Below are 72,089 nucleotides of genomic sequence, written 5' to 3'. Positions count from 1 at the left end.
CAAATTTGTCGGCAATCAATTTTAAACTTATTTGAGATTTGTTTTGCAAAATATATTTATATGATAATATATATATATATATATATATATATATATATATATATATAGGGGAGAGGTCCTTCCTTGTCGAGCAATGGTTGATCATTAAGGGTTGAGAGGTTGAGTGTAAGAGACCATTTAGAGTTGTTTTACCTAATGGGCTATATCTCACTTAAGTCCATTGTCCTTGGGCCTTCATAAGATGGCTGGACTGAAGGATCATTTAATGTAAATGTTGGGTCCATTAAGAGCCCATGCTGATGGACTCAAGACTTCACTGTGCTTGTCAGTGAATTCAGACAGACTTTTTAACAAAAGCTGAGCTGAACGAATATGGGATTATGTGAGGTCATTGTTGGGGTCCCACGCTATACAAAGAGGGCCAAATGGGCCAACAACTAATTTGGGTCGTCATCTACTCACTTAATGTGCCTAAAGCCCATGATTAATAAGATTAATCAATTAGTCACATGATAGGTTAAGCAGTCATGTGACTTGGGTTAATATGTGTTTGGATTAGTCATTGGGATAAGAGGATAAGCCTTATCCACGTAAATAGTCCAAATCCAAATAAAGATTTGGATTAGGAGCCTCCTAATTCGATTAGGAGTGGTGATCCTTAACGTTTAAGAATAGAGAGTTGAATCTGCTCCAGATCACTTTGCTTTCAGCTCTTCCTCTCTATTCTTGTCGCCCTAAAAACCCTAATTTGACCTCCACTTCTTGGTCTGATCTTGATCAATTCCATCTCTGATTTTTGCAAGAAAAATACAAAGAAAATTCATGCTCACCACCCTTGCGCGTTCTATGCTCTTGGATTGCAGTTTTTGTTGAAGGATTACATTGCTGAACTGGCTTCAACCTAAGCTATGCCATCTTCAGTGGAAGCTGGTTTTGGTACCCACTTTGGGCGTGAACTACCACTTTGGGAGCTACACTTGTGCATTCCGTATCAAGTATACTTCTTCCATTCTTTTGGTTTCAAATTTAGTATGGTTCAGTATAAGAACGATCATTGAAAAATGCAGCTTTTTCTAAAGCTAGGAATATGATTCTCAGAAGGGTAAAAGAAAATTTTTGAAATTTCACCCAACCATCTAGCATGGTTCAACCATCCATACGATGGATTTTCCCTTCTTTCAGTGGTATCAGAGACATGTTCTATCTTGAACCGAAATAAACCAGATTTGAAACAAAACCCAAATCGGCAAAACTGTTCTACCTAATTTGCGCAATTATTTGCTCACTAAGAAATCGATTCTCAAATTTTGGGCAATTTGATATGAAATTCATCTTATCATATTCTGTTACAATATTAGAATTATTCTATTATTATTTTTTGGATTTTGGGTTGTTTGTGTGATGAAGATCGAATTCATTAATTGGCGCCAAGATCTACACATCTAGTTATTTATTTATTTGATCATAGGTCTGTAAATAATTTTTTTATTTTTAGATAAAATGTATTATGATTTATTCTAATGTAATTAATAGAAAATTATGGTTTTCTATATATATTTTTTTTACATTGGAAGACTTGTTGGATTGCATGGAGAAGAAGAAGGATGATTATTGTAGAAAATCTACAATCTACGATTAACCAATTTTTTGGAGGTTTGCGTTTTGTCGGGATCATATTCGGACCATCACACTTGCAACCCTAGATTGTTTTTTATGCTGTGATTGATTGTCATCGCTCAGTTGTTAACAATTTCAGATTGAAAGCTTGTGAATTGTTGCATGTTTTGGACACTAAACCCTAGGCTCAATTGACCTAGTTTGTTCCAAATTGGTTGAACCAGACCCATGCTTCGATGGGGTCTGATCTCAACCCCCTGGGTAATCTTTTAGGTGGCTCAAACTCGGTTATAGGCCAAGGGTTTTATGGTCCATCACATGGAACAATTTGGCCCTCCCTTGAAAACCTAAATTTTGTTAAGTTAAAGCAACATCAACCCATTTTCAGCATAATTGCTATATGGGCCGAACTGCTTTTTGTAGTTTAGCCCAATTATCTAGATGATATTATTGGATAATTTGTGGGCCTTAATGGGCTGATTGTGTGTTAACTTAAATTAATTTGGGTTTTACAAGATTCTAATTGATTAGATCAATTTGTGGTTGTAAATGCTTGTGATGTGCTGAATGTGATTCGCACATGGGCCATAAGTGCTTGTTCATGTTTAATCGTATGTGGCTCTCTATGGACATCATGGCTGAATGCACATCATTGCCATGATGCCCTCAGATCATTGGATGATCTCCCTTCTCAATGGGCCCCTTGATGAGTTTCCTTCCCAAGAGGAACCCCACGAAACCCTAGCCTATTTTGGGCTCATTTGAATATGACTTTATTAAAGTCAGTGGGAGCCACTTTGGTATGACCTAAACCAGACCTACAAATTGTTTTGTAACCATTGGATTAATATAAATTCAAGTGATAGGGAATATCATATGATGAATTCTCTAAAGGCCTTTCGTCATTAGCATGAAGGTGGGCTAAATTGGTGGGTGGAGATGCATCATAAAATTGGGTTATCCATTTTGTTGGTCCAGTCGGTTGGATTACTTCATGAGATGATAGGGGCGTCATAGACCGATGTGGGAGAGGCCTATCCTAAAATGGAAGACTCTTTCATGGTACCTTGGGGTCCATGATATGGCGGGTCAGCCTTTACCAGACATAAATGTTTAACCAAAAATGACAATGAACATTGTCTAATGGAGGCCAAAGGGAAAGCTCATTGGATGGTTAGATATGATCCTTCACAGAAAGTGGTGGGGCTTTGCAGCTGAAATAGTTAGCTCCATGCACCTATGTGATTTCCTACATTTACAGAAGCATACACCGTGTCCCCGTCACTAAGATAGGAGGGAAATCTCAAAGATGAATAAATGGAGATGAAATACAGGTAAAAGACCTTTCTATGTAAGATAACATGAATCAAGTTAAGGTCATGGACTAATATTTCTTGCCTTTTATCAGAAATTGCACACGAACAATTCGCCAAACTGTTGGATGATAATAAACTTAAGGGACCCAACTATGTTGACTGGTACCATAAGAGGGAATATATGTATTGGGAACAATTCGCCCAGTGTTATATCGTAGCATCTTTAGATAACGCTATCCAGAGACAATTCGATATGATCGAAGTTTATAAAGACATTTTGGATAGTTTAAAGACTGTATAAGGAGCCGAATCGTTGTGCCCGTCAGAAGGTCCTCAAGCTGTTGATGACCACATAGATGACCAAGAGCCATCAGGTTCATGACCACACCATGCGGATGATGGGGTATATTAATGAACTGGAGGCTCTTGGATCCCAGCTCGATGATGACACCATACTAAACTCTCTGCCTCCCTCCTTCAATCAGTTTGTCATGAACTACAACATAAATGAGCTAAATGTTATGTTAGACAGTTTTTGTATGCCCTTAGCTTCAATCTAATTTGATGTACTTTTGTTATTTAGTGGAAATAAATAAAGTGCATGTTTGATTCATGTTGTTTGGTATAATTCTATGTAAAACCCTAAAACTAGACATTTATAGAGACTCGTGTTAGTTTTAAATGTTCATAGCCGTTGGATAAGTCTGGGGAGATTTATCCTGCCAAGGCTGATACTGGTGTGCCACCAAGTGTTGGGATGGCCTGTCTCAACCACCAGGGTAAGACCCGAGGCACATGCAGTATGGGATTACTTGAATCCTTGAATCGGACCAGATTTCCAGTATTGCCATGGACCTTGGAGATAGATGGGCAAAACTGGAAAGTTACACCTGACCCCTAGACTCGATTATGACATTTCACTAGGTGTTGGATCAGACTGCCTTTGATATGCCAATCAGTGAGATCCTTAGCGGGGATCAAAACGTAGGTATGTTGGGGCAATTTGAGAATTCATCTGAGTGGGTGATCATAGTGACAGAATCAGCCACTTTGTCGGACAAAGGGTAATGATCGGGAATGCACTCTCTCTAATGGAAACCAAACTGCCAGCAGTTGATTTCAATCGTTGGAATTTTGTTTTGCAAAATTAATATATTTATATATATATGTACGGTTTCAAATTGTTTGCAAATGGTTTTAATTCCCGGGATCCATGTGAGAGGAGAGTGTGGCATTGTTCCTTGCAGCTGAGGGAGAGGTCCTCTCTTGTCGGGCAGTGCTTGATCATTAAGGGCTGAGAGGTTAAGTGTAAGACCATTGAGGATAATACCTGATGGGCTAATCTTGCACCTGCCCACAGTCCCTGGGTTTTTATAAGATGGCTTGGCCCAGGGACCATTTAATGTAAGTGTTGGGCCCATAGGGTCCATATGATGGACTCAAGGGGTTCATTGAGTTTTTCAGTGAATTCGGCTGGGCCTTGTATTAAAGGCTGGGCCGAACCCATGTGGCTGGTGTGTAGACCAATGCTTGGGTCCCACACCATACAAAGAAGCCCAACTAGGCAGCAGATTGGAAAGTAATTAGACACTGAACACTTAATGGGCCAGAAGCCCATTTCGAGGTGGGCTGATATGATCACCCATCCTTGGGGCGAATCTGAGATTAATGTTAGTAAAAGGATTGGGCCTTTAGCCTTATCCACTCTTGGAGACCAAATTCAAATTAGATTTGAATCTGGTAACCTCCTGATAAGATCAGGAGTAAGTTAACTTTATCGCCATTTGTTTTTGCAAGATTAGATTTTTGCAGAAAAAGAAAGTCAAGAAATCTGTTCTTGACATCAGTTTTGCAAGAAAGACTGAAAATGATTCAGTGTTTAGTACTTACAGAGGATTCTTGTGAAGGATCCAGTGTGTAGGACGCACTCTGATGGTTCTATTCCATCCACAGTTGTGTCATCTTCAGCAGGAACGGATTTTGGAGCATTCTTTGGGCGTGAACACCAATTTTGGGAGATAGTGCTTCTCCGGATCAGGTATATTCCTCCCATTTGTCTTTTGGTACAGATCTGGTTTGATTATGGTTCAAGTAGGATCCTTGAATATTGTATTCTAAATTTAGGGAATATGATTCCCAGTTGGGAGAAGGTTGGAAATTTTTGAAATTCGCCCACCCATTCCGCAACCTTTATGGCGTCTAGTAGATGGATCCTACCATTCTTTCATGTTAGCCTTCAGGAACTTAGCAATATGTTACAGAGGGCCGAAGACTAATTAAGAAGGATAAACCGGTAGCTATGCTTGTGGAAGGTGGCAAATCGGGAAAGGAAAAGAGGAAAGACAAGAAGAGGCCTCAGAAGAAAGCGAGCAAGTAAGAAAAGTACAATAAAGACAAAGCATCAGAGTGCTTGGGTGATATGTGCTGCAAGAAGAAGTGAATCAGAGCACCTGGGTGTCTTTTACCTGGGGAGGGAACTCTTATGCTTAAGTAAATGATAGTTCTTTTGAGAGATTGAGAGAGCTTGAGAGTGTATGACTGCATGTACCTTTTTCAGGTAGAAGTGAGTGCCTATTATAGGCACTAGTGGTCAGAGCTCTCTTGTAATGGGCCTGAGCTCCTCGTGGAGGCATTTTCGCTTTGTTAGGCAAGTTAATGTGCTGGTTGTGAGATCTACGTAGGTTTACTAACTTCCCGAGTAATTCCAAGGCATGCAACATGGTAGACCATTCTAACGGTCGAGGTATCGATGCTCTTGGTAGCGTACTGCTAGAGATGGTTAGCAAGCTCATCCTTACAGGTCACCTTGGATCCCCACAGCTTGGTAGGCTCCTAGGGCAAGTCCTTGTAATCTTTTGGGGTCTACTAGTTCGGCTTTGCCGAGGTGGAGGTCAAGCTGAATGAGGTGCTTCAAGCTAACTTACAAAGCTGGTATGCTAACTCAGCGCCAAAGTGTCATCCAAAGGCCAAATGCCGTTGTATGATTGGGAGGACCAAATTACCCCTCATCAAAATTCGAATGCACTGTGAACCATCAATAGAAAGGTTGGGACATTGGGTAGAAATGAAAGATGACATAACAGCAGAGGATTGGAGACATGGTGTCTTACAAAAGCTAAGTAACCCAATGGAGGCGATGCAGGACAGTAAGATACTACTAAGGTTCCAACTATTGAATGGAGTACTATACCACAGGTTGGCAGGTGGAGTTTGGGCAAGATGCTTAGGGCCCAAAGAGGCCCAAAGAGTTAGGGCAACTGCTGAAACATTTCGAACAACTTTTTCGCCCAGTCCTTTTGGTTTTCTACTACCATCTTACTCAGCATCTTCAACAACGTTTTGTTGGTTGCCTCTACAACCTATTACCCACAAGGAAATGGGCAAGCAGAGGCAACCAACAAAACCTTGTTGAAGATGCTGAGTAAGATGGTAGTAGAAAACCAAAAGGACTGGGTGGAAAAGTTGTTCGAAACTCTTTGGGTTTATTGCACAACAATTAGAAAGAGCATACATGCCCCTATTCTTTGGCATATGGCCAGGAAGGTGTTCTACTAGCGAAGATACAAACATTATCCGCCCGAGTAGCCTATACAATGGGAAAACGCTTCCGAATGGAGGAGATGGACCAATTGCTCAATGACAAACTAGAATGCATAGAAGATGCTAGAGAGAAGTCATTGTAGAAACAAATTAAATAGAAATAAATAATGGCCTCTAACTTCAACAAACTAGTAAAGCCCAGAAAATTCAAAGAGGGCGACAAGGTAATAAAAATTGCACTCCATGTAAGGCAAGGTAAATCAGTTGGAAAAATTGCACCTAACTGGGTGAGACCATATATTATCCAAGAAGCTTACCCAACCAGATACTATATGTACTAAAGAGTGTATCTACAAATGAGCAGGATGAGACAATGAGTGTGTTAGATAGTGTATGCCCTTAGCTCCATAGATGCACAAATACATTTATTGTAAATCAACAAAAGTACATTATTGTTTCATGCTGATATTGGTATGTTTCTATAAAATTACCCCTTAATCTGGATACTTATGAGACTCGTGTTAGTTTAGAATGTTCTCAACCATTCGGTAGACTTGAGGAGTTTATCCTGCCAAGGCTGACACTAATGTCATGCCTAAGAAGTTGGGGTAGCTTGTCTCAACTACTAGGGTTAGACCCAAAGCACATGCAGTGTGTGTTTGGTTGAAACACTGAACCCGAACCATTTTCTAGCTATGCCCTAGACCTTGGAGATTGATGGGCAAAACTGGAAAGTTACACATAACCCTGAGACTTGATTATGGTACTACACTAGGTGTCATATTGGGTTGTCTTTGATATACCAATCAGTAAAATCCATTATGGGTCAAAACCTATGTATGTTGGGTGTGAGTATCGGAAAAATCGGGTTCACTTGCCACTTGGGCTGGGAATGGAATCACCACCCATCAGTTAAGAAATGGAGGTGATGGCACCTCCGAGAATGGCATGAAAATCATTTTACTAAATAGTGACTCCAAAGTCCAAGGCACTGGTCTAACCAGTTTGGGTAAGACTCAGATGGGACAGGGAAGGCATTAGGCACCCCTCTCTTGAGTCCGTAGGTGGGGCCCACATGGTAGCTGAAAAACAAATGAGAATAACTATTCTATGGACTAAAGGAATAAAAAAGGAACAAGGAACAAAACATCATAAAAAATTCAATGCAGGAAGAACTCACAGCTTTCTATATTAAGAATACAAGAGAAAAGCGTATGATGAACATTATAGAACCCAAAGAAAAGAAATTAAAGAACCTTGAAAACATTCTATTCAATTAAAGCAAGCATGGTTAAAACCTTAGAAACTAACGATTAAGAACAAGAAGAAACAAACTAATTTGAAAGAAACCTTTTGTAGCAAACAAAGCAAATCTAGACTGGTATTGAGAGTTACTGGGGCTGAATCAGACAGGTCTCTCTCCTCCTAGTTGTAGATATAGTAAAACCAACAGGCACATGAGAGCACGAATGAAACCAAACAGATGAGCAGAAATGAGCATTGAGCATTACCTGATTGAAATTTAGCTTGAATTCAGAAAGCTGCAAGGGCAGATTTCGGCCTTGAGGTTTCTCTTCAAATGACACAATGAAAATGAGGAAGTGCGTATTTTGGCCGAAATTCGATCGCTGAAATAGGGATGTCGTGGTTTATTTTCTAGCTTCAAACAGACATGGTGTTTGGTGCTTCCTGATCATGGTGTTCAGTGTGTTCTACAGGAGGTGATCAAAGATTACAACGGTCGCATGAATCCTCCTAACTTCTAGGGTTCGCGGGACTCCGGAGAAGGTTTGCGAAGCAAGTGAGGTCATGGTTCACTGTAGATGAATATGCAATAGCCCTCCAAAAAACAGAGGAGAGGGAATAGACTGTGTTGAAGATGATGAAACTCTCTCCGGATTTCACTGAAGGAGGAGAGGGTTGAATGAGGGAAGCTAGCGCGGAGAGAAAAGGGAGAACCCAAGAGTGGAAGAAATATAAGAGAATACAAACTCTGGTCACCGTCATCTTCTTCTCGTCTAAGAGATGGGGATGATGAACAGTAGGCTTCGAGGGATTGGAAGAAGAAGAATGTCGCTGTTTAGTTTTGCCGCCGCTGCACAGATTTAAACGGAAAAGAGTCTAGATCTACCGCTGCTACAACCTACAACGACGATGACGAGAGGTGAATCGAGAGAGGGTGTGGTGAGAGGAATGAGAGAAAGAAGGAGGAGAAGAAAATAAGAGAGAGAATTTCGCTGACATGTCATTGTGGGTCGAAGGGTGAGGGAGACTGAATAGTAGCCAAATATCCCCACCCTCTCTATTTTCCTTCGCTTAGGGTAAATTCAGTTGAAGGCTTGTTTTTATGAGGAGATCGGGGGTATTTTGGTAATTTTAGAGGCTTTAGGGTATTTTTGTAATTTTGAAAAAAGGGTCAAACCAGTTTTAAGGGGTTGAAGCAGGGTTCTGATTGAATGGCAAAGATTTTGGATCAAAATTGGAAGGTTGAGATGGGTCTAACTATAGATGGGGTTTTGTATGTGAGGGCCATTGAGATTGATTGAAACAAAATCTTTTTAGATGGAAGGATTAATGAGGGAAATTTTGTCTAAAATTTTGTTAGATGGGTTTTTGGGCATTATGAGTTGATTGGTGGGGTTAGATTGGACAATTGTGCCCGGATCGGGCATATTTGGAATCCAGTCAATCTGGAGCCTTGAAATGGAAACTTTATGTTGTTGGGGGTAAATGAAGGTGTTTGGGGCTGAAATTTCAGAGGTGTGCATTTGGAGGGGTCTGGGATCCGATGAAGAGGTCTGATCAGTCTTGGAGGGTCAAGGTCGTAGGTATTTGGGTCAATGGAATGTTTTGAAATGAAATCTTGGTTTGATAGAGGGACAAATGAGAGAATCTTGGGTTGGAACTTCATGGGTAGGTGTTTTGGTGTGTTTGGAGTCCAAAGGTGTGGTTTTATCGGCTCGGGTGCGTCAAGATCAATGTAATTTGGGTTCTAAGTGTTTAGGCTAATCAGGAAGGTCGAAATGGTATTTTCATTTGATAAGGGGGAAATAGGAGAATATTGAGTTGAAATTTTACGGGTAGGTGTTTTGGGAGATCCTAGGTCTATGGGTTGTGTCAGATCTAGTGTTTGAGGTGTTAGTAGGGGTCGATTGGGGCCAACGCATTGGTACCAGACAGGTCTAACAGTGGATCTAAGGGGTCTTAGGGTGAAACTTGGGTTTTCTGGGTTTTTGGGTGTTTTAGAGAGGTTGGAAGGGCCTGATTGTGTATTTAGGGTGAATTGGAGGCTCAGGCGGTGGACTGTGGACTGAGCAAAAATCAGGTGCTAGCAACTGCCCCTCTTTGTTGTGAGGTAAGAAACTTCGAAACAATAAAGACCAAAAGAAGCGCATAGAGATTTTTGCGAAGGGCGGTTTGGGTCCTCTTGTGCCACGAGGTTTGCGGTCTACCACATATGCTTCTAGGGGCAACCACTATTCGTGTTGTCCTCTTAGTGTATATCCAAAGTTGGCTGAAGGTTTCTACTTTTACGTTTTCGATGTTGATTCTGTAGGCAATGTGCATCCCTTGTATGCATTGTTCTACAAAACCCTTTTCTATTGTGTGTTCCTCAAAGACTGAATGGGTCTACTTGTTGAATTGCATGGTGTAGGTCAGGAGGACCTCTCCATTGTATTGCCTTTTGTTGTGGAGGTTAGCCTTGGTGAGCCTCGTTCCATGGCAAACCATTTGGACAAGAACTTCTTTGTGAGCTCCACCCAAGAGACATTGCTCCCTGCCATCAGGTTAACAAATGAGGAGTAAGCTGGTTCAGTGAGGGATTTAGAAAATTCTTGACCTTCAGATCTCCATCCATGCTGAATACGCCTTGTGTATCCTCAAACTTATTGACATGTTCTGGCAGGCTCCCTTTCTCCCCATCATATTGGGGCCACTGTTGCGAAGGAGTGTAATTGATTAGGTAAGGCTTGTACAAGATGCGGTTAAAGTAAGGCTTCTATAGGGTGAGGGTTGTTTGGGTCTTGTTTTGGCTTTCCTCTACCAGGCCCTAAACATATTCCTTAATTTCCATATGGCTAACGAGTGTGTCAGTTATCACTGGGTTGCGTGCTATCGTCATTGTTTGTCCGGCAGAACGCTGGGTTCTCTAGGCTATAGTGGGCACGAATGGGTGATCGGTTTGAAGGGATGAGAGATCCATCATAAGGATGGCTGAACCCTGCAGGAAGGTTGGGTGAAATTTCAAAAATTTCTCTCTCTCTTCCATTTGAGAACCACATTCCCTATTTTAGAAAACTGCATTTTCAAGGATCAATCTTGAACCCAAAACTGGACTAGATCTGAAACCAAAAGGGAGGAGAGGGATATACTTGATACGAAGTAACTTCCAATGAAAGTGTTCACGCCCAAGGATAGTAACTCCCAGTGAAGGTGTTCACACCCAAGGAGAAGGCAAAAACAAGGTTCCACCGTAGATTCCACAACCGAAGCTGTCATCACATAGAAAGGGCTTTTAATCTATGCATTTCCATTTTGGGCATCTTTGAGATTCCCTCAAATCTCAATGATGGTGACAGTTTTGTCTCTAAAATGTGGGAAACCACATGGAGTGCATGGAGCCAAGTGCTTCAACTACAAAACCCCTATCAAACTAGGTTCATAGCCACTCATCTTATAAGTTTTCCCTTTCGCCTCTGTCAGACAAGGTTCATAACCATTTTAGGTTAGATCTTTTTATCCAGTAAGTACTCACACATCATGTTCGTGAATGCCAATGTACCGTGAGAGAGTCTTCCATTTTAGGATAGGCCACTCCCAATTTGGTCTATGACACCCCTATCATCTCATGAGACAATCAAACCAACTGCATTAACAGTTGGATAGCCAAATTTTATGGTGCATCTCCACCCACCAATACAACCAACCTTCATACTAATGATGGAAGGCCTTTACAGAATTCATCATATAAAATTCCCTATCACATGCAATTATATTTAATGGAGGGAATAAAAACCCTCTAGATCTGATTTAGGTCAAATCAATGTGGCTCCCATTGACTTTCATAAAGTCAGATTCAAAGTGGGCACAAAGCGGCTAGGGTTCCGTGGTGTTCTTCTTGGGGAGAAACTAAAGTGGGCCCCATTGAGAAAGGTAGATCATCCAATGATCTTAAGAGAACCACGGCAATGATTTGCATTTACCCATGGTGTTTGAAAGAACCATTGTCAAATTAACATGGGCCAAGCACTTATGGCCCATGTATGCAGCACATCACATCACATACATCACATGCATGAAATCCATAATTGATCTAATCAATTAAATATCTTTAAAACCCATAATTAAAATCTAAAAACCTTTTCATCCCATTTAAGGCCCATAATATTATCAAAAAATATTATCTAGGTATATGGGCTAAACTGCGAAGAGTAGTTCGGCCCACATAGCATTTATTCTGACTTGGGCTAAAGCAGTTTTAACAAATCAAAACTGGGTTTTACAGATGTGGGCTGAATTGCGTCTTGCAATTAACCATCAACCCCTCGGCATATGAAGGAAATTTTTGGGCTGAAAACAGTCCCATCAAACCACAAATTCGATCCAACCAGTTTGGACCAATCTGGTTCGAATGGGTCTAGGGTTTGATGTTTAATTCGAGATCCAATTCAAGAAACATGATATGAAAATAAAAAAATTGGTACAAGACAATTAAGAATCAGTAAATAATAGCAAGTGGGCTGTTTGTAAGGCTACAACCCTGCAAAACAAAAGTTCACAGTTTCCAAAATTGCAAATCGCAGATTGTCGAACCCAAATCTGTAAAATTTTCTCCCTCTCATTTCTAACTTCATCTTCAATGAAATAAAAGAGAAAACATAATTTTTCTATTAATATTACATCAGAATCAAATTTCTATACATTCCGTCTAAAAATAAAAAATAAAAAAAATAATTATAGACCAAGAATGAATAGAAAAACGTAGATGCACAGATTTCTTGCACAGTAGAAAGATTTCGATCTCCATATGAACAACCCAAATTTCAAGAAATATAAATAGAACAATTCTAAATATATAACAGAATAATAAAGATGAATTTTCGGATCATTCGCCCAAAACTAGGAACCGATTTCCTTGAAAATATCGCTAACTGTGCAAATCAGGTAGAATGCATTTTATCCATTTATGCAGATCCGGATCTGATATAATTCGGTTTAAGACTTGAACCTAGCTCTGATACCACTAAAGGGATGAGAGATCCATCATATGGATGGTAGAACCTTGCAGGAAGGTTGGGTGAAATTTCAAAAATATCTCTATCTTCCATTTGGGAATCACATTCCCTAATTTAGAAAATTGCATTTTTAAGAATCAATCTTGAACCCAAAATCAAACCAGATCTGAAACCAAAAGGGGGGAGAGGGATATACTTCATACGAATTTGCAGTAACTCCCAATTAAAGTATTCATGAAGGGATGAAAGATCCAGCGTATGGATGACCGAACCCTGCAAGAAGGTGAACGAAATTTCAAAAATTTCTCTCTCTCATCTAGGAATCACATTCCCTATTTTTTAAAACTGCATTTTCAATGTTCAATCTTGAAAGAAACCGGACCAGATCTAAAACCAAAAGGGAGGAGAGGGATATACCTAATATGGGGTAATAGTAACTCCCAACGAAGGTGTTCACGCCCAAGGAGAAAACCAAAATTTGCTCCCACAAAAAATGACACAGTGTGAGGTGAAGTAGAATCAGTAGGATGGCTCTTCAGCAAAACCGAATTCTTCAGCAAGAATGTAGTAAAGGGCTGGTGAACACAACTTCAGATTGCCTCTTCTACCAAGAAACAATATCAAGAACACTTTTTGATCACTCCCACAGGTGGAGATCGAATTGGGTAGGGGTGGAAAGAACAGGAAGAAAAGAGCAGAAGATAAGAGCAGCCGAACTGTGTGTTGTCTTCTCTCTTAAATCAACAGACTGTAAGTTGTGTTTGGAGGTCCGCCCTGCTCTTCTATTTATAGCCTTAAAAAGAGGCTCTCCTAATCCTATTAGGATTTTTCGAATCCAAATCTTATATTTGAATCTGGTATCTTTTTAAGAGATAAGGATAATCCCTTATCTTATCTGTGGATAAAGATCAACATTCCTAATCAAATTAGGAGTTTCCTTATCCAAATCTTTATTTGGATTTGGACTCTTTAAGTGGATAAGGATAATCCCTTATCCTATCTACTGATCCAAATACCAGAACTGCCCCCTATTTAATTAATCTTATTAAGCCAGTTCGAATGGGCTTTAAGCCCATTAAGTCTATGTGCTCACTTAACCTCTTAACCTGCTGCCCAGTTGGATATCCTTGTATGGCATAGGACCCAAACATTGATCTACACATCAACCACATGGGTTCAGCCCTGCCTTTGTTACAAGGCTTGGCCGAATTCACTGTAGGAGACAGTGAACCACTGAGTCCATCACCATGGGCTCTTAATCGGCCCAACATTTACACTAAATGATCCTTGGGTCCAACCACCTTATGAAAACCCAAGGACTGTAGGTAGATGCTAGACTAGCTCATCAGGTATTGCCCTCAATGGTCTTATACTTAACCTCTCAGCCCATAATAATCAAACACTACCCAACAAGAGAAGACCACTCCCGGGAATTAAAACCATTTGCAAAAATTTTGAAACCATAATATATATGTATATCTTTATATAAATATTTTTTGCAAAAACAAATTTTAACAGTTGAAATCAACTGCCGGTAGTTTAGGTTTCCATCAGAGAGAAAGCATCCCTGATCGTTCACTTTGTCTGACAAAGGGGTTGATCCTGTCACTATGATCATCCACTCAGATGAATTCTCAGATTGTCCCAACATACCCAGGTTTTGACTCTATCTAAGGATTTCACTGATTGGCATATCAAAGATAGCCCAATCCGACACCTAGTGCAATATCATAATCGAGTCTAAGGGTTAGGTGTAACATTCCAGTTTTGCTATTTTATCTCCAAGGTTCAGGGCAATACTGGAATTTTGGTCCGGTTCAGGGTTTCAAGAAAACTCAAACTACATGTACCTCAGGTCTCACCCTAGCAACTGAGACAAGCCACCCCAACCAACTTGGTTGTACATCAGTGTCAGCCTTGGCAGGATAAATCTCCCCAGATTTATCCAACGGCTGTGAAGATTCTAAACTAACACGAGTCTCATTAAGTGTCCAATTTCAGGGAATTACGTAGAAACACACCACAATGACATGAATCAATTATGTACTTTTGTTCTTTTATAATAAATGTCAAAATGTACATCAATCTGATAGAGCTAAGGGCATATCTGTCTAATAGTTCATGCCCAAGGAAAAGACCAAAACCCGCTTCCCCGGAAGATGACACAGTGTGTGCTGAATCAGGATCAACATGATGGCTCTTCAGTAAGAACCAAGATTATTCAGCAAGAGTAGAACAGGGACTGGTGAGCACGACTTCAGATTGTTTTTTTTACCAATAAACAATATCAAGAACTTTTCTTGATCAATTTCACAAGAGGAGATCAAACTGAGTAGGGATGGCAAGAATATGAGAAAATCCTACAAATTGTTGTGTGTTAAACAGAGAAATTTGCCCTTTATTTATAGTCTTTTTTGGATCAACCTCCTAATCTAATCAGGAGAGAGTTTCTTGATCCAAATATGATATTTTGATTTAGACTCTTAAATGGATAAGACTTATCTTATCTTTTCAACTAATCCCAATTAGATTATAAATCAGATATTTCCTCCTTTTAATTAATTAACTTAAGCCCGATTCGAATTGGGCTTTAGGCCCATTAAGCATGTGGGCCCATTTACTCCTTAACCTGCTGCCAAGTTGGATCTCTATGTTTGGCATGCAACCCAAACATTGATCTGCACATCAGCCACATGTGTTCATCCCAGCCTCTTTGTTACAAAGCCAGGCCGAATTCACTGCCAGAGACAACTTGAGTCCATCACCATGGGCTCTTAATGGGCCCAACATTTACACTAAATGGTTCTTGGATCTAGCCACCTTATGAAAACCCAAGAATTGTGGGCAGATGCAAGATTAGCCCATCAGGTATGTGTGTGTGTGTGTGTGTGTATCTCTAAATAAATATATTTTGCAAATCAAATCTCAATGTTTGAAATCAATTTCTGGCAGTTTAGGTTTCCATCAGAGAGAGTGCATTCCCTGATTATTCACTTTGTCCAACAAAGGGGCTGATCATGTCACTATGATCACCCACTCAAGTGAATTCTCGGACTGTCCCAACATACCCAGGTTTTGACCCCCTCTAAGGATCTCACTGATTGGTACTTCAAAAACTGCTCAATCTGACACCTAGTGCAGTATCATAATCGAGTCTAGGGGTCAGGTGTAACATTTTAATTTTACCCATCTGTATCTAACGTCTAGGCCAATTTTGGAATTTGGTATGGTTCAAGGTCTCAAGAGAACCCACATTGCACGTACCTCAGGTTTCACCCTGGTAGCTGAGAGAAGCCACACCAACCAACTTGGCGGCACATCAATGTTAGCCTTGGCAGGATAAACCTCCCCAATTTTATCCAACGACTCATTATAAACTAACACGAGTCTCCTAAGTATTCATTTTAAGAGTATTACACAGAAACACACCACAATGACATGAATCAATTATGTATTTCATTCATTTACAATAAATGTCAAAAGATACATCAATCTGATTGGATCTAAGGGCATAACTGTCCAACACGGTTTTGAGTGAGTGCCACTTGGCCATAGCCACAGGACGGGTAGAAGGGGTTTGTGCAGGTGGTTCTATAGAGGTGAAGGGAGGGTGTTTAGGAGTTGCCAACCTTTGCAACAATAGCTACAAGATGCTTCGCATCTCTACCTACATCTGCTCAATACAGTCGAAGCAGGACTCATCTAAGTATTCTATAGTCTTTTCTGTTTGTCCCTATTATTTTAGGTAGATTTTAGTATCTTTAGTTTTGTTACTAATTATATGGATTTATTCAGTATGTCGTACCTTCAATTCTATTGGTTTCTGTTTGGCTTGTTCATTGTCTTTCTAAAGTGAGATCATTACGTTGTCTGTTTGCAAAGACGATAAGGTGATATAGTTTTGGTTGAAACATCATTCAAAATGAGTGCATTTATGGAGGTATATAGATATTAGAGAGTACAATAACCATTCTCATTAAAGCAGTAGATGTACGCACGATATGTATTCGATTTTTATTAGAAATACTTGCGTACAATGATGGACATATTTGGCCTATAATGAGTATTCAATACTTTGTATGCATAGTGATCATTCGGTTTAAGCGATAAGTGCATGACAATTATTTGATTTTTAGCAAAAGATGCATGTATAGTGGTCGATTGAAATTTGGTGATGGCAGTATAGTCTGGAGCATGTATTTGATGATGTACATATTGCAAATATCAAAGTCATACCTTTGGAATGGCTTTCTTGGAAGCTGGCACGCTGTCATCCTCGTACTCCCCCACAATAGTGTAGTAACTTCTTCCATCGTCACCGATGACTTTGACACACCTGGTTCTTTTCTTCCTCTCCTATGCAACATGGGATTCACTCGCGGGGCTAGGAAACTGCACTCCTTGTACTTTGGCCACTCGGGTCTCGCCTTCGTCAACTAGCTCGGTATAGTAGATTGCATCCTATAAATGAGCCTCCATTTTGTCAAAGGGGACACGAGTCACCGGGATCCTTACCACACATTCCCTGTGTTTTGCTTTGATGCATTGATGGTACGTCGATGGGACAGGGCCAACCTGTGTATCAGCGGACGTCCTAACAGGACGTGGTATACTATCCATCTAGAGATCACTTCAAATTCTTGGGTGATAGTGAATGACCCTATCGTAACCAGTAGCTCGATGGATCCTTTTGTGATGGATGCGTTGCAATTGAAGTTCGTTACTTCTATAGGTAATCCCTTGACCATCTCCTTCTAAATATCCATTAGCTTCAAGGTGTGGATAGATTGAAGGAAGGGTTAGGATCCATCATATGAATGGACAAACCATGCTAGACAGCTGGACGAAATTTCAAAAATTTTCTAATCCTTTTGGGAATCAAATTCCCTATGTTTTGAAAAACTGCATTTTTGTGATTAGTCTTGCACTGAACCGAACTAGATTCGAAACCAATCAAAGAGGGAGATGTATACTTAATACGGATACCACAAATGCAAATACCAAGGTGGAGTTTCACACCCAAATCAGTCCTAAAACAACCTCTATTGAAGATGGCATAGTGTACTTTTGAACTAGGGTAGTGAGTACAAAATTTCTCCAAATTTTTCTTGCACAAATCACAGAAAAAACTTATCTATATCAGTCCTATATATCTGAGGTCAAACTGGGAGACAAAAGGGTGCAAAGAGGACCAGAAACTACAAAAATATGAAGCTGTCCAGGACTGGTCCGCCCCCTCCTCTTTTATAATCTCTTGTGAAACCATCTTCTAATATAATTAGGATATAATCCAGATCTAAATCAGATATTGACTCTAATTAGAGATATACCTTATCTTTTTATAAAATTAAGTGCCCCATACCTATATCCAAATCTAGATTTGCCCCATATCACATGACAGCTAAACTTCAGCTATCATGTGACAACTTAATTAATCATATTAATTATGGGCTTTAGGCCCATCAATTATAAGGCTCATCACCCAAGGGTGATGCATGGCCAACTTAGGCCTTATTTGTATGGCATAAGACCCAACAATAACTTCACACAAGTCCATATGAGTTTGGCCCACCCTCTGCGAAAAGGCTTGGTTGAATTCATTGTTAAATGTTGTGAACTCCTGAGCACATCACTATGGACACAATATGGGCCCAACATTTATACTTAAATGATCATTGAATTTAGTCATCTTATCATGACACAAGGATAATGGACTTAAGTAAGATAAATTTCATCAAATAATCATCCCTATAATGGTAACTTACACTTAACCTCTTGGCCCATAATTATTAAACACTGCCCGACAAGGAAAGACTTCTCCCCTGGCTGCAAGGTGTAGTGTAACACTCTTTTCTCGGATGCATCCCGGGAATTAAAACATTTTGCAAACATTTTTCATAAAACATAATATATATATATATATATTTGCAAAACCAAATATCAAACACAGTTGAAATCCACTACCGGCAGTTTAGGTTTCTGTCAGAGAGAGTGTAAACCATATCATTCACTTTGTCTGACAAAGCGACCGATCATATCACTATAATCACCCACTTAAGTGAATTTTTAGATTGCCCCAACATACCTAGGTTTTGACCTTTAATGGATCTCACTGATTGGTATATCAAAGACGGCCCAATCCAACACCTAGTCCAGCACCATAATTAAGTCTATGGGATATGTGTGACTTTCCATTTTTTTCATCAATCTCCAAGGTCCAAGGCATAATTAGAAAAATGGCATGGGTTCAATGTTTCAATCAAACATACACTGCATGTGCTTTGAGTCTAACCCTAGCAGATAAGACAAGCTACCCCAACTTCTTTGGCAACACATCAGAGTTAGCCTTGGTAGGATAAACTCCCCAAATCTATCAAACGGTTGAGAACATTCTTAACTAACACGAGTTTCATAAGTGTCTAGTTTAAGGGGTAATTTCACAAAAACATACCAATATCAACATGAAACAATAATATGCTTTCATTCATTTACAATAAATATATTTGTACATCAATCTGATTGGAGATAAGGGCATATAGTATCTAACAACTCCTATTTCTCAAACACTTTTTAAATCTGGATGTTCCCTTTATCAACAATCTCCGGTAGATATATTGTTGTCACACAACAATGGAATGGGTGATATGGTAGGATTCCAAATTCTAAGATGTTTTTCTTCATCCATACTACTTATTAAACAACTTCACTTATGACAATGTGCTTGCCTTTGTTCATGGAGAATTTTTCTTTCTACATAGAGTCCCAAAGTATCCAAACATAGACTTTCTAGTATCTAGGTCAGGCTACATGTCGACATCAGTATGCCCGACCATCTGTAGTGAATTGCATCGAAGACAAGACAGTAGCCTTTATTCCTTTGTAGGTACTCTAGTATGCTTTTCACAATAGTCCAATGCTCTTGTCCCGGATAAGATTGATATCTACTTACCACACTAACAACCTGTGCAATGTTTGGTTGAGTATACAACATAGCATATATGGTGCTCCCTATGGCTGAGGCATAGGGAACTTCTCTCATGTCCTTAATATCCTCAAGGGTCGTATGTAACATTCCTTTGGAATTATGCATGTTGTATTTGGTGATGATCTTGTCAACATAAGTAGATTGGAATAATCCAATTATCCTCCTCGATCTATATCTATAGAGTCAAAGTCCCAAGACGTAAGAGGTTTCTCCAAGATCCTTCATGGTGAATTTCTACGGAAGTTATACCTTTACCGTAGTCAAAATTTCGACATCATTACCAATGTGTAGAATGTCATGTATATATAGAATAAAAAAAATTATAACATTATCTCCCACTGTCTTTCTGTAAACACAAGGTTCACCCGAATTCTACTCAAAATCAAATTGTTTGACTATTGAGTCAAATCAGATGTTCTTGTTTTTAGAAGCATGGCCTCAGGCAAGAAGGTCTCAACTTTTCCATCAGGGCCCTTCTTCCTCTTATAGATCCACTTGCAACCAATTGCTTTCACCCCAAGGGGTGGGTCTACAAGAGTTCAGATTCCATTGGTTTTCATTGAGTCCATCTTGACTTTCATGGCATCTACCCACTTCAAGGAGTCTATGTCCAACATAGCTTCCGAATAAGTCACGGATCTTCCTCACTGCTCATAGCTTCCATCAAGTAACTTTCTTGATCATAGTCGTAACGAACTGGAGGTTTAAAAACCGGGTAGATCTTCTAAACTAGGTATTATTATCTAAAATCTGTAGGTCATCTCCCACTACTCCTGAACTTTCTTCATCAAGAACAAATTCTTGATGATGATTGTTCAAGATATAGTCCTCTTCCAAGAAATAGACATTTCGACTAACAAACAATTTCTATTCTCATGGGTCATGGAAAATATACCCTACGGAGTCCTTGGGGTACCCTACAAATAGGCAACGACTGGTTTTGGAGTCCAATTTGTCCACACTTACCCTTTTGTTATTCAAGCTCTCTGTGAATAAGGAATTTGTTATTCAATTTAATTGTGATCTTATTGCTAAACAAAATAGAATAACCATCCTTACACAACTTAGAAACTAAAATCAAATTTCTTCTAAGTAATAGTACATAAAGACAAATTTTAATATAACAACTCTTTCTCTAAAAATCAAATCTATTGTTCCCAAAGCAATAGCCACAACAATCGCAGTTGTCCCCAAGTAAAGCAAATCCTTATCATCATTCAGCCTTCTACTTTTCTTGAACCCATACAATGTGTTACATGCATGAATGGATGCCCTAGAGTAAATACACCAAGATGCATAAGTGACCAACATATTGATCTTTATGACAAGAGATTCGAAATTTACCTTCTTTGTTCTTGCGGGGTTCTAAATACTAAGGACAATTCCTTTTCCCGTGCCCAGTCTTCTTGCAGAAGTGACATTCATCTTATGACTTGTCTCTCTTATGTTTTTTAAGTTTGCCTCACTTTTTCTAAGGCCTTTTTCTTTATCCACCTTACTTTTTTAAGGCATTTTCTTACCCTTCCTTTTCTACTTACCAGATTTGCCACCTTCAACAAGCATGGCTACCGGCTTGTCCTTCTTGATCAGTTCTTCAATTATTTGCAACATATTGCTGAGCTCTTGCAAGCTAACTTTTAGCTTGTTCATTAGTAATTCATGACAAACTGATTGAAGGACGAGAGCAGAGAGTTTAGGATGACATCAGTCTTGGTGTCATCATTAAGTTGAGAACCAAGAACCTTCAATTCATTTATGTAACCTATCATCCGCATGACATGGTCATGAACTGATTGGCTTTCGATTATCCTCGTGATCATCAACAGTTTGAAGACCTTTTATCTTGCAGAACGATTCTGTTCCTTACACATGGGCTTCAAACTATCCATGATATTTTTGAAGATATCAATTTTGTCAAATTGTCTCTGATATTCCCGATTTCGTGCTTCAGAAGCCCTGTCACCTAGACGTTCCGGTGTTGGGTTTTTGGCAACCTTGTCCAATATCTCATTTGTGAGCACTAGATTTAGGTTACAATAGTCGTCTACATAGTTGGGTCTTTTTAATTTAATGTCATCTAACTATTTAGCAAACTGTCTGTGTGTCATTTCTGATAAAAGGCATGAATAATTAGTCCACGAACATAATATTGTTTCATGTTGTCTTTCATAGAATCGACTTTTATCTATGTTCCATCTCCATCTGTCATATCGTGAGCTCTAGGGTACTGTGGAAGATTCTTCAATTTTAGGAAAGGCCCCTTCCACTAGTCTATGACACCCCTATCATCTCATGAAACAAGCCCACTGGTTGTCTCAATGAAAGGGATATCCCAATTTTATGGACCATTTCCACCCACCAATTTAGCACGTTTTCATGCTAATGATGGAAGTGTTAGACAGTTGTATGCCCTTACTTCCAATCAAAATGATGTACATTATGACATTTATTGTAAATGAATAAAGTATGTCTTTGATTCATGTTCTTGTGGTGTGTTTCTGTGTAATACCCTTAAACTGAACACTTATGAGACTCGTGTTAGTTTAGAATGTTCACAGCCGTTGGATAAGTCTAGAGAGATTTATCCTGCCAAGGCTGGCACTGGTGTGCTGCCAGATGTTAGGGTGGCCTATCTCAGCTGCTAGGGTGAGACCCAAGGCACATGCAGTGTAGGTTTACTTGAAACCCTGAACCAGACTAGATGTTAGGGTGGCCTGTCTTGCCCTGTACCTTGGAGATTGATGGGCAATACTGGAAATTTACACCTGACCCCTAGACTCGATTATGATATTGCACTAGGTGTCAGATTGGGCTGTCTTTGATATGCCAATCAGTGAGATCCTTAGAGGGGGTCAAAACCTGGGTATGTTGGGACAATCTGAAAATTCATCTGAGTGGGTGATCATAGTGACAGGATCAGCCCCTTTGTCAGACAAAGGTAATGATCGGAGATGCACTCTCTCTGATGGAACCAAGACTGCCGACAACTGATTTCAATTGTTGTGATTTGTTTTGCAATATATATATATATATATATGTTACAGTTTCTAAATGATTGCAAAAGTTTTTAATTTCGGGATCCATGCGAGAAGAGAGTGCAGCACTGCTCCTTGCAACCGAGGGAGAGGTCCTCTCTTGTCGGCCAGTGTTTGATCATTATGGGCTGAGAGGTTAAGTGTAAGACCATTGAGAGTAATGCTTGATGGGCTAATCTTGCATCTGTCCATAGTCCCTAGGTATTACAAGGTGGCTTGGCCCAAGGACCACTTAGTGTAAGTGTTGGGCCCATAGAGTCCATGTGATGGGCTCAAGGGGTTCACTGGGCTTTCTAGTGAATTCGGCCAGGCCTTGTAACATAGGTTGGGCCAAACCCTTGTGGCTGATGTGTAGATTAATGCTTGGGTCACACGCCATACAAGGAAGCCCAATTGGGCAGTAGTTTGGAAGTTTAAGAGAGCACATATACTTATTGGGCCTAAAGCCCATTTCGAACTGGGCTGATTTGATCAGTTAAAGTAAGGGGCGGATCTAAGATTAGATTAGCAGATAGGAAAGTGTCTTGACCCTATCCACTAGATCTAAATAAGTTTTAGATTTGGAAACCTCCTAATAAGATTAGGGGATGGCTGATCTAATCTGCAGATAAGGGTCTACCCTTATCACTTAAAGGGAATTCTAATCCAGATGAGATTTGGATCAGCAACTCCTAATGAGATTAGAAGTTGATCTCTTTAAGGTTATAAAAGGAGGAAGGGGGCGGTAGCCTCTATATACACATTCTCACTCTTAGAGCAGGAGATACAGAAGGGAGAACATAGCACCACTGCGCTATTTTCTCTTTGTCGCCTCCTACCTGTCGCCGCCATAACTGCCAGTTTGATCTCTTCTTTCAAGCAAGAATGATCAAGATTGGATCTTGATATCAGCCTTTGGAGAAAGGCTGATATGAAGTTGTGCTCTCAGCCTCCAGCGAATTCTTGTGAAGGGTTTGGTTCTTTGGAAGAACATTATTGATCCTGCTCCATCTTACAATGCGCCATATTTAGTGGGAGCAGTTTTTGGATCCTTCCTTGGGCATGAACACCTTCGTTGGGAGATACTATTTGTCCATACCAGGTATATCCCTCTCCTACTTTTGGTTTCAGACCTGATTCGGTTTATGGTTCAAGATTGATCATTGAAAATGCAGATTTTCTAAAATAGGGAATGTGATTCCTAGATGAGGGGAGTAAATTTTTTGAAAATTTGCCCAACCTACCTGTAGGGTTCGGCCATCCATATGATGGATCTCTCATCCCTTCAAGAAGGCCTCTGGAAAAATCATCCTATGATATTCCCTATCTCATTGTACTTATATTAATTAGAAGGGAACATGTATATCAGTCCTTAGGTCTGATTTAGGTCATACCACAATGGCTCCCACTAACTTTCATAAAGTCATTCAAATTAGCCCTTAATGGGCTAGGGTCCTTGTGAGGTTCCTATTGGGGAGGAAGCTATTTAAGGGGCACATTAAAAAAGAAGATCATGCAATGATCTATGGGCATCATGGCATTTAGAACATGGATCCCGGGATCATGCAATGATGTTCACAAAGAGCCACATAATTCAATACATGGGCCAAGCACTTGTGGCCCATGAACGAATCACATCCATTTAGAACAGCACATATACACACACAATTAATCCAAATCAATTTAAAACTTGTAAAACCCATATGCATTTAGTTTAACACATGATCAGCCCATCAATGGACCAAATTATCTAATAATCTTATCTCGATATATGGGCTAAACTGAAAAAAGCAGTTCAGTTCATATAGTAGTCCATGTTGAAATGGGCTAGTCTTGCTTTAATCTAACATAAATGAGTTTTCAAGTATTGGTCAAATTGGTCTATGCAATGGGCCATCAAACCCCTGGACTAAAATTGATTTTGGGACACTTAAACCGTGACCCAAGGGGCTATGATCAGACCCCAAAGAACCATAGATTCGGCCCAACATGATTAGACCAAAACTATGTCAAATCAGCTTGGGGTTTGGTGTCCAAAACATGCATCAATTCACATAAGTAAGATGTGAAATTTCTGAGTTAATATTCACAATCAAAACGACAAATAAACAAAAAACAAACCAAAATAAATAGCTAGGGCTGATAGTGTGATGCTCTGAATCCAATCCGGACAAAACTGCAACCTTGTGAAAACTACAATCTGCACATCGATCTCCATCTGCAAGCTTTCTCTTCTCCATACACTCCAGTGATTTATTCGATGTAAAAAAAAGATAAAAAACTCTAATTTATATTGCTTACATCAGAAAAACCTAATGCATTCTTTCTACAAAAGAAAATAATAATTAGACCACATAATCAAAATAATGAATTTCATGTACACAAAACTTGTCACCATCAAGATTTTGATCTCCATCACACTTTCATCCCAAGAATTCAAGAATCCATAATAGAACAAACATATAATCTATCAATATATATTCACCAAAATTTCAGATCATTTGCCCATTCTGAGAATCGATTTTTCAGAATTTTTGCTAATTGTTAGACAGTTATGCTCTTACCTCCAATCAGATTGATGTATCTTTTGACATTTATTGTAAATGAATAAAGTACATAATTGATTCATATCATTGTTGAAGGGATGAGAGATCTATCGTATGGACGCCCAAATCTTGCGGAATAAAGTGGACGAATTTCAAAAATTTCTCTCCCTTTCAATTGGGAATCGAATTCCCTATTTAGAAAATCATATTTTCAATGATCAATCTTGAACCATAAACTGAACCAGATCTGCTCCCACTGAAGATGGCGCAGTGTAGGATGGAGCAGAATTAGCAGTGTTCTTCTCCAAGAACTCTGTCCTTCGCAAGAAATAGTAGGATGGCACATGAGCACAACTTCCTATCAATCCTTTCACAAAGAACTGATGTCAATATTGAATCTTGACTTCTCCCACAAATGGAGATCGAACTGGCAAGAACAAGGAGGCAGCAAGAAAGAATTTATAGGGTTGCTTAATTCTTCATTCTTTGTATTCAGCTCTGAAGAGGATGTGATTATCTGTCCTCTAAAGGCTGCCCCCCCCCCCTCTTTCTTTTGTAACCCCAAAGGATCGACTCCTAATCCAATTAGGAGTTGCTGACCCAAATCATATTTGGATCAGTTATCCTCTTAGGTGATAAGGATAAACCCTTATCTTATCTGCAAATTAAATCAGTCTTCTCCTAATCTCATTAGGAGGTTTCTAAATCTGTATCATATTCAGATCTGGACTCTCTGAGTGGATAGGGTTAAGACCCTATCCTATTTGCTGATCCATCTCAGAATTCGCCCATATTTAACTTATTAAATAAGTCCAGCTCGAAATGGTCTTTAGGCCCATTAAGCTTATGTGCTCACTTAGCCTTCCTATCTGTTGCCCAGTTGGGCTTCCTTGTATGCGTGGGACCTAAACATTAATCTACACATCAGCCACATGGGTTCGGCCCAGCTTTTGTTACAAGGCCTGGCCGAATACACTGCTAAGGACAGTGCACCCCCTGAAACCCATCAAATGGGCTCTATGGGCCCAACACTTACCCTAAGTGGTCCATGGGCCAAGCCACGTTGTAACACCCAGGGACTGTGGGTAGATGCAAGATTAGCCCATCAGGCATTACCCTCAATGGTCTTACACTTAACCTCTCAGCCCATAATGATCAAACACTGCCCGACAAGAGAGGACCTCTCCCTCGGCTGCAAGGAAGAGTGTTGCACTCTCTGCTTATATGGATCCCGGGAATTAAAATCTTTTGCAAACATTTTAGAAACCATAATACATATATTTTTATATCTCATATAAAATATACTTTGCAAAACAAATCTCAATGATTGAAGTCGGCTGCCGGCAGTCTTGGTTTCTATTAGTGAGAGTGCATCCCCGATCATTACCTTTGTCCGACAAAGGGGCTGATCCTGTCACTATGATCATCCACTTAGATGAATTCTCAGATTGTCCCAACATACCCAGGTTTTGACCCCCGCTAAGGATCTCACTGATTGGTACATCAAAGACAACCCAATCTGACACCTAGTGCAGTATCATAATCGAGTCTCGGGGTCGGTTGTAACTTTCCAATTTTACCCATTAATCTCCAAGATCCAAGGCAATACTGGAAATCTGATCCAGTTCAAAGATTCAATTAATCCTACACTGTATGTGCCTAGGGTCTTACCCTGGCAACTGAGACAGGCCACCCCAACCGTCTTGGTGGCACAACAGTGTCAGCCTTACCAGGATAGGTCTCCCCAGACTGACCCACTGGCTGTGAATATTCTAAACTAACACGTGTCTCATTAAGTGTCTAGTTTAAGGGTATTATACAGAAACATACCAAGGGAACATTAATCAAATATGTAGTTTTATTCATTTACAATAAACTCATATTGTACATCATTCTGATTGAAGCTAAGGGCATACAAAATTGTCTAACAATTGTGGTGTGTTTCTGTGTAATACCCTTAAACTGGACACTTATAAGACCCGTGTTAGTTTAGAATCTTCCATACCATTGGATAGATCTGGAGAGATTTATCCTGCCAAGGTTGACATTGATGTGTCACCAAGTTGGTTGGGGTGGCTTGTCTCAACTGCTAGGGTGAGACCTGAGATACACCTGACCAAATTCTAGTATTGCCTTGGACCATGGAGATAGATGGGAAAAACTAGAATATTACACTTGACCCCTAGACTCGATTACGGTACTGCACTAGGTGCCGATTTGGGTTGTCTTTGATATGGAAATCTGTGAGATCCTTAGAGGGGGTCGAAACTTGGGTGTATTGAGACAATCTGAGAATTCACCTGAGTGGGTGATCATAGTGACAGGATCAGCCCCTTTGTCGGACAAAGTGAATGAACGGGGAATGCACTATCTCTTATGGAAGCCTAAACTGCCAACATTTGATTTCAAACATTGAGATTTGTTTTGAAAAATTAATTTATATAGAAATATACATATATATTATGGTTTCAAAATATTTTCAAAAGGTTTTAATTAATCATATTAATTATGTGACAACTTAATTAATCATATTAATTATGTGCTTTAGGCCCATCAGCTATAAGGCTCATGACCCATGGGTGTTGCATGGCCAACTTTGGCCTGATTTGTATGGCGTGAGATCCCACAATGACCTCACATAAGTCCACATGGGTTCGGCCCAACCTTTGCGAAAATTCTTGGCCGAATTCATTGCTAAGCACAATGAACCCTTGAGCACATCACTGTGGCTCAATATGGGCCCAACATTTACATTTAAATGATATTTGAATTCAACCATCCTATGAAGACCCAAGGATAATGGACTTAAGTAATATAAAGCCCATTAGGTAATTAACTCTTAATTGTTTCTTACACTTAACCTCTCAGCCCATAATTATCAAACACTGCCTGATAGGGAAGGACTTCTCCCCTGGTTGTAAGGTGTAGCATCACACTCTTTGCTTGGATGGATCTCGGGAACTAAAATCTTTTGCAAAACCAAATATCAAACAGAGGTGAAATCCACTACCAACAGTTTAGGTTTCATTCAGAGAGAGTGTTAACCTTATCATTCACTTTGTCCGACAAAGGGCTAATTCTATCACTATAATCACCCACATAATTGAATTCTTAGACTGCCTCAACATACCCAGGTTTTGACCCTCAATGGATCTCACTGACTGGCATATCAAAGACAGCCCAATCCAACACATAGTGCAGCACTATAATTAAGTCTTATGGGCCATGTGTAACTTTCCAATTTTTCCCATCAATCTCCAAGGTCCTAGGCATAACTAGAAAATGGTCTGGGTTAAGTGTTTCAACCAAATACACATTGTATGTGTTTTGGGTCTAACCCTATCAGATAAGACAAGCTGCCCCAACTTCTTTGACCACACATCAGTGTTAGCCTTGGCAGAATAAACTCCCCAAGTCTATCCAATGGCTAAGAACATTCTAAACTTACACAAATCTCATATGTGTGCAGTTTAAGGGGTAATTTTATAGAAATATACCAATATCAACATTAAACAATAATGTACTTTTATTCATTTATAATAAATGTATTTGTACATCAATCTAATTAGAGTGAAGGGAATACACTATCTAACATAGATATCATGTTCACGGAACTACCCAAATCAACCATCGATCGCCTCAGCTCGTAATCCCCTATCTTTGTCGTAATGTACAAAGGCCTGTTGTGATGGGGGTCGGTGGCCAACATGTCGTCCTGAGTGAACTCTACGTTTGTCTTGTCTAACTGGTGGGGTTCCAACGATCTCCATAATGTCTCTACCAGCATTCTAATGGCAAGCCTCCTTGTTGAGGAATTGGCCCCCAGTTTATTGAAGAACTATTGTAGTTCGGCACTCTGTTCGAACCTTTGTATCATCGTGTCTGGGTGATTTTGTCCCAACGCTCCGACTACATTGATACTCCCTCCTTGGGTGTGTGCAGAGAGGGGGTTCGTGACTACATGGGCTGGTTTCCTCTTAGTGAAATCGTTGAGCTTCACCTTCTGTATGAATAGTCGCCATAGTGAAAATTAGTCCATTAGGTTGTAGTGAGGTGACTAGTGAAAATTGCCCCTATTCCTCTCCTTCTCTATGTCGATCTCCGTTAGTGGTGGCGCCAAATTAATGGTGCGATCTTCTACAATCTTGTTCATGATCATGATCACTTCCTCTTTAGTGTAGCCAAAAGGAGGTGGGACTGGTGCACCATTTCTTCTACCTTGGTTGTTGGAATAGTAGGGCCCTTGCTTAGGCCCTCTAGTGTTGCGAAGCTTCTTATCAACCTCCACATTCTCTATGCTATCCTATAGGTGGGCTGCATGCCTTGCACACATTGTTTGACGAAACTTTTCTCAGTAGCATGTTTGTCAACGACCAAGTGGGTCAACTTATAAAACCTCATCACATACACTAAGAGGTCTTCCCCTGCGCGTTGCTCTATGTTGTGCAGGTCTGCCATTGTCAATCTCCACTCCAGGTTAAACCACTTGGATAGGAATCTCTTCGCCATCTCTTCCCATGAGTCAATGCTACTTACGGTCAGATTGATGAATCAGGTGTAGGCCTAGTCAAAGATTTGGAGAACTCTATGACTTTCAGATCTCTGTCGAGAGCAACAGACCCTTAGACGTATTCAAACTTATTTATGTGCTCTTGTGGGCTTCCCTTCTACCCATCATATTGTGGCCATTGTTGGGGAGGAACGTAACCAGTGAGGTAAGGTTTGTAAAGGATCTGATCAAAGTAGGGTTTCTATAAGATGAGGGAGGCCTGGGCTCTATTCTGATTTTCCACCATTAGTCCTTGGACGTATTCCTTCAATTCATCGCAGCTGAGTGGTGCTTCCATAATTGGGTTGGTCTGAGGGGTGACCTGAGGCTGTTCAACGGTGGGTTGGTTAGTTTGTGTAAGCATAGGGTTGGTTTTGGCAGGATGCTCAGGCACAGTAGGGTTTTGGTTGGTAGATTGGTGGTTGGTGGGATGGATGCAGGAGGAGAAGCTGGAGTAAAAGGGGATCGTCGGACCCAGCCGACTGCTAGAGGAGAAGCTACAGAGTGGCTCTCATCTCTTATTGCATCTACTCCATGTAGTTGAAATAGGACTCGAACTCGTAGACCTTGTTCGAGAGTATTTTGATGTCAACCTACTTAGTCGACTCCATACCAAAATAATCTCCAACCTTTGGGTTGACGTTCTCTTGGTTGTTGTCATGTTCTTTTGGGATGAGGGAGAGGTTGATCTTGCATGCGGCCATCCTTTATGATCAAGGAAGAACTAGAGATTCTAATGTGAGTGAGGTGGTGAGGCTATGTACAAGGGTCTCCTCGAAAGACAAAGGAAAGCCAAGAGCATAAGATTGGCTAAAGGCTAGGGCGAATGGAATGATGAATTGATTGTTTCATTATGAGTTGGAACCCTATTTGTAGGGATAAATCCCAAGGTCCTAAAAAGAATGAGCCAAAGGCGTTGGATTCCCATTAGGAAAGAGAATTTCGTATTTAGTGTCGATTGTTAGGGAACACTGCTAGGGTTTCGCCATGTGTCTTATGAGATATCTCAAGGATGAGCTTTCCTTTCGTTTGAGGATTCTCATAGTACACATGTGCTACTTCCTTTCATGACCCTCTTAAACCGATGTGGTATAGACAACGCCACTGCTTATCTCGCATGTCCTTTTTGAGCCTACGAAGCATCCTGTCACGTGCGTGCTTCCTTTTCTATCTCGTGATGAGTGCAAGCTCATCACGATTGTGCGATGGCTTTAAACTCATAGTAAGTATGTGCGGGTCTTAAGTTCATCGTAACATGTACCGGATCAAGAGTTCATCGTAGGTGTGCAATGAGTTATGAACTTATCGCAAGCGTTCACGTAGTGTCGGTTTGACACCTATGTTCTGATGGTCTGAGTGACCATCATGTACTTACACCAGCAACTATGGCCAGAGAGCAGAGTATCGGCTCCATTGAGAGACCTATCAGCCAAAACAAAACTCAACCCCCATGTATTCTCTAGAAACTGTACTCGAACCAAATCCTACACAAGCCTTACCCCATCGGATATGCACCCTTGCAACATTTGCCGTTGTATGACGGATAGAAGGGGAGTCTACAAGAACATTTGAGCAAATTCAAAGATGACCCTCACAGCATTGAACAACCAGATGAGAATCTTCGATTAAATACTACTCTTTTTACTAGCAACTTACATTAAATGCAATCTTTGTAGTTGTTTACAGCAAGGTTCAAAATATTGAAACACCCGATATGCCGATATGGGCGTATCGGGCAAATCGATACTATTTTTTATTACTTTCTTTTAATTTTTTTCTGAAACCGGTTCAGGAGAGCTGGTTTAGTGCTCCTCTACCCCCTGAACCAGTCAAACCCCCGATACACCAATTATAGAGGCATATCGGTGGGGTCCCAGAATGATACATATCGGTCGATACGTATATTGAACAAAAAATTATATATTGACTTGAAAAATCAATTTTTCAATATTGTAATGTTTACACACTAAGTGTTTGGCACCCCACACTACGCATGTGCGCATGTTGCATGCATTGGGAACATTTCCCGTACTTGTTTTTAGGAGATGCTTCCAATACACAGTAGGGTTGTTCACGGGTTGGGTTGGGTCGGTTTACTAGCATTCTTCCAACCGACCCGACTTGGTCGGTTTACCTAGAAATGAAACCAAAACCAACACATAACTAAGTAAACCGACCTGGTCGGTTTGAATTGGTTTGGGTCGATTTTGTGAATCATTCTCTCGGTGTGAACGGTAAAGGATTCAAGTCTAAGAAAGCAAAGGCTGGATGCCTGGAAATTAAAAATGATTTGATGGATTAAAATTGATATTTTATATATCATAAATTTTATATATAATGCCTATTTCTGAAATAAAGCTGAAATATATATATCTAAGTTGTTTCGGGTTCGATTTTCACACATGAAAACCAAAACCAAACCATCGGTTTATATTTTTTGTAACCCGAAACCAACCAGTGCTGAAGAAAAACTGGCCAACTCGGGTTGGATCGGACCAGGTTGGTCGGTTTGGGTCTTGTTATGAACAGCCCTATACACAGTTTGGATGTGTTTGGGGCACCCGTTGGGCGCGCTGTGTAGGGGACCAATGTGATCTCAAGTCTCAACCAGGTGAGCTCCTAGGAAGCAGGGCCCCCTCCACCAGTTCTCCATTTATTCCCAATCCTCACTCGCCTCTACTTTTCTATATTTCCGTTGCACGAGAAGAAAACATTCATGAGACTAGGGTGACAGCAGTCACTCCCAGAGTAACCATAATAATCTCCCGATACTTGATTCTGTTATGGCGAAAGTGACGGCTTGTTATGGTACTTCTGGTCATGGAAGATGGAGCCTTCTCGACAGATTTTTTTTATACCAAGTTTAAACCCAAGTCTGCTAGTGGACAGTCGCATGGTCAACAGAACACAACCAAAAGTGAGTTTGATGCTAGGATGCATCTCTATTGTCAGCAATAGGCAATCAAATGCGTGCCTAATGAAGAAAAAACCACTATTATGTTAAAAAATATCTACGTTTGTATGGAATCCTGAAACTTGGTACAACATTTAAGGTAGATAATTACCAAAGCTTTATCATGGTTTTACAGGTTCTTAGTCAAATGTTCAGGGAGCATCTCCCTAATCAACCTGTTTATACCAAGTATATGACATGACCAAAGGTCCCCAATTTCACCGTCAGTAAAGAGTGGACAAATTCCCACATTCTAACAAAAATAAAGAAAAAAAAAAACAAAAGAAATACCAGTAATTGAAGATCGGGATCCTCCCCCTCTTTGAAAAAAGGAAAGGGAAAATCAAAGCACAAAAGAGTACATGACATGAAAGGAAAATGGAAGGCCTTCTGCTATGAACCCTGTACATTTTCCCTTACCCCACACCCACTTTGGAGTACCAACAAAGAGCACCAAAATTAAGCTCCCCAGAAGAAAACTTCTAGTCAGACTCCCCGAAAGAGTTTTCAACATAATACACATAAAGGTCTACAGTTCACCAAATGAAAACAGGTGGGAAAGGGACACTAAAAATGGTAAGAGAAAGGGAAGTTCAGGAAAAAAAAACACAAATGGGGGAAAGAGAAGCTGAAGAAACTTGATCCTACGCCATGTGCTCAACCTTTGATGCTGTCACATTCCATTTTTCAGGCAGACCCACAACAAGCATTCAAGGATCGACAAACAGAGAATCCAATAACCCAACTACAACATTGTTCCTAGGACTACTTATTTACTAACCCGGAACTGATTCAGAATTCATTTGACCTCCACTGCCATTGCCATGGGTATTATATCCAGTAACAGGCATGGAGCGCTGTGCAAAGTCCAGCAATATCTTCCGCTGATGCTCATTGGTGTGTGGAATACTTGCACGTAGCAGCTCAATTGGCATCTCTCTGCTTATAGCTCTTGCTGCCTCTGACCCAATAGATGCTGTATTTGGCGGGGCTTGCATGAGCAATGATTGCACAATACTGTCATACTTGCTTAAACAATACTTTGTGAGTAGGGTAAAGAAAGCATCAAAAGATGCCTGCCAAAGGGCCCGGTTCTGCATGTTGTAGTTGCTGGCAGCCTGAGGATTTGTCAATAGTTCAGTTGCCCTGTCAAGGACAGATTTTAAGAGGACAGATGCGCCATCTCCAGCAGAGCTTCCAAGTGGCCGCAGTGGAGGCTGCTCTGAAGAGCAAACCACGGCAGCAAGACAAGCACTAAGTGCACTGAGATCCATATCACATAAACATGCAGAAACAGTGTTGGCAAGATTTATTGTTGTTTCAGCAGCACTAGTGTCAGAGGGAAGGCCACCAAACAAAAACCTCAGGTGACGAAAAATTGCCATGCAGACAATACGTGTAAGTTCGCCACCAGGATAGAGGAGCTGTAAGTACCTTGAGAGGAGCTTCCGACCCTTGGGAAGAGAGACCAGCCGTAGGAACACCAGGTCATCCTTGGGGGCCAGTCCTACTGTGCGCCCACCTTTTCCAAGTGGATCAACTAGCTGAAGTGATGCTGCAAGTCCCTCTAATAGGACTTGACGACGACGTCTCAGCTGCATCCCACCATCTTGGGACTGACTAAATTGTAAGAGCCTGTCAATGTCATCCACATCAAGAAGAAGACAGAGGCCATCTTCTATAGTAATCCGTGCTGCAAGCATTGGCTCTTGTTCAAGAGGCTTCTCAGAAACATTTTGCTCAATGCTACCATCAGCAGAAGCAGATGGAGGTTCAACTTCAAGGAGAGGACGAGGTCGGCGTATAGAAGAAAAAGGTAGTCTTCCTAAAGCATCAACCTGGAGATAGGCATGAGGCTCAGTGTTAGCACGTGCTCGGGAAGACAGGTCCCTCAGGTGAGTCGGGCAGAAATGGTGTTTCAACCTTGACCCTGCAGACTTCTTTGCAAGACAAGCCTGATGGTAATAATCATCTATATAAGGATCACTACTGTGTGTTGCAGCATGCTGCATTCTAAGAATAGTTTCTATCTCTTCAGCAGTCATGTACTTGGATCTGATCTGCGGCCACCCATTTTCGCTCTTTTGGCTACTTGTATCAGAACCTTGTTGAGAAAAACGCAGGTTATGTCTACCCCTTTGTGTTGATTTTGTCCTCTGGTCTCTTAATTCAGCCATCCCCAGCATTGATTCATACTTACTTATTACATGTGGTGGTGGAGAAGAATGGCTACCAAATAATTGGGACTGAAGAGATGAAAAATGGGCAAGAGATGGTTGAACTGGATGATGCAGTCTCTGATGTTGCTGCTTCTGCTGAGACATCAACTGCTGGGGGACTAACCCACTTGAATGAGGCAATTGCTGTTGTAACAAGTTGTTCAAAAGATTGGAATGATCTCCAGGAAATAGGTTGGCCTGGTTCCCCCAGTGGCCCTGTGGCCTATTATTCATGGAGAGGCTTTGGGAGGCAAATTGTGGTAGGTTTCCACCATAATGTAACCCATGAGGTAGGCTCTGCAAAGGAAGCTGAGAATTAGAGAACAGAGGCATGTTTGGTGAAGAGAAGGGTAACTGAGGTCCACCAAGAGATGGCATGTTGGGGTGGTGAGAATGCTGATTTGGTGATGCCTGAGATCGACCACCAGGAGGAGGGTAAGAAGTAAAAGATGACTTCGGTATTAAAACAGGTTCACTAAAGTGCTGCTGCTGTTGTGGCTGCTGAGGATATGAAGATGTTCTGTACAATGGTTTTGAGTCTCCAAGATGAGCAGAAGAAGAATGTGGCTGTGATGACCATCTTTTACCTTCCTGAACATTTTCTGTTTCAAAAATATGCGTATCTAACCAGTTAGGAAAATCTGAATCTTGTGCCCAGTCTGTAGCTGATGAACCTGGAAATACAAAAAAAAAAAAAAAACTTTATAATAAATATGGTAAAACAACAAATGATGGTTAACTTTTAGCAATTATTATTGCAATTGACCAATATGAACTTCCAATGAAATTACTCCAGAAAATGAAAATATATCCATCGACTAATATGACTTCTCATAGCCTCAATATATGAAAGAAAGTGGACTGAGGTGGTTTGGTCACATGCATAGAAGACCAGCACCCATCGGAAATAATCTGTTACAAGTTGAATGGGCTATAAAAGCAAGGGGCAGACCAAAAAGGACTTCAGCGGAAGCAGTAAGAAATAATTTTAAGTGCCAATAATTTGATGATAGATATGTCGCAGAATAGAATGGAATGGAAAAACAGGATTTGTGTAGCTAACCCCATATGTAGTTGGACATGGCTTACGTGATGACTACTACAACGATGATGATGATTTTTTTTTATCAGTAACGATGATGATGAAATTCACCTAGAACTTTTTCTTTTTTTCTCTTCTAACAGAAAGGGTTTTTTTTGTCATTAAATTTTCTGTTTGTATTACAGATTCTACAAGAGTCGATGTTCAAGCCTATTTTTTATAAGAAAAAGTTTATCCAATTTAAAAGAAAATAAAAAGTACAGTGAGGTTACAGTAATTTTCCCTTAAAAGAATTAACAAAACCAAGTGGCCCTCACTCCAAGTCAAGAGCATCAGCAATCAAAAACTCTCGAATATATCAGACCTGCTCATAAATCTGGCAGGCATTAACTCCATTGGGAAGGTACACCAAACTGTGTAAGTGACTAAGTGTTGCAGAAACCTCTGTAGCTTTTTAACAGGACGCACATTCTAAAAAATGCCCCGGTACCCCAGCAATTACCTGGCTGCCCATCCAAACAGTAATATAGCCAAGAGCAAACTACCCAGAAGTTCTCCCACTGATAATGTAAATAACCAACCTTTTTTGACAGCAAGGAAAAAGAAATCTTATTAAACAAACAATAATTACAACTAGTTTTAACTGACACCTAACTCAACCAATAGGAAATAACTTCAGAAGCATTACAGAACATGACAAAATACATCCCTTTTACAATGTCACCAAGGGAATTATATAGCACCCACTTCAAGGGATGACAATAAACCTGACCCAAAAGATTCCATATTCATTTCGTTAAATTCCAGAGGTGACAATAGCCCCCCCCTCCCCCGTAACCAGTACCCAATATCTGCAACAACTCACTTAATTTCTCTGATTTGTACAGTTATTTGGGTAATAAATAAAAAAGAAAATTTTATTAATAGTTATAAAAGGGTACAACCAAGATGTGATAAAAAATCACCAGACAACAGAAAGGATAAAACCCAAAAGATACGACAAATTCATCTCACATAGCCAATTCTAGAAATAACCAAAATTCACTCTCCAAGTCTTCTTTTGAAATTCCTTCAAATTCTGGAAGAACCAAAACGCACTCCATGAATCTATTTCCAACCGGGAAAACGATTTGCTCCCTGCAATTTGATTTATCTTCGAAGATACTTCTGTTTCTTTCCTTCCAAATTAGCCAACAGATAGCAACCCAACAAATACTTTGAGAAGCAAACCATAGGTGCATCACATTCTTCTCCTTAGCTAAAAACAGGTAATACCTTCCTCCATCTTCATTCTCCTACCTTTGATATGATCCTGCGTAAGAATGCAAGTCAGAGCCACTAGCAAAGTAAAAGCCTCCACTCTTGGTGGATGAGGATATTTCCACCAATTTCTAGTTTCTGCTTTTATCTTCAAATAACTCTATTTCTCTCCAAATGCCCCAGCAGATTGTAGAAGAAATTGAACTCCATATTCTAGAAAATTTCTCTTCTTACTATTATCACTTTAACAGAAAGACCACCTTGAGAAGATCTCTTGTGGCTCAGCTGCATAACACCAAGATCTTCCCATCAATCCATATGAATGTGCAACATAGCAGCCACTGAATGGCTGTATGTTTCCAACCTACAGTCAGACCAGCCAGAATTCCAGGTCCATTTCACCACTGAACCACTTGCCTACAAAAAAAAAAAAAAAACTGTTGACTTGGCCTACAACCTGGTGACCCGCCCAGTTGAACCATTAAACCATTTGATGTTATCAGAGGGTCACGAGTTACATATTAATTCTCTTATTTTTGTTTAATTAATATGATGAATATTAGAGATATACCCTATTTTTTCTATGGTTTTATATTTTGTCTATATTTTATACTTTAATAATTTATGTTAATTAGGGTTGACTGATTTGACCTGGATGGTTGAACTACGAACAACCCACCTTGATGGCTTTCAGACAGGAAGAGAAGGCAATGGAAGAAATAGAGTTCATGCAGCCAACAATCTGGAGATGATTTCTTAGGGCTGAGGCAAAAGAAGTACTCTTTCAAGAGGCACATAGGGGAAAATCATGTTGAAAATCAGGGAAATGAGAAAATCCATGGTAATGCTAGTAGGGCTTGATGTGATCGAGTGGCTCTAAGTGTTTGCGGAGGGTGTACTTCAATCAGGTAAAGAAACAGAGTGGAAGAGATCTAAAGAAGAAAAAGAATGAAGGTACCCTGTTGAAAGAAGATGGAACAAAAAAGGTAGATTATTGGTTCTGTTTGACTATTCTGGGGAAGGGAAGAAGCAGTCGATCTGCATTCCCAAAGAAAGATATGGCTCGCGTTCGAGGGAGAGCAAAATGTGTTACAGGACTTCTTGAAAGTGATAAAGGAAAGGAATGAGATAAAACGGGGTATTGATGGGAGAAACAGGAAAACTCTGTCCTAAGAAGGAAGTGTGGGAAAAGAAATTGATGGTTGAAGTAGAAAAGAAACAAGAAAATTGGAGGCTACTAGCATCTGATTTAATTAAAAATCTGAGGATAAAGGGTCAAGTACTGTTCAGCATTCACCCCTTTTGAAGACTATAAAGCAGTGTTAGACTTGATGGAAGATGAGTGATGTTAGTGCACTAAACTTTCAGTTGAAGACTGGAGTACGGTGATGAGATGGTCCCCTAGCACAAAACCAAAAGATTTTTCGGTGGAGACTGGTACAACCATTCGGATTGCTGGGCTACCTTTCCATTTGTGGAAGTTGGAGGTCTTTCAATCGATTGCCTCCTTATGCAAGACAAGACTTGAAGGTGTGTTATTAAGATCTCTAATTAGTGGCCATGAGATCAAAGAAAAAACTACATCAGAAAGAACTCGTACCACCAGGGATCAAGACTTGAAGGTGTGTTATTAGATCTCAGATCTGTGGCCATGAGATCAAATAAAAAACTACTGCAGAAAGAGATCTTACCACCAGAGATCAAGACTTGAAGGTGCATTATTAGACTTGAAGGTGTGTTATTAGACTTCTAATGGGGCCTATATCCAATAAGTGGCCATGAGAACCAAGGTGTATTATTAGATTCACTATTTCAGAAAAGCTTTTACTTATTTCAGGTGGGCTGGCTATAGACGAGAAATCACATGTTATGTTAACTGACCATGTGATTAAAGAAGAAGCTAAAAACACAAGGGACACTAATCTACGTCCAAGATTAAAGTATCAGTATCAGGTATCTTATTGGACAACTTGGATACGGATACGCATTGGAAACGCATGGATACAGATGAAAAATATGGAAACACTTGGATATGCTAGGGAAACACATACGAATTCCATAAATATGTTAACAATATTATATTTAAGGTCAAATAACCACAAATAATGTATAAATACATTGAAAATGTGTACTTTAATAGTGTATATGAAAAATATATTACAATTAATATAATAGGATGCATGGATACCATATAATTTTATTGATAATGTATCAACCAAGAGCCCAAGATGCAAAAATATGCTCCTATTATGTATTATTATTATATCAATTATTTTCCACTTTACAACTTTTACTTTTTAAAATTAACAAAGAATTCAACTAACTTAAAAAATATCAAATCTATTAAAATTTCTAAGATACATATCAATCCAAGGTCATGTTTTCTAACTATTAAAATGATTATTCCATTATTAATACTTTTATTTCTATAATTTTTCTAAAATTAAATATCCTTTTCATTTGAATGTAGATTATTAGATTTGATAGGTTCAATTTAATGTTATATTCTTAATTTGTAAACAATTTTTTATTTTCGTAATTCATAAATATGGTGTCATTTAATATAAATTAAAACATTAATCAATAAATGTAATATATATAAATTTTAAAATACATATCAGGTGCAAGTTACTAAATTTCAAGTACAATAATAATTATTCTATAATATTTGTATAAATTTCTTGAGATTCAAATAATCTTTTGATATAAATGTGGATTTGATATATTGTTTAATTCTATTATTTTATAAAATACTACTTTTGAATATTATTTATATCAAATCTATTAAAATTTCAAATACACATCATAACAAAGTTCATAATTTTTAGTTACTGAAATTATTATTCCATTATTAACACTTTTGTTTCTATACTTCTTGTAAAATTAAAAATCTTTTTTAATATTAATGTAGATTAGTATATTTGATAAATTCAATTTAATATTACATTTTTTAATATATTTCTATAAATTTATTTAGATTAAAATAATCATTTGATATAAATGTGGATTTGATATATTATTTATTCCATTATTTTATAAAATACTAATTTTGAATATTGTTTTTTATTTTTAGTTGGAGTTGTTAAACATAAATATATATTATTTATTTGAATAGCATTTAGACAATAAAGTTAATAAAAGTACTTTTATTTTACTTATTAACATAAAAAAGTTAAATAGCCTGGTGGTTTAAGCACTAGGGCATTAAGCTTTGTTATGCCGGTTGGCATGGATTCAAATCACTTCATTATTTTTTAGTAGAAAAGCATGGGCCATGTGCATCGCACATGGCATATCGTATTATATCAGTCTGTATCAACATGTATCGGTCAACGCACTGATACACACCGGTATCAGCTTGATACACATGACTTGCAAGAGACACCTCCAGTATTAATGTATCACATGTTGGAAACTAATGATACCAATATGTTGGATATCACGGCCTGATACAAATGACCTGATCTACTTTTCAAAGAAAACCCGTTTGACTGAAACTACTGCAAAATGACTCGCCTAGAGACTGAGGTTGGTATCCTACTCAACCAGCCCTGATCACCCAAATCTGAAGTACAGCATAAACAAAAAGGAATAAGATGAGTTGGATTCAAATTGGGTAAGCTGTGAAGAGGAAAAAACTGATGAGTAAACATTTGGGGAGTCTAGCATTGACAGTATTGAGTGACCTGGTCAAAGACTCATGGTGGAAGTGGACTTGGGAACAAGATTACTCTTTGAAGCTTCTTCACCAGCCTCAACTAAGAATTCCCCAGTAACACACTACTAACGTTATCTAGACTCCAGAGTACAAGAGATGGTGCCATAACATAAGTTCGTGATAAAATATTGTATAGATTTGTTGAGTAACAATGCTACTACCTGCCTAATGACATGATAACCACTTTGAGCCAGCTCAAAAGTTCTTCTCAAAAATGAAATTAAATCTTAGTTTTTCTATGTGTAATAGATTATTTGGTTCATCTATTAGAAAGTTTAAATTTTATATGAATTTTAATTTTGCTTGAACACATTGAATCATGCATCTTTGTTTCTTGAAGTTTGTAGGACAACCACACAGTACTATTTTGTTTATAAACTTTGGCTTTAATCATTCCACAAAATATCATTATAGATTGTTTCATATTTCACAACGTTTCCACCATGTCCATTACTTTTACAATATTTTCATCAACACCAACATTTTAAACCTTGGTCTGGAGTACAATTACCAATAGCTAAAATCTAGGTCATTTGAAGCAAGAGAAATTCCCCAATCTTTGAGCACTGCTCTATTCCCAAAAAAGACGACTTTCAGCAAGGCAGTGGATTAGGTCCACCTTTTTTATAGATGATTAGGTCCACCTTTGTCTATTACAGAAGTAGCAAAACTTATACTCAAGGTTTAAAAGGCTAAGGCAGAGACAATGTGGTTTGGTATTGGAGAGGAAAGCATAAACCTCAGGGCGGTTTGAGGCTTAAGCCTCAAAGTAAAAAGATAAAAATTATGAATACAGATCAAAAACAACAAAGGCATTAAAGAAAAGTATGAAATTGAGGTTTAATGTAATTTTGTGTGACTTATCTAGTATATGAATGGTCTAATGACACCAATAGGTTAGCTTACAGTTTATTCTAATACAATCAAATTTATTTTTTCCAGAACATGCATTCATCACATTTTGCCTATCCTCTTGTAAATCGACCATAGCAACTATTTCTGCCATACATTTATAAGCATATCAAACTGGTACATACTAATCAGTAAGGTTTGCTTCTGCTGCAACTCTTAATTTTTTCATCAAGTGTTAGTTCTTATACTTTGAAACCTAACAAAGCAAAGAAGAATTGGCTACTGACTCAAAGTAATCAGGTAGCTGATCATGTAATTTGGCCTACCGAAACATACTAAATCCTGACCAATTAATAATTCCCAAAAAACCATTGTAAAACTAAAAAGAAAAAAAGGAAATATATATACACCAGAAGCTAAGAATCAAAGGAAAAGGCTAATATTTGTGAATACAAGTTAAGGACAAACTTGCATTAGAATACCCAGAAAAGTAATTTGTTATCTATCCAAAATAGTAATTTATTTTATTTACCAAAAAAATTAAAGAATAGGACATTAATTTGAGTACATCCCATTATTTGTTAACCTACTAATAACACCCTCTCGTTTCATATACCAATTGGACTTTTTCACTATTGGTATTGTTCGCATTAATAAATTTGGGTGTACTATGTTTACTACAGAGTACATACAACAGCAACCACCGGTCAGTCAAGAAGATCAAAATACAGAGGTATCTAACCGTCAATTTTATAATCAATCTTTTAAGGCCTAAAAAATCTTCATATAACATACAATTGATCTCGAAACATTAGAACTTAAAAGTAATTGTCTGGGCTTTGAAGCTTAACTTGGTAGCCTTAAAATCTACACCGAGGACTAGTCGGTGGGTGGATTTCCAACAAATAGAGCATGAAAAATGACAGCCTGAAGAAGAAAATGAAATTGGTCTAGTGGGTAGACTTCCAATAAACAGAGCATTATTCAATCTTCTTCAGTGATTCAAAAAGGTTTGCTCTGACAATATCACTCTTTCAGTCACGGTCTCTCTCTCCCTTCCAATTATAGCCCCACAAAATACCTATAAAAAATTATAGCTCCATAAAAATTCCCTAATTTCATTTTATGCATTAGTTTTACATTTTTGACTATTTATCAATTATTAATTCCCCTTCCTTTTTGAGAGGCAATTGGTTGAGGCACACACCTCGTGAGTTACAAGGGCTTAAGCCCCACAGATGAAGACTGAGCCACTATTACGGCAAGGCTTCTTCTGGCCAGTGGCCACCTCACCTCTTTAGCCTTTTAAAACTATGCTTATATTTTGCTTTTGACACTCTTCTTGTGAAAAGAACCACTTTTGTTTTTGCTTTATGGGGTTTCTCTGGTTCTTGTGTAGCTTCTATTGTACAACGTACATAGGCTATGCTAATAATTACTAATACTATTTACTGTTATCGATACAACTTCAACTTACTCAAAATAAGGTTTACAAGTAGCTTCCCTACACAAGCTATTTCTGACACATGTAGGGATCTTATGGCTGATCCAGAATATTCAGATAGAGAACCAATTTCATTAGCATGTTCAAACCCAGGACCCTCTGGAATAGGAGGGGCCTGAGAGATAAGGACTTTAACATCTTAGCTCTAATAAGGCTGAACTGTTAGCAGCCCTACAAGGTATTCAAATTGCACATCAACTTGGGGTGGAAAATTTAATACTTGAAGGAGATTCTAAAGTTGTTTGGGGTGGCTGGCAGGTTCAGACTCAGTGGTTTGGTGATACAGGGATCTTCTAAAGAAAGCTAAGTGGCTAACTAGAAACATGAATATTAGTAGCCTACACCGGGTGGGAAGATCGGCAGATGCGTTGCCAAATTGTCTTGCCAAACAAGGGATTAATAGGGAAAGCTTATACGGGGGCTGCTTTGTAATCCTTTCGCTACTGTTTTTTTTCTGTAATTTTCTTTTAAGGAGAGGTTGCACCCCACGCCTCTCCTTGGAATGCCTGAAATAGCTTTCATTTCTTCATTAATAAAATTACAATTCAATTGTCAAAAAATGGCTTCTATAATTTGTTATAGTAAGAGCAAATGCCATGCATGTATGCAAGCAATGGTAAGATGAAATGATATTTAGACTTCGAAAATATTTGGACAACCACCATTTGCAAACATTATATGATACTATTAAAACATTCTGTTTAACTTTTATGGCCTGGATGCGAAGCCAATGCAAGTATTGGCATTATATAAAAGAATATTAACAGTTTTACATTATAATTTTTAAAACAATAAAAAAGAAAACCGGCAAGGTCTTTTAGAAAAATATAAATACATACAAATATAAATTTGCTAACCCATGTTAGAAGCCTACTCTGCACACAACATAGGGTTCTCAATGCAGGTAGATGTAACTCATTTTTATCATGGGTTAGCAAATTATCAAATCTCATTGTTTCTTCTGTATTATGTTTGAATAGGACTGGAATTTTACTTATCCTTTGGATTAGCATTTTGTACACCTGAGAAAATATACTGAACAGGCATTTCAATCTTTCTTCAACATTAATACCAATAATTACATATCAATTTGCCAACCCATGTTAGCAGCCTACTCTGCACAACATAGGGTTCTCAATGCAGGTAGATGTAACTCATATTTTTATCATGGGTTATCAAATTTATCAAATTTAATTGTTTCTTTTGTATTATGTTTGAATTGGACTGTAATTTTTCTTATCCTTTTGATTAGCATTTTGTACACCTAAGAAAATATACTGAACTTGGGTACTTAATAGAAGATATTGCTTTCAATCTTTCAACTGTTCAACATTAATACCAATAATTCTAAGGCAAAAAAAAGGAGATTCTAAACAGCTATTGGAAATTAGATAAAGCACTCTTACTCACTTTCCCTAGAGAAAGATCCCTTTTCACCAATAACTCCAGCAGTTCTGGGTTCACTAACAGCACTATTTAACTGTAAGACAACCAAAAAATGGAAAGACAAAGTTCAATTTCCTATTTGAAAGCAGTGCAAGGGGCAAGTTGAGGAACATCTCGCAATTCTTACACAATTAATAGGATTGAAAAGCATTTTAGTTGTGCCTCATCAATTTCTTAGATAAAATACTATTTTTTTTGTTCTCTTAGATAAAACACTATTAAGGAATACAAAAAAGTTCCTTGTATTCAAAATATCAAGTACTGGGGGCACAATTTGTACTCTATAGGGATATATCATTTACAATAAATTACTTGCTTTAGTGGAATTTTGCATGGATATATCATTGACAAAAAGCATGTTCCTTTGCCACTCAATAAGCATACTATGATATTCATAATATTTCAGATCACTATTTCTAGCAACAATAGAGGAATCCCTGAAAAATCAGCATGCAAATTTTCTTCCTACTGCAAAATAAGTGTCTTGCTACATAATAAACCATTTTTTTAATTTTGGAAAGAGAGTATTAGGAATTGTTTTAGAAATAAGATTGAGGAGGGTTTTATAACACTGTTCTTACCCTTCTACAAATCCACTTCTAACCACCTTCTTCCCAACTGCTTAAGTTTTTAGGTAGAGAAGCCACAGTATCAGCTTGAAAATTTATCAGGCTTTTTTATCTTAATATTGCAGTATATTGCTGAATTGCTAGAACTTCAGTTAATGGTTCATAAAGATCAAAGCAAGGTCTTTAACCACCCAACCTGGCAAATCATGTCAGTCTCACTGATCCCACAAATTCATAATTCACTTCACTAACTCTTAGTTGATAAATTTTAGGAGTTAAGTAAGAATGTCTTTGATAGGCTTCAGTGAACTTTTGATGTTGTTAGACTACATATATGACATCAATCCACATAAGCATTTTCTTGAGTTGTTACTAAACTCAAGATACCCAATCCGGCCACCTCATTCTTGTTTATCTTTGACAACATTCTTGTTTATCTTTCGATTTGTTTAAAGACTTTACAGCAGCTGATTTGTTCAGTAATTGGAAGGAAATTGCAATTACTATCTCACCATCTTTCTAAAACTAGGTTCCCAAACAATAATGTCAGCACACTCTTCAATCTCACCATCTTCCATATTTATCCCAGCTATGCAACTCTTATCGAAGTTAACTTTGAGATTTCATGTTCTCTCAAAAAGTTGCACCAACAATTCTAGGTTCTTAATCCAATCCAGCTCACCTCAATCACAGAACAAAATGGTATCATCTGCAAATTGTAAATTGTAAATGAGTAACTGACACATTATCTCTCCCCATTCTCCATCCTCAAATAGAAAGACACCTTGAATCAGCTTTTAAGACAAGTCTACTTAAAACATCTAAAACTACCGTGAGTAGTGATAAGTCCTTAAACATCCCCAAATCCATTTGCATCATCTCTCTCCAAACCCATATTGCCCTAACACCTCAATCAAAAACTGCCTACCAACCAAATCATAGGCTTTCTTCAAATCCAACATGCAGACTATACCTTTTTTTCCTTTGAGCTTTTCATTTCTTCCACACACTCATTGGCAATCAGTATTTGAACAATAATTTGTTTATCTTGCAAAAAGACGCCTTGCTATGCCAAAACTAAGGAGGGAAATACTCGTCAAATTCTTAAAGACAATACCTTATCAATTATATTGTAAAGGTTGTTCACTAGGCTTATTGGTTTGAAGTCCTTAGGATAATTGACTCCAACTTTTTTTAGGAATCAATGAAATAAAAGTAGCATTCAAACCTGGATTAAAAATTCCGCTTTCAAAGAACTCCTTAAAAACCTCCAACAAATCACCCTCAATAATATCCAAATAGTCCAAATAAAAGGCCATGGTCAAACCATCTAGCCCTAGTGCCAAGCTAACCCAAGCCTTCAATCCCAAAACTTTCACCTAGAAGCCTTCTAAAGATTGATTTAAAATGTTCCACAAAGACCCTAGAAATCACCCTCGGTTAGGTAATCACCTCACCATCGACTTCCAAATTGAACTCCAGGTTCTTCCTTCTTCCACAATTAGCCAATGAATGAAAGTATTTTGTGTTCCTATCACCTTCTTTAACCCTCTTAGTCACGACTTTTGCCTTCAACTAATCTCTTCCTTGATCATAATGCCTTTTGACTACTTTTTCAACAAGCACCTTAATTCTTATCTCCCTCCTCAAAGATACATGAGGATTATTTCTCATCCAAACCTTTAATTTGGTCAAAGACCTTTTATTTTCTTTCTTCTGAAACATTTTGTATTCCACTCCTTGATGTTACTCTTCACAAATTGTAAATTCTCGTGGACCAACATTGTTTTCAATCTCACCATTGACCTACCATCTTTGACGTTCTTAACAAAGCCACGGTGGTTGTGCCACATGTTTTCAAACCTGAAAGGCACAGAACCTAATCCTCTCAACTCTTCTTTAAAAAGAGTCATTTGTCAATGATCAAAAGTTGCCCCTAATAGAGTCCCAGATACTAAAACACCCTAACATTCTTCCCAATCCATCGAAAAAAGAAATCTATCGAGCCTCAAGCAAATTGGATTGAGTTGGAGGTTGGACCAAGTTACATTATGACAGAGGAGCACATCTTTCAACTCAAAATTATTAAAAAATCATTGAATTTCCTTGTTAGTTGTTATCCTTGGCCTACGGTTCTATTCTTTGTGAATCTAATCACATTAAAATCACCCCCAATACACCAAGACCCCCTCCATAACCCTCTAATGGCACTTAGTTCTTCCCACATCTCATTTCTTTACCAAAAATCATTTAGCACGTGAACATTAGCCATCACCCATTCAAGGCTATCCACTCATATGAATTTAATAGAGACCATGAAATTTCCAAAACTTCATCCCTCCATAATACAATCATATATCCCAAGGATCCCCAAGAAGGAGCCAAAGCTCAATAGATACTCCTCCATAAATTCCATGCCCATCTATTGTCAAATTCCATCAATTTGGGTTCTTGTAACATGACTAAATCAGGCTTTTCCCCCTCTTCTCCTTTACCTTCTTGCACTGAACACCTTATCCCCCTCAACATTTAATCTCAATTTTTTTGCTTCGCTTAACTTCCTTTTTTCTTGTTTTGCACCTTCATCCAACTTGTCGATATAAATTTTCAAATCATTTGGATCCTTGATTTTACTGCCTAACTTCCCTACAGAGTCCCCTATAGTATCTACAACTTCCACACCTATTCTAATCGGTTCCAACTTGCTAGTCTTTTCTCGTTCAGTTGACAATAGTACTTAGCCATTACAAGGGTTGGTTCAATGGAAATAGCTTATCACTCTTTGTCGTCTTTTCCTATTCAGTTGAACATGTGTTGCCTACCACTAGAATTGTCTTTAAAAAGAGTGAAGTTACCATGACCTTTACCATCTCATGATCATATCCCAACCTCTTTTGCTCATCCACAATCAAAGTACCTTTGCTTACTCGTTGGTCCTCACTATCTACCTCCTCGAAACCCCCATGTATGTGTGTAGCTTTGGCTCTAGGGCTCCCCTCATCAAGTTAGCAATTTCACCCTTTGTCATTGTCCTCCACACAATTCTCTCAGATCCGCTTTCCATGACTTTGCCTAGCTTATCAAGAGTCGACTCAACCCAACTCATTTCTCCTTCAAACAAGATTTGTGTATTTAAATCTGCTATACCCTTCCTATAAGTGAACCTTCCTCTGAATCAACTTCAATTGTAGCAACTTACCCAACCAACCTTCATCTATGACCTCCGAGTCCTCTTAGTCCATGAGTACGAAGGATTTGGTTGGTCCTTCACTAGATCACTTGAAGACAGCCCTGGATGCCAACGAAGAGAAGGGGAAAGTACCAAATGTTTTGAGTTGCTTCTATCATCTTTGTTTAGAGTCCACTTGGAAGAAGATAGATGCTTATTGTAGTCTATCAAAGATTTTTCTTTTAGGCACAACACATGGCTCTTTTAAAGAATCACATGACACCAACCCATTTGAGTCGTGAGTTTTACCCTATTGAACCATCCTTTGACCAATTTGGTTCACCATTTTTAAACTTCCACTAACATTCAAATTCTTTTGACCATTTTTTTGCACTAACCCACCCTTGCCCTATCATCCAGAGACTTGGCCCATGTCACACACTATTGCTTTCACATACATCTTAATCTAGGTTGTTGGATCACCTAGTATTGAATGAGGTTTGTTTATAAAGTTGGGACCCTGACCCAAACCTTTTCCCCTTCCTATCTTTTGCTCTTTCTTTTCTATGTAAGTTTTACCTTCTCTATGCCTTCCCTCTTGTAACATGCCACATAATCTTCCTACATCCATGTCATCATCTTCTTCTCCACCAAGCTCTCCCTCCTTCCACCACCAAGCTTCAATGGAAGAGGCAATCCAGAATGTGTAGATTGCTCCCTCAACGTCCATTTCAATCATATGCGGAACCAACTCAGATTTTGCATCAGCTATCTCTAATCTGGCTGCATGTATGTCAGATAAAGGTCTGTAGCTCCCCTCCACAATGATTTCTGATTCTTGCAAAAAGCTCCTCTGTCCAGAGGAACGACAGCCCCAAAACCTTCAAAGAGATAGACACTACCAGTTCCGCTTCCTTTGCATTAGTGGAAATAGCCCATCTATGGATTGTTACCAGTCCCTGATTTGTCACCCCTAGTGTCACAGAAAACTCTGGCATCGATTGTGAGATGACTATCACCACCATTTTTTCTTCGAAGGGAATAACCTCTTTCTTGCATACAACCTTCAGTACCTCTTCAATTTCTTTGCCTAACAATCTCCAGTCTTCTATTTTTCTTTTTGCCAACAGCACTAATCTCTTTTTCCATTCTTCATTGGGAACATTAGCTCATATTTCTGGCATCTCCACCTCAGTAGCAAGTAGGCCTACCTCCCCAAGATTACTTTTGCTATGATTCTTCTCAATTGGATCACTGAACTGCAATTCAACATCAGACTTTCCCCATCCCTTCTCCTTTGCTTTCATTTGAGTTCCACTTTTACTATTCAGATACTCTCATATCGCCGTTACTACCTGCATCCATCATATGCACCTTTTCCTTCTGGAAAGCATGTAATCTGCCTTTCCCATTCTATTTCCCCACATAATACGTCCTTCTTTCAGCATGACAATGCTTCCAATCTTGTTTTGGTCCTGCTGTTTTAGCTCCCTCTATTGTACTCTGAACCACAATATGGCTTTTCTCAGTTTTACAATCTTCAACGCATCCTGGTCCACACTTCTTCAAGGATGAACGTCTTTGCCTCCATCTTCAGGACCTTTCTCCATCTCCTTATTGGTGTGAATCCTTTCTCCATCTACTTCCTGGTAAAACAATAGTTTTCCTATTCTTCTAGAATTTTTTTTATTTTCTTTTTTTTCCATAAGAAAAATACAGGAGCAAGAGCTTTCATCACTCTGCTTTAAAGATTCCAAAAGATTTCAAATTTGTAATAAGCTATTAGATTGAACTAAGCATCCAACATAGCCCTTAACAATCGAACCTCAAAATCCACACACATGTAGATAAACAAGCAAGAAGCATGAAACTTACACATTGATCATCCAAAGCTAAACAAATGGAACAAGGTAGTCACAGTCAAGGAATTCATCATTGCAGTATGTAAAAGTCTAAACTCCTACTTATGAGGAAAAAATGTCACAATTTGAGTCCACGGTCTAGAAGACCCGGACCCATACTACAATAAATGGTCACCCTACCCAAACCCAAACTCAAGAGATTGCTAGTAGGTTTGTGGCTCATTTCAAATCAACTTCCAGAAACCTTTGGAGAATCAGATAAGAGTGGATGAGGATTTGAAAGAATGGTAGGATCCATCTAATGGACGCCATAAAGGTTGCGGAATGGGTGGGCGAATTTCAAAAATTTCCTACCTTCTCCCAACTGGGAATCATATTCCCTAAATTTAGAATACAATATTCAAGGATCCTACTTGAACCATAATCAAACCAGATCTGTACCAAAAGATAAATGGGAGGAATATACCTGATCCGGAGAAGCAGTATCTCCCAAAGTTGGTGTTCACGCCCAAAGAATGCTCCAAGATCCGTTCCTGCTGAAGATGACACAGCTGTGAATGGAACAGAACCAGCAGGGTGCGTCCTACACACTGGATCCTTCACAAGAATCCTCTGGAAGTACTAAACACTGAATCCTTTTCAGTCTTTCTTGCAAGACTGATGTCAAGAACAGATTTCTTGACTTTCTTTTCTGCAAAGATCTAATCTTGCAATGGCAGATGGCGGCGGCAGGAGGAGATCTCCAAAACGAAAAAGGCTGAACTGCTTTTTCTGTTTTTTTTCTGGAGAGTATCAATCAGATCTGATCTGAATTCGCAGGAGATATCCTATACCTCTTCAAAGTGGTTCAAAATCTCCTCCTTTCTTCTTGATTAAGAAACCTCCTTTTTAGGAGTTATCCCAATCCAAATCAGTATTTGGATAGGGGATAATCTTAATCCTTTCTGCAGATAGAGTTAGCTTACTCCTGATCTTATCAGGAGGTTACCAGATTCAAATCTAATTTGAATTTGGTCTCTAAGAGTGGATAAGGCTAAAGGCCTAATCCTTTTACTAACTTTAATCTCAAATTCGCCCCATGGATGGGTGATCATATCAGCTCACCTCGAAATGGGCTTTTGGCCCATTAAGTGTTCAGTGTCTAATCACTTTCCAATCTGCTGCCCAGTTGGGCTTCTTTGTATGGCGTGGGACCCAAGCATTGATCTACACACCAACCACATGGGTTCGGCCCAGCCTCTAAAACAAGGCCCAGCCGAATTCACTGAAAAACTCAATGAACCCCTTGAGTCCATCATATGGACCCTATGGGCCCAACACTTATATTAAGTGGTCCCTGGGCCAAGCCATCTTATAAAAACCCAGGGACTGTGGGCAGGTGCAAGATTAGCCCATCAGGTATTATCCTCAATGGTCTTACACTTAACCTCTCAACCCTTAATGATCAAGCACTGCCCGACAAGAGAGGACATCTCCCTCGGCTGCAAGGAACAATGCCGCACTCTCCTCTCACATGGATCCCGGGAATTAAAACCATTTGCAAACAATTCGAAACCGTACATATATATATATAAATATATTAATTTTGCAAAACAAAATTCCAACGATTGAAATCAACTGCCGGCAGTTTGGTTTCCATCAGAGAGGGTGCATTCCCAATCATTACCCTTTGTCCGACAAAGTGGCTGATTCTGTCACTATGATCACCCACTCAAATGAATTCTCAAACTGCCCCAACATACCTAGGTTTTGATCCCCGCTAAGGATCTCACTGATTGGCATATCAAAAGCAGCCTGATCCAACACCTAGTGAAATGTCATAATCGAGTCTAGGGGTCAGGTGTAACTTTCCAGTTTTGCCCATCTATCTCCAAGGTCCAGGGCAATACTGGAAATCTGGTCCGGTTCAAGGATTCAAGTAATCCCATACTGCATGTGCCTCGGGTCTTACCCTGATGGCCGAGACAGGCCATCCCAACACTTGGTGGCACACCAGTATCAGCCTTGGCAGGATAAATCTCCCCAGACTTATCCAACGGCTGTGAACATTTAAAACTAACATGAGTCTCTATAAATGTCCAGTTTTAGGATTTTACACAGAATTAAACCAAACAATATGAATCAAACATGCACTTTATTTATTTCCACTAAATAACAAAAGTACATCAAATCAGATTGAAGTTAAGGGCATACAAAACTGTCTAACAGGATTAGCCAACTTTGAATGAGTTAGGCAGGAAATGGCTAGAAAGAATGGTTGAGGAAGAGGAGATTAAACAAGCCATCTTTTCTATGGATAGAGCTAAGGCACCAAGTCTAGATGGGTTTACAATGGCATTTTATTAGGACTGATGAGGCATAATGGAAGAAGATTTAATTGGAGCCATTAGAGAATTTGAGGATAAACATATTGTGAGTCCTGGAATCAACGCCACTTTTCTAGCTCTAGTTCCTAAAAAGACCATTGCTAAACACCCCAAAGATTTTAGGCCAATCAGCTTGGTGACTAAAATTTATAAGATTTTGGCAAAAGTTCTCTCTAGGAGAATCAAAGCAATTCTTCCTTTTCTCATTAACCAAGCACAAGGAACCTTAGAAAAGGCTTATGATCTAGTGGACTGGAGTTTCTTGTTGGAGGTGTTAAGAAGGCGTGGTTTTGGGAACAAATGGTGTAATTGGATAAGTAAATGTTTAAATTCCTATCATTACTCAATCTTGGTTTAAGGACTTCTTCCCAACCAATAGAGGCCTAAGACAAGGTGACCCACTTTCTCCTTTCCTCTTTACACTTGCTGATGTACACAGTAGATTGATCTCCAAAGCAGATGAGGAGGACCTAATAAAGGGTTGGAGAATATGGAGGAGAGGCATTTCAGAAACTCACCTTCAGTTTGTTGACAATATTGTTATTTTTTGTGAAGGGAATGATTTAAGCAAAGTGGATAACCTTAAGAATTTAATAAGAGCTTTTGAACTTGCTTCCAACTTGAGGATAAACTTTGATAAAGGTTGTGTGACTGGAGTAAACATGGAGGATTGAGAGGTAGAATCCATTGGAAGGTGTTTAGGTTGCGCCACCTCTTCTTGGCTTTTGACCTACTTAGGTCTTCCCTTAGGAACCAACCCTAAAGAAAGTAGTTTATGGGCCCCCATTGTGGAGAAATCCGATAAATGCTTGGCGGCCTGGAAAAAGAATTACATCTCAATAGGGGGTAGGGTGTCTTTGATTAGGACCGAACTTGCCAACCTTCCAATGAGGATTATTTCCATTTGTTGATTTCCTATTCCTTTGCTACAGCCTTGTGGAGTTGGAGGCTTAGTTTATTTGGAGGTAGGTGATCTCTACCATCTTATGTGAATTTGCTATTTAACCCATCTACTGTTGTGTGGCACACAAGAAGAGGTAAGTTCATGTGGAAATGTATCAGGGCAGTTACCGTATGGACTCTCTGGGAGGAAAGGAATGCAAGAGTCTTATTGGAGAAGGAAAGAAGCTTGGATGAAGTGAATTAGTGAAGGACTATATTTTAACAAGAGCAATCCATTGGATGAAAACCTTGACTATAATTGTTGATTTCTCTTTTGATGACTTGTGGAGGAATTGGTCAGTAATAGCTAATACTTCTACTAGGAAGAATAAAAGTTTGTTAGAATGGAACCCGCCTCCAAAAGGTGTCATCATATTAACAGGAGCAGCCAAGGTAACCCTGAGCCTTCGGGTATAAGGGGTGTTCTAAGGAATAAGGCTAGCACCATCAATTCCTCATTCTCAGGACTAGTGGGAGTGGGGGTCTCTACAAGGACAGAAATACTAGCTGTTGTATAAGGGGTCCAAATTGCCAACCAGCTTGGGGTGGAACATCGCCTAATTGAAGGGGATTCTCAGGTGGTAACAAGGTGGCTTCTAAACCTAGATGCTGCTATTTGGGGATACAACTCCTCAAAAAAGTAAAGTGGTTAACTAGTAAGTTGAGGTTAAATGGGTAAGCAAGTCGGCTAATACTATGGCCAATTCTTTGGCCAAACAGGGGGTTTCTAAAAAGGTATTTTTGTGCTACATTGTAACTTGTTCTAGTATATTGGAAAGCTGTGCTTAATTAGCTTGGAGAGGTTGCATCTCGTGCCTCTCCTTGGGGACCTTGTACTATGTATCTTTGCTTATTAATAAATTTCATTCAATTATCAAAAAATAAATAAATGGTCTCCCTACAAGATCTAATACCTTCCATTTAAAACTAAGAAAGAATGCATTTCCAAATACCACCAATTCAACGATGTAAAGCTTATATTACAATTTTGTAATTGTTGGCCAAGAATGAAATTAAAAAATCCAACTGCCTGACAAGGAGCTTGACAGTGAGAATACAATGGGTGGGGAGATCTGCAAACTCTATGGCTGATGTCCTTGCAAAGCAAGGGGTAAACAGGGAAAGTTTATATTGGGCTCAATTGTAGATTGAATTTGTTTCCTGTTTCCTGTTTTCTGCTTTCTGTTTTCTTGTCTTTCTTCATGCTATTAGGAGAGGACACAGCTCTTGCCTCTCCATGGGAAGCCTGTAATTGCATTAATTGTTGGTAATACAAAGATTATCTCCCAAGAAATTACCGGAAAAAGAAGCAGAAATATCATATTTTATCAACATCAGCACCCAAACATCACATGGCATTCAGCATTCCAAGAATCTTTGAAGAGGAGAATACACTTTATCATTATCATCAACACCAAAGCCTTGTTACAACTATATATGGTTGGCTACATGGAACATCTCTTGGATGATGATGACAACTACAATAACAATGATGATGATTAAGTATGGTCCTCTGATCAAAGAAGAATACACTTATAATTCCTATGTGTTAAAGATCATAGATCCCTCTAAAAAAGGAATAAATTAAACCTTTAATACTATAACAGATGAATAACAAATGCAATGCACTGTTCACTCATGCCAATGATGTTTAATATTGTGTTCTTGGCAGAGGTAAAAAAACTAACCTTTGAAAAAGTGCTTGCAAGATCATCAATATCAGATAGTGATCCTACACCTTCACCCTGCAACTGCAAAACAAAAATCATTGTTCAAATGTAATTCTTAATTTTCAAGAAAAATAAAACATGCATACCTAGGCTTGGGGGTGAAAGAGGGGTTGTGCATGCCCACACACAGACAAACAATAAAAACTAGCTTGAGATTTTCTGATCAAAAAGATATACCACCAGAAGCCAAGGAAAAAACCATGGAATGCTATTCAAGGTAATGTTTGGATCAATGAAATTGAGGAACATAAATGGAATTGGTTCACACCAATTCCACAAGCTACTGATTCTGCTCTTCAATAGGAAGATTTGAAACTTATTGGATTTTAATCCTCTGATCCCGTGTTTCTTGAGGATTTTGAAATTCCCGACAAAAGAAAGTTAATTCAATTTCATGGAATCCATGACAAAATAGAATACCAACTGTAACTCCTATTCCATCAAATTGGTAGCTAACTTCAAATCTTTCACAATAGGACAGGTGAACCCCTGAATGTTACACAGTTACAGATATCAGAAGACATAGTGGTATGTTTGATTATCTTGAACAGAAACAAACTAGCTGATTATTTGATTTTGCTCCTACTTAAAATGTAAATTTGCCCTACATCTTCAACAACCTTCTATAGATATTACAAGTTTCTAATAATAGGCAAGAAGTTGCATATAATACCTAACCATACAATCCTTATCAGTCCCTTGTTGAATTTACCCAACACCCCCCAAAAGACAAATAGTTCATGCCACCCCCAACATTCATAGAGTATGGATCTTCTCCCAACAAATGGTCCCAACAGTGCTCACAACAAGCCTTTAGAGCCCACACATCAAGAACATCACCCCTGTCATTCATGGAGAGATGTTCCCAATGTGCATCTGTAGTGGCTTGTTGGGAGCAGCAGATCCAAGCTGACATCCGGAGCAGAGTGACTTCTCAGATAAATCATTTTCTTTGCATATAAAACAGTCAATCTAAATCACTTGAAAGCAATCAACAACTTTAGTTACCAAACGAATTAAATTATAAACCATTCAAGAAACTAGAGCAATACTCGATAGAAAATAAGCTCACAATACCACTAAGGTAAATTATACTCAAAATTGATATGCCATCAATAAAGAAATAAACAACTAAATTTAAAATAATTCGCTTAACATGAACAAAAAGACTAAATCTTTTGTATCACACATCTTTTATTTGATCATTAATAGCGTAGGACCAGTTGTGCTAAGATAGATTATAATATCATAACAATATTAAAAAGGAATATTGGCAAACTTGATATAAATATTAAGAACAAATCCAGAATATGCCTATCAAATGAACAAAACAAGGATATTTCTAAGGATAATCAACTAAGAGGAAAAGAAAAAAAAAATGTAACCTCTTCTCTATCAGACAGCGCATACTCATCACCATCAAACCCAATTAATGGGACATCATCATCCTCATCTTCTAATCCACCCAGTTCAACCTCCTCCATAACATCCTTACCAAAGAAAGCATATTGTGATGCATCAAAGCGTGCATCTTCTGCATGGAGGGGGAATAAGAAAGTCAGAATGTAGATTAGAGACAACATGCTTAATGTTTCACATGCCCCATCTTTAAAGCCGAGAAGCAACTTACAACTTAAAGCAATCATGCAACAAGGGCAAATGAAAAATGAAAAGAGAAAATTGTATCAATAACAAGTCCTTCCATCTAAAATCAGCAGTAATTTTAAGACCACTCAACAAAGAACAACGAGTCAAATAACAACTAAAGAAATCAAATTCGAGAACCAGGAACATCAAATAGGCGGTTTCTGCACGGCACCTCAAAATATTAAAACGTCTAATGGAGAACCCTTTCCCGTATCTAACAACTGAAACGCAATAAAGTTTGTGCAACAGACTGTAGATGATTCATTCGAGAACAATAGAATTTGACGTTCTCAAACTTTAAAATTAGAAGCAGAAAACCATCTAAAAAAACGCATTAAAACTCATGAAACCCTAACTCTCGATTGTTGTACATAACTGTTAAAACCATATACAAGGTTTGTTCGCTACTTAATTGCAACAAAAAACAATAACATTTTATAAGCTTTTAAAAAACCACAAAATCGTCCAACAATCTAGCTCCATATGAATCACAACAGTAAACACGATAATCACACCCGATCAAACAGTAAGACGATGAAAAACAGGAAAAAAGAGAAATTTGAAAAAGAAAGCACACATGAACTGAAACCAAGATCTGGAAAGCATATCAGAACCTCGAAAACAATAAACAAAGCAGATATTCAAGCTTCAGAGCAAAGATCAAACTAAAAGAAGAAAAAAAAACTGACCTGATGAACTCTCTGCCAATCCCTTGAAATCCTTCTGGTTGGGGATCTTTTGAATGCCACCCTCATCATCAAATCCATCCATTACTACTGCAGTTGTACTAAACTCTCTAGAAACCCGGAAGAAAAAAAAAAAAAAAAAGCAAAACTACACCATAATCACCAAAAAGAAACAAAAGAACGCGAAGGAGAAACCCTTGAAATTAAAATTTCTAGGGTTATCTCCTACCACTTGAAGCAGCGACGAAGATCTGTGCAGTAAACGGGGACGAAAATTCATGGGAGGAGTCCTCGCTATTAAATAGAAAACGAGGGTTTTCCCCCCGAAACTGAGGGAGAAGAAAAAGAACCCCAAACGAAAGATAACGGTTGAAGTTATTACAAGCTTTGACACAATCATGCAGCAGCCAGCGAAGGATAGAGAAGCGGTGATGCGGGCTAGTTTTGTTTTATGGCTGCTTACTTATTTTTATTATTTTTCACCGGAAAATGTTTATGGTGCTTATAGTTTCTCATTTTTATGGAATCTTAATTTACTTCTTAAAGCTTCTGTGATGTGTACGGCGCTCTTGTGTGATAGGGTCGGCATGAGTGGGTTCGGTTCGGTTTCATGCCAGATTCTATAACCTATCCATTGAAGGGTGGTTTTAAGTGGCTGTGAAATCTGTTTTTCCTTTTACTTTTTCTCTCTAGGCTCTTTTTGGTTTGTGGGGTATGACGAGAAAAAGAGAATATTCTAAAAATATTCATTTTTCTCTTATTTATTTTGAGGAAAATAGAGGGATGAGATGAGGAAAATTTAGGATGTTAGATCCCAAATTCACAGATTTGGAGGTTGCATCTGTGTGACCCTGATGGAAAATTTTGAGAAACCATTGTAGAGAACTAGCAATGACGAACAGAGGAGGGAGAGAACCAATGCTTTCCCCGTTACCATCGGCGATCTGCTGCTACCTCCTCTTCCCCGTTCGAACCTAAAAACAAAGCAGTGGTGGCAGCACCCCCTCTCAACTACTCCCTTCCTCCCTCTCTCCTCTCTTCTTCTCGTTTTTCTTCTTTCACCTTTTGTTTCTTTACCACCTCCCATTTGAATCCAGAACTAGTGCCTTCCATCCTTCTGCTACCTCCCCTTTCTTCCGCCAGCGAACTAATGTTCGTCTTCCATCTTTTTGCTACTCCCAACGAACTACTGTTCATCATCTTCTCTCAGCCACTCCCGTTAGATCCCAGAACCAATGCCTTTCGTCTTTCTGTTACCTCCCCTTCTTTCATTAGCAAACTACTATTTGTCTTCCTCTTGGTGAAACAGAGCACCCACTATTCATCGTCTTCCCTTTCATCTCGCCATAGTACTTTTCTCATTGTTTTCCCATATATAAAACCAAACAACGGAAGAGTAAATTTTTACACATTCCCATCCCACCCAAATCTTCTATGGGTATCCACAGTTCGGTTAACCGAACCATGACACTTTTTTGTATATCGAATCGGTGGTACCGATTTTTTGAATTTTCCAAACCGAAACCGAACCAATACCACCGGTTAACCAGTCCACCGATTTTGATTTTTGACCGGTTCGGTTCTTCGGTTTTTCAATTTTTTATATTTATAATATATATTATACAAATATATAATATTATATTATAAATAATAAATGATATATAATATATTTATAAATAGATCATTATAAATATAATATAACTATATATTTATATATTATACATAGAAAATATGGCATATATTAAAAATATATATAAAATATACATAAAAATATATATACCAATCGGTTCGGTTAATCGTCGGTTGTTTTTGTAGGTTAAACAAAAATCTAATTGGTCTTTCAGTTTTTCAAAAATCTCGAACCAAAACTAAACCGATCGGTTTGGTTAACCACATTTTGTGGTTTGGTTTTCTCGATTTTTCGGTTTTTCATGGACACCCACAAATATTAAAATGAAAACAAATGATGAAATCACTTAACTAATTTGATTGTCAAGTGAAACTATGGCTTTTGTAACCATGACTGCTTCGACTCAAATCTTCAAATCCTTAAAGATATGTTGGGGTTTATTTAAAGTCAAGTTCGATTCCACCAAGGTCAACCAAGGCCAATTCATCGAGTTAGTTTGGGTAGGTAAACCCCTAGACCTTGGAATTGACTTGAGTGGGGGTCAGTTCCAAGAAGTAATAGATTGGGTAGGGTTGATTCATTTAATTTCCAGTAGAACCTACCAATTTGCTCACCCTTAAAATCTGATATGTATTGGATAGGCGTTCACACCTATCCCAGTTTCGAGTATTGTTTCTTTTTCAACTTTTTACATGTACTAGCAAGCGTAATGTACCTTTATACGTGAGAATTCAACATGATGATAATGATAGTACTAATGTATCAAAAAAAATTATAAATGTTGTATTTTTTTAATTTTTATTATTAATTAGATATAGATTGCAAAATCCAAATCTAATTACATAAATACATCATTTAATATATGTGATAATTGGATCAAATTGTATAGTTTCAAGTATCATTGATAGGCCTACATATTTGATCAAACTTGTTTTTTTTTTTGTAATGTTTTATTTTTTTGGTGTAATCCTTCTTCCGTTCATTTATCAAATGAATGTAATATTTAAATAGAGCGAATTAAATGAGATGAAAAGTAGTAGTTCAATTTACAATTTAAACCTTACAATTAAATAGGGACTAAATTCAAAATTGAATATTGTATTAAAAATAAATGGTTTTCTTAGTTAGTTTTAAAATATACAGGTTTATATTATTAAAATTATTGGCATGCATCTAATCAGTAGTATTTATTAATGAAAAATAACTTAAGTATAGGATTTAATAAGAGAAAATGGGAGTTATACATAAGTATAAGATTTAATGAAAGGGGATTAAATGAGGTGGAAAGTAATAATTGAAATTACCTTTTCAACACCTACAATTAGAGATAGACAAAATATACAAATATTGATATTTTAGTAACCATTAAAGATGAAATTAAAGTTGTAATCAAATGATTTTTATTAGTTGAATATGTAAAATATGTTATCATATTGCTCTGTTAGAAGTGTAGAAAGCAGCTGGACTTTAGAAGTTATATTTAATGAGAGGGATTTAATACATAAATATAAGATTTAATGAGAGGGAATTAATACATAAGTATAAGATTTAATGAGAGGGAATTAAATAAGGTGGAAAGTAATAATTGAAATCTTACAATTAGATATAAACCAAATATACAAATATTGATATTTTAGCAACCATTAAAGATGAAATTAAAGTTGTAATAAAATTATTTTTATTAGTTGAATATGTAAAATATGTTATCTTATTGCTTTGTTAGAAGTATAGAAAGCAACTAGACTTTAGAAGTTATATTTGGTCCTTGTGGGCTTCATTTCTCCATGCTATCAATTGATAAATCACTACAAGAAAATGGACACTATCCACGGTTAAATAATAGTAGTTGTTGTTGCGGTGGCTATAGGAAATAACTAAAGATGCTAAAATTCGTAATTAAAACTAGACTATAGCTGCAGTTCATGCCTATGCCTATGCATAAAGCCTAAATTAATAATTACATGTGCATTTTTAGCTATGCTTTTTAAGTTATTTGTACCTAAAAAATTAACTTTATAGCTATGTTTTTTTCACAACTATAGCTATATGTCACTTTATAGCTATAGTTTTGAGATGTCCGTAGCTACAAAATTTAGATATATAGTTATGGTTTTGAGATGTTTTTAGCTAAAAATATGAATCTGTAGCTACAATTTAAGTTAACTATAATTAAAAAAATATAAATCTATAGCTATGGATTTAGGTTGTCTATAACAAAAAAATATAAATCTATAGCTATGGATTTAGGTTGTCCATAACTAAAAAATGAAAACATATAGCTACAATTTAATTACTTTGTAGCAAAAGAACATGAATATATAGATATAGTTTTTTACTATTCGTAGCTATAATTGTTAATCTATGATTGATGGTTACATCCTAATTTTTTTTTCTTTACTTTTTTGAAGCATTTTTTTGCATCAAATACAAACACAATTTATTTCATTCATAATATAAGATGAAACTTGAATGCAAAATTCTAATAAAAGATTATATAATGAAAAAATGAATTGCATCTCAAGGTGCTTTAATACATCCATGTGTTTAAAATCTATTACAAATTCTCGAATGCATGAAACTCAATTCAAAAAACACTTGACTTGTAAAATTTGATCAATTTTGTTTCCATCTGCATGTGTGAAGTATTTCCTTTAGCATGTTTGACCTATAAGAAAATAATAAAAAATAAGTTAAAAGTCACATTTTTTGATATATAAAATCATGTATGGAAATCTAATTATTAATTATGCAATATAAATTTGTTGTTATTGTACAAAGTTATTAAAAGTCAATCCCCTAAATTGATAAATTTTTCTAATATAAAAATACAAAAAACAATAGACTATATCAATGACATAAACAAGGAATTAAATATCTATCCAGTATCGGTCATATGCACCGATACCAACCCATATGTAGCGTCTTCGATTAAAAATTCAAATTTCATGCTAAATAACGTGATTAGAACCAGAGACATGGGCGCGTGGAATGAGAGCCATACGTTCTTCGTCAAGCCACTTGGCCATGCCATTTTTTGTGATACTTAATGAAATAACAGAGTTTTATTAATGCTTATCCAAATAAATAATCAACATTTATATTTAACAACCCAATTAAAAATTAAAATAAATAATATTTAAAAATAGTATTTTATAAACAAATGGAATCAATAATCTATTAATTTTATATTTACATTAAAAGTACAAAAAAGTATTTATATCAAAAGATGATTTTAATCTCAAGAAATTTATATAAATAGAATATTAATAGTAGAATAATTACCTTAATATTTAAAATTTATAAATTTGCACATGATATATATCTTACAAATTTTATATATTTTTATAATTACTAATTAATATTTTAATTTACATTAAATGGCAACATATTTATTATTTACAAAAAATAAAACTTTGATTATAAAATATCAAAAAATAATATTAAATTAAATTTATCAAATCCATTAATCTACATTTATATGGAAAATTGATTTTTAATTTTAAAAAATACAAATAACAATTGTAATAATAAAATAATTATTTTAATAATTAAAAATTATGAATTTTCATATGATATATATCTTAGAAAATTTAACCAGTTTTATATATTTTAAGTTAAAATTATATATTTTTATAAATTATTAAATGATAATTTAATTTATATTTGAGAATTTAATATTTGGTTAACATTTTTGTTAATGTTAAAATGTAAAAATAATAAAATAGAAAATAATTGATTTAATAATTATGATAAATATAACAAGTCCATCTTGGACTCTTAATTAATGCATTGTATGATATATTTTTATGTATACTTTCTTATATATTTATACATTATTTATGGTTGTTTTCCTAGTGTATCCAAGTTTTTCATATATTTTGTCCCGTATCCATGTTTTCCTACTGATACTTTAATCCTTGAATAAAACACAATAAGATGAAAAGCTTTAATACATCAGCCAAAAAACAAGATGCAACCAAATCTTTTAATAAGCTACTCTAAGGATTCCTTGGGAGACTTCATGATGTTTTCTAGTTAATACCCTACTTTAGAATGCATCTATTAACACTCTCTCCATTCTTTTGGTCAAGTGAAGCTTGATTTTTGTACTAATAAAGAGGAAGATGCACCCTTAAAAAAATATGTATAGGAGGTTACTAATTATACATGAAAGAGAAGAAATGTGCAATAAATCTTACTCAAAAAGAAAAACTATGATATAAAAAATTCCCTACCGATGGGAACAAAAATAATGGAACTTAAAATGTTGCAAGCTCTTCTAGTATCTGGCCCACCCCACAATGGATTACTCCATCCCACCTAAGATGATCTCCAATTTATGCTCAAAATTTTCAAATTCCCTACTATTGTGTTCCTTCCACAAGGTCCAACAACAAGTAAGAGAAATAAATTTCTACATATTTTAATGCTTTAAAGCAATGAAATTTTTAGTTTTCACAATTAATGGAGGTATACAATGTAAAATTTTAAATATGTCCATAAGAACATCTTAGAAACAATTAAAGCATACTTATATACGCACCCAACCTTATGTCTACCCTTGTTGATAGTGACATGTGCTATGTTAAGCATGTCATATATGCTGAAAAATTTTACATAGAGTTCTATCTCATATAATTGCATTACAATTTAAAGTAGGAAGGCATATAAGGAACAAACCTTAATTGTTTGTCACTTTGAACTCCATTTGAGGGCATTCTAATTATTAGAAGAAGAAAAACGTCATATTGTTGGAAAAGTAATAAAATCAAACAAATAAGAAAAGCAAAACTTGAAGATGAAAGGCCTAGACAATAGTGTAGTCAATACAACATAATTTTATCATATATAGCCATGGAGAATTAAAGTTTTAAATATAAGAGCTTTGAAAAATGTACTAGCAAAAAAGCATAGATAACTAAGATCTGATAGTTAACTCCTTTATTGTTCATGTACAATGGGCTTTGTATACTTAACAATATTATAGTACATAATGCACTAGAGTGTGCACACGACACATTTTCCAATTATTAAACTAATGGTTTAAAAGAAAACAAAGGAATATTCAATTTCAATTATGTGTTGATTGTATTCATATAACAATCTTCCAATAAAATAAAAAAAAGGAACAAAAGCTCAAGATGGAAGACATAAAGGTAATTAATTAGTGAGATTAGAATGTGGAAATATAATGCTATTCAGCATGTCACAATCCATATCTAAAATTCAAACAATGCAACATTGTTTAATTTAAGAGAGCCCATTTTAAGTCATGAATAGACTTTAAAATTGCACCTAATTTATCAAGTACATTTACCTTATTACCCAAAATAATGACATTGACAAAAAATACCTGGCATGTAGCTTGAAAAGAATGGGTTCTTTTCGTAAAGAAAAGGGGATTGGTTTAAAGCAAGATAGAGATTTTCTACCTTTTAATATGCAATCAGTCAAAAATAAAAAATACATTGTTTTTTGAATTAGTTTTCCTAAAACCAATACAGATAGGACAATATACATGTCCATGATTATCAGTATTATGGTAGGCAAAACTACAGATGGAAATGCAATGATTATTTTAAGCCTACAAACTCTCATGATATAGTTCAATGTTAGAATTTTGGATATCATGTCTATAAGCTCCAGGAAGCTCATGACCAACTTGAAAAGATGAAATTATCACCAATTTTTCAGAGAAATGGGCCCTCATTTCATCTTTAAAGTTTGATCTTATTGTCTTGATAGCAACTTTATTCTTATCTAAGAAAGTCACTTAACCGAGAAATTCTAAATCCAGAAGGATTGGGAGAGGGAAGGTGTTAGGCACCCCTCTCTCTAAGTTGCTATAGCAGCCTAATATGAGAGTTATTTAGGCTTAATTTCTAACGAAGAAACATACAAGAAAACAAAGACTAGGCTTACCTCTCATGTATGACATTGATAAGAATTTTCCAGCAACTAAGACAAGATAGAATAAATCTTGAATGGATTCTTGAGTTAAGGAGTGCTTTTCATTGCAAAGTCTTCAATCTGACAACATAGTGGCAGATTTGAAGTTTTAGGTTCAAAACCTTGGGGGATTTCTCATGAATGAAAGTTCTATAAAGCTTGGAGATGTTTTTAAGATATCTCTTCTCTTTTAATTATTTCTCTAGATCTTTCCTTAGAACTTGAATGGGTCTCCATTTATAAAGGAAAGGAAGGGATCCAGTCTTTAATTCACCCAATCAGAGAGCCTAGGCTTTAACATAGTTTTAATATGAAATTGGATAAAGATTTTGGCAGAAATACGTGCTCAGTCAAGCTTTCCTAATTGGTGAAAAGATTTTCTTAGTTTGGGGTTGATTTTCATGGGTTTTGTGCATCTAATTGGAGCTTGGGCGTGCCAGATGTTACAGTCTCGTATTTGGGGCTGTTTGTAGCTAAAAACATAAATTTGACATGCCTATAAATGCTATTTTTTTTTTGTTTTTATTTTAAGTGGGGGTATCTTTGGGTTTTCGGGCTTTTAAAGTCTTCTTGGCTTAATTTTATTGGTCCAAGTGTTTTAACAGGTTAGGTAAGGGGCTAACGTCAGTCCTTGCCCTCTTGAAGACCTAGGTTGAGACAACAGATGTGACGATTTAATTTAATGTGTCAAAATGGATTCTTTCTAGTTTAATAGTCAAATGAGTGAATTAGGCTATGAAATTTGACATATAGGATTTTTTTTTGGGTCTCTAAACATGGTGGTGGTGTTTGATTATTCAAATAATGCTTAGATGATGGAGATCTATGGATGGTGTGCTCTAATTAACGTGATTTACTGAAACAGAATCTTAGTTTGATGGACGGTTAAATGTGGAAATTTAATTTGGAGCAAAATTTGGTGGGTAGGCACTTTTCAATGTCCTAAATCTAATGGAAGTGATGGATCTTTGATTAGAGGTGTGGATTGAAGGATTTGGTTTGGGTCTAGGTTTTAGCCTATGTTATACAAATAAATCTAATGCCTAGTGATAGTTTAAACTCCATAAGGATGGTTTGAAGATATGGTGGTGATGGTGCGCAATCCAGTCGGTCCTAGTTGCCGGTTACCTCACCTCTGACGAGATCGGAGGTGCCTGAAACAAGGAAGAAAATGGAGACTTCCGGGGAGGAACCCAGTTGGAACACTCCGAAGCTTAAGTTAGTGTTTTTGAGGAGGCAAGGGAAATGAGGAACTTTAAGACCAGAAAGCGCAAGAATCACATACCTCCTTCTTTGAGAGATGGGGGCCTTTTATAATCACCCTGTACACTTACTTCCATACTTCTGCCAGTTCGGGTATCATTACCTCCGCCAGATCGGGTGTCATTTCCTCTGCCAGATCGGGTGTCATAACCTCCATTGCCAGTTGCCAGTTGCCAGTTCGGGTGTCATAACCTCCATTATTCCTTGTCAGGGTCGTCTCTGCCACGTCTGAGATGGCGGTGGCAGGTGGCCGTTGGAGGGCGGCTGTCATGTGTCGGACCCCTAATCAGTCAGGTGCGCCGCCTCCGTATACAGGCTTCCTGGGGGTTAGGTACGGTTTTTCATTTAGGCGACTTGGAGCCGAAGTGGTGTGCGAGGTGGTCTTGAGTTCAGATAGAAGTATGGCCCGAATTGCCCCTGTGTGGGCAGTTCGGGTTTTTTGCCTTTTGTGCTCCTTGTAAGGCTCAGGACCTCGAAGGGAGAGCTCAGGTTGTGGGTTCCTTTTTTGGGGGAGCTTGGAAATCTTCAGCTTAGAGCTCGGGTTGTAGGCTTGCTGCCGTGCCGAGCTGGCGCTTCTGCCAGGTCACTCTCGGTTGCTTCTACGTGTAGCATGGCCAAGGGGTCGGGTCAAATCTCCCTCCATCAGGTGGTATTGTCACAAACTATCAAGTTTTTTGCACTTCTCAACATTCTACCACACACTGAAATCAAATTTTATTCCTAGAGGCGACTTTTGAATTTTATGATTATGCATGAATGGAAAAACTTTTAAAAGACTTTTTTTGCCTTTGTATTAGTATATGAAACGATTGATCTTTTTCTCACTTTTCTTTTTTGATGTTAGGATTATTCCCGAGGGTGAAGTGAAAATACTTAGGATTATGCCTGAAGGTAAGTTGCAAAAAGTGAAGGATTTTTACGAATTTTAGGATTATGCCCAAAGGCGAGGTGCATGAAGAAAAAATTTTTGATTAATTTGCATTATGCTCGAAGATGAATCTCACGAAGCGAAATATTTTGATGGATTTTATCTCTTGAGGGCGAGTCGCAAGAAGCAAAAGATAGATTATTGTGCCTATTTTACACTTAGTTTAGTGTTTCCAACTCAAACTTTTTTCTTTTTTGTTTTTTAACCTCTGGGGTGTTTGTACTTGATTTCGTCATTGTCAATGAAAAAAAGATTATCCAATGTTAGCTTGATAATCTTTCTAAGATCGACGAGGTCTTATTAGATGGAACAAAATGTGCTTGGGGCAAGTTTAGAATTAAAGGATAGGAGGCTCAAATACTTTTTTGAAATGGGTTTTGGATGCTTAAGTTGCCAAATAGGACATTTAGCATATTCTTGCCTTTTCTTCCTTTTTTCTTTCTTTTTTTGCTTCCCTTTAGATGTAAGGATTGAAAAATTCTTTCCATGTCTTTTGATGCCATGAATTATACATATTTCTTTATCCAAGAGGACTTTATGTTGGGATGAAGAATGAGGTGGGGTTAAAAGTGAAATTAAAGAATAAATGTTAGCCTTGCTTGCTTAACTGCCCCTGCTTTTTTCTTTTTTCTTTTGTTTTTTTGTTTTTGTTTTTTCTTTAAAATCACACTTTGTTGCCCTAGTTTTTCCCTTTTGCCTTTATTTCCTTTTTTTATTTAGTTTAAGGGCATTCGAACATTTGACATCCATTTCTTCGAAAAAGGGTTTAGTCAAAGAAAATGGTTTACGTAAAGGCTTAAAAGGGTGGTTAGTGGATAAAATAAAGGGGGTTAGAGTAAACAAGGTAAAATCAACTGATAGATGGCCTAGCTTCATCTCTTGATTGTATGCATGATTCATACATGTTAAGCTTGTCACCATTGATTGCTTAAGGGGGAATCATTACTCTTGAAAATGCTAAGGCCTTTTAGTGAGTTTGCCCTTAGTTTATCTCTTCCTTTTTCCTTTCTTCACTTTCTTTCCCCTTTTGGATTCTTTTTATTTATTTTTTCTTTTTTTCTTTGCCATTTGATCTATGTATCCTTAGAAATTTGTGGGTTTTGTTAAAGGAAGGTTTTGATGAGAGGCTCAAAAGGCTCAAATGGGCCGACTGTCATCTGAATGAATGATGAGGGACCAAGGGGAAATGATTAGCGGAAAATGGTATTGTAAGGATGCCTTTATTCTATACTAACTCAAGAAAAGCAATTGCAAATAGACTTTGTTCTTCATTATTCAATTACCCTTGGAATGTTTCTTTAGTGTCTATGCTAACTAGGTTTTCCCCATCTTCAAACATCTGGCTTTTCTCAATAACATATCCATGGGACTTGTCACAAGTCCTCAATCAAGTTAGTTTTCAATCATCAAATCTAGATATGCTGGAAGGATAAATGGAACCTTGTTGAATTTGTTGTTCTATCGGGAGTAAGCAGTGGGGCACAAACATAGATCAACAAAAGATATAGAAAGAAAATACTTTCATTAAGTAAAAAATTGAGTACAATGAGGTTCAAGGTGCGAAGATTAATAAAACAGAGTTTAATGCAAAGATGCTTTGTGCAACAACATGTCCACAAGTTGTACTGGCCATCATCAATGAGGCATTGGATAACATACTTCAATTGCCAACCGTCATTAGTCTTTGATGGTAGGCACAATAAGCCTTCTGGTTGAAACTCTTCGGATTTACAGGAGGTTTCTAGGACAAGAAGTGAAGGTACCCTTTTTTGACCAACATGGGAAAAAGTTGGGAAGGTTGACAAGGTAATGGGGTGAATTTCTTTACTTATTTCTTGGATGGTTGAATGGGTGGTGTGGGCCTTGAAATAAAGGGTTACGTAAAAATTAGTGGTGTTGCTTCATTGTGAGAGATTAGCCAATCAACTTTGAGGGTTACGTAAAAGTAGTGGTGTGATCATCTTTCCTATTAGGAGCATTGGACTTTAGATGAAATGAAAACATGCCATGAATGAATGTTAGTAAAGTTTGTGTATGATGTGTGTGCATGTAATGCAATGATGCAAGCAATGCCTGGATTATGAGGGTTGGTACCTACAAGGTGTTTGGGTAGGAAGCCTAAGCTTTTAGGGGAGGGACACAAAAAGGTGTTAATTTGAAAGTCTTGGGGGTTTTATTTTTATTTGATTATCTAAGTCATACCTAAGCACCATTGCCCAGGTTGCCTATATACCCCTTTTGAGGGATTAGACCGATCGTAGTTCTTGAGAAGGTCACAAATTGATTACATAGCGATGCTATAAAGGTTACTATTCGACGTCGATGAGATCTTGGATGTTGACTTTGAGAATTGTGCAGTTGTCCGTTAAGTGCATTTATCCTTGGTGATAAACACAATACTCATCTAACTTAATGCTCTTTGGTAAATGATTAGGGATCTGTTTTGGTGCCAAAGATGTTAAATATCCATTCTTTATCAACTGGGGAAGCAATTGAGACTGTGGAGGGAGGGGAGTCAATTGTTTCTTGACTCTTCTTTTGAAAAGATAAATTAAAATTTGACATTTCTACATTGAAGAGGAAGGTTGATGTACAACAATAATGACAGTAGGCTCTTTGCAATTGATGAAAGTCTTGTAAACTTTGTCCTATCATTAATGAATAGAAGAGTTCTCTGACATGACAAAAATCCTAACAACCTTATCCTCTTGTAAAGGTTCCTCCACTTTGATAGACATAATCTTCTATTATTTCAAATACACGACAGAGTTTTCATCTGGTCCTTGAGTAAGGTGTTGAAGACCACTAAGTGTTGGCAATGGGTGGAAATCAAGGCTCTTAATACATTGTTTCATTAGTTTACTCCATGTTTTTCAGGTGTCTATGTTGAGCTGGGTATATACCAATCCAAAGCGGCTCCTTTTAGGCTATTAGAGAATAATTGGACTAAGCATCTTTTTATCTAATCAAAGTTGAAACATGCCTGTGTAATAAAGGAGGATGTGTGCTTTGGGACGATTAGACACACCATACTTGTGGAATTTTGGATTTTGACCTTCTTAGCAAGGTCAAGGTTGGGGTAAGGGCACAAAGCGTTGAACTCAATTATCTCTTGTGGCTGGAATGCTCATATGTCCTTCATCTTGATTAACTCTTATTAGCACAATCGACAACTCCTGCTCGGTTAGAGGTTGAGTAGCGACATACTCCCTTACAAACTTGAAAAGGGTCTTTTTGGGTTAAAATAAATTTGAATATTTAATTTACTTAATTTGTGTTGTGCTGCTTTGTTATATTCTATTAAAGGCAGGTTGGCCTGAATGTTCTAAGGTGGATTACCCTATTTTACTAGATCAAGCTCCTAATAGGTGGGGACAAACTACTATGGGTTGTTATAACTAGATTTTGAGAAGATGGGAAGCCTAGGGAATAGGTCTAGTGATGCAAAATGCAATGGCATGCAACATTCTCATGCAAAAGATGAAGTGCAAGTAAAACAATGAAAAATCACGAAAAAACAAATTTTCCCCTATTATGCAGCCAGAGCTATTGAGGTTTTTATGGATTAGTTAACTAGATCTTGGATCTTAGGCAATAATTGATTGAGATTAATCTTGGATTGTCAAGGGTGTAAGATGCTACAGACAAGGTTATGGTAATAGATGTTATGTGAAGTGCTAGAGTTGAAGTGATTCCACAGGTGTTGGCTAGAAAGGGAGGTGTTTATTTTATGGTAGTTTTGGCTATTGATTGGAGGGGTCCTACAATGAAGAAGACTGGCTATGTAGGTTCTTATATAGGAATTTCAAGAGAATCTAGTAAGGATGTGTAGGGATTTAAGGATGACAAGACTAGCATATGCATGGAAAATGTCTTAAATTAGTGGACCTCTTGTTAGAAAAAGGAAACAAATTTGTTGCTCAAAGAAACTTTGATGAATCTTTTAGGATTTGATTTAACTTTACTAACATTGTTGATTTTGATAAAATTGAAAGAGTGCTTATAGATTTTGATGTTTTTTATGAATTGTTGATTTTTTGGAATTTTGACATAGGTGGCTGAGATTTTCATTGGTAAAGAGGTTTTTACTTGACAACGAATCTTACTGGACTCATTATATATTGATATTTTCTATGATTTTCTTTGATTATTAATGAGTTTTTTTCTTTATTTGTGTTTTTATTGATTTGATTGATTTCGATATTGAACCATTTTGGAAATAGATTTTTTTTTTCACTAGTTAGGTACTAGGATTTGATGTTGTTTGGTGTATTTGTTCTTTCTTTTTTTATTATTAATTTTGGGATCTGAGCAACTAGTGTAGTTAGGATCAAATTCTAATTTAGAGAAGACTTTTGGATTTTATAAAAGACTTTTGGGTTTTAGAAAAGACTTTTGGTTCTAGGTTAAGACCAGAAGAGGGATGTCTTTTAATATTGGTAAAGGGTGATTAGTTCCTGCACCATGTTTATTTACTAGACAACTTAGATGAAACAACAACCTTTTGATGTTGCTTTCCAAGAGTAAACTCATTGGGTCAAGCATCTACTC

The 72,089-nt window shown here is 37.6% G+C and overlaps 1 protein-coding gene across 1 annotated transcript; it reads right to left on the bottom strand.

The window, feature by feature from the left end:
• Nucleotides 1-32,839: 32,839 nt before the first annotated feature.
• On the bottom strand, nucleotides 32,840-58,362 carry LOC148846143 (protein PAT1 homolog 2-like). The gene is made up of 5 exons (XM_088954677.1): nucleotides 57,772-58,362; nucleotides 56,821-56,969; nucleotides 55,394-55,456; nucleotides 44,762-44,831; nucleotides 32,840-35,649 (listed from the first exon to the last, which is right to left on the bottom strand). The coding sequence occupies exons 1-5, from the start codon at nucleotides 57,851-57,853 to the stop codon at nucleotides 33,533-33,535; spliced, it is 2,481 nt and encodes an 826-aa protein (XP_088810803.1). The 5' UTR covers nucleotides 57,854-58,362; the 3' UTR covers nucleotides 32,840-33,532.
• Nucleotides 58,363-72,089: the final 13,727 nt, after the last annotated feature.

The sequence above is a fragment of the Nelumbo lutea genome, chromosome 7, assembly GCF_056320005.1.
Source record: "Nelumbo lutea isolate HS-2025 chromosome 7, American lotus-T2T, whole genome shotgun sequence".
Taxonomy (NCBI): Eukaryota; Viridiplantae; Streptophyta; class Magnoliopsida; order Proteales; family Nelumbonaceae; genus Nelumbo; species Nelumbo lutea.
The sequence above is the reverse complement of the archived record's forward strand: the minus strand, read 5'-3'. Positions and strand labels throughout refer to the sequence as shown.

Coding starts and splice junctions, on each gene's coding strand:
- LOC148846143 (XM_088954677.1), bottom strand. CDS start 57,853: ATGGATGGATTTGATGATGAGGGTGGCATTCAAAAGATCCCCAACCAG. Junction 55,457..56,820: donor CGCTGTCTGATAGAGAAGAG/GTTACATTTTTT, acceptor TTTGTTTTGCAG/TTGCAGGGTGAAGGTGTAGG. Junction 35,650..44,761: donor GGGATCTTTCTCTAGGGAAA/GTGAGTAAGAGT, acceptor TTGTATTTCCAG/GTTCATCAGCTACAGACTGG.